We start from the raw sequence: 72089 nt of genomic DNA, 5'->3' as shown, positions 1-72089 counted from the left end.
GTCACCAGGGAAACCTTGGTTCCGTATATCTAGTCTGCAATTAATCACAAGTATTCAATCTCTTATCATGTTGTAAATAAATAAGTTTAGGCATTGTCTACTGCTTAAATACAATACTAGAAAAACAAAACATTTCAGCTTTGACTTCAATCAAATATTTAATCCCTTTCGGGGAGGATTATCAACCTCTCATTTCTTTCCCGATTCATATCTAACCTCTCATAAAACGCACTTTTATGATTGCGCTTTCCTGGTTTGCTTTATTAATCAAGAAACATAGCAGGCCCTTTTGTTGATTAAAATGAAGATGTAACGTATTTATTTCAGTTCTTCACAGCTATTCCTTTGATTGGACACAGAAATTGTTTTTTTCGATGATTTATTGGTTTGAAATTGGCTATTAAAATTCAATATGTAATATAGGTAGATATATACGAACGTAGCACGGTTATCGATTCATAATCTTTTTTAAATATTTAAATGTAAATTAAAATCCCTATGAAGTAGAAGCAATCGTAAACTGGTAGTATAATAAACTTTGTAGGTATCAAATTGTGCTTAACAGAGGTTGAAAGGCTTTTGTCGAGCTTGCATTAAATTTCGTGGTCAAAAACCTCTTACCAGGTTTGGGGGGACAAAAATTGCTTCACCTACACTTGAAGATATTATTTCCAGACGGTAACCTTATGCGACTCAATCGGACAATAATATTCTACCGCGAGGTAGCTCGAAGTAGTGATTGTCAAGTGGGCCACTGAAACCGGCCACATACAGTAGGCCCTCATCCATCCCTTCCCCTCTGAAAAAGTGCTGTAACGTCCAGTATTTTACAATGCGCAAGATTGCAGCATAACAAATCCTGGAAGAAAACTCCAGATTGCGAAACTGCCAAAGCTTTTCTCTGTATCCCTATAGCGGGGTTAGTTATAACCTAGGTGGAAACCTTTTAACGCTAATCGGACCAATAGCCGATCAATAATTCGAGTCGGCGACAGAAGTGCTCCCGACGAATGTGCTCCCGACAAGAGTGCGCCGACGAAAGTGCTCCGCGACATAAGTGCGCCCGACAACAGTGCGCCCGACAAGAGTGCTCCCCCCCAAAAATGCTCCCGACAAGAGTGCTCCGCGACGTAAGTGCTCCCCGACATAAGTGCTCCGCTCCATTTATTTAATCAAAAATGGTCATACGCATACGTTACACTTGTCTCATAAAAATAACTAATGCGAAATGGTTATATTAATTATAATGCACTTTAATTAGGTCAATTCAATCAAGTCAATAGTTGTAATGATGTAATAATAATAATAATTATATGATTAAGATAATGTTTCGAGTAAGATAATAATAACTTAATTTTTAGAAAATGTCAAATCTAACAATAAGTACTATATAACAGAGGTCGACGCCGCCGATCTCACGCCGCCGCGCCGCCGAACGCCGGTAGTATTTTCGGCGCCGCCGCCGCCGAAAAATTTGATTTCCTATTCCTTCAACATTGGGACGCCGCGCCGCGCCGCCGCGCCGCCGAAAAATCCCCGAAAATTGGCGCCGCCGCCGCCGAAAATTTGTCGGCGTCGACCTCTGCTATATAATACACATAAACATACACACACACATCGTTATGAGTGCCCAAAAAATTAAAGCTTCTGTAGAAAAGTACGGGAATGTCCCGACACTAAAGTTTATTCGTGGCGTGGCTCAGGAGTAGAAGGTCGCAGGTTGTCAACGCCAGATTTTGATGCCTTTTGCATATGTTGTAGTACTATGTGAGTGTACGGAAAGTGAAGAAAGGTTTTACTCCATGGCCCCATTTGCGCCCGCCACACCCCCTCAAAGGTGCGCCAAATGCTAAACTAGCCGCACTAAAACCTTCCCCAAAAATCCAATTTTGCTCGGATTTTCAAAAAATTGCATATTCTTGATCCCCGATAGATTTGACATTTTCTAAAAATTAAGTTATTATTATCTTACTCGAAACATTATCTTAATCATATAATTATTATTATTATTACATCATTACAACTATTGACTTGATTGAATTGACCTAATTAAAGTGCATTATAATTAATATAACCCTTTCGCATTAGTTATTTTTATGAGACAAGTGTAACGTATGCGTAGGACCATTTTTGATTAAATAAATGGAGCGGAGCACTTATGTCGCGGAGCACTCTTGTCGGGAGCATTTATGTCGGGGAGCACTCTTGTCGGGGGCACTGTTGGCGGGCGCACTTATGTCGCGGAGCACTTTCGTCGGCGCACTCTTGTCGGGAGCACATTCGTCGGGAGCACTTCTGTCGCCGACTGAATAATTCAAACCTTAACGGGCCACTTCCCTTTGAACGAACACCTGAGAACAAAGGGATTAGTCGATGAGGCCACTTGCCTATGCGGCCGGGGCCCTGAGAATGTTTTTCATTTTATCGGATCTTGTAATCAGTACTGTACTCGGAGGTTAGAAATCTTTGGGAGGCACGACTTGTCACCAAAGAAAATTTTGAATATGTCTCTACTCGATCTGATTCAATTCATAATCAGGTCAGGGAGATTTGTAGGTCAAGTAGGATAATGGCAGGAGCGTCACCCTGATAATACATACATACAAGTATATTACCGATCCAGTATCGGATCGGTAAATTCCCAATCGGTCATAACTTTCTACCTAATTGTAACGTGGTAGTAAAAAATTGTAACAAGATATGTCACCATCCCGGTAGAGTCATATATTCTTACCGGATTTTTTAGTGCAATCCGGGCTTTGCAATGGAGCCGCCCTATATCTACATTTTCGATGCTTGCGCCTCCATTTATTTTGATAATTACCTTTTCGAGCATAAATTTCCGCTCGGATGGGACGCCAAGAGGAGGAGAGTGTTCTTTAGAAATTCTTCCGGAAATCTAGATAAGCACCTGACCCCGGTTATCTTCTCAGTGTTATGTGCTATGATGTGGGTATGCGTCTTGTTAGTGCTGAACACCAGCTATCAACCATATCCAGAGTTTTCGCGACTCGCATTCACTTCCGCGGTGACGATGTTCAGTGGCTTTTTTGCATACGGTGGAATGATCTATAATGAAATTGTGCGAAAAAGGTACGAGGCCGTTTTCGGGTACAACGAGGTGCTTCGACTTGTGCAGAATTTGAGTAACGGTAAGTCTGCAGTACAACCAAAATCTATCGAATATAACACTCAAAATAATTTGGCGACAGTATTATTACCGTTGTCGACACTATGGACTTCTACCGCGAGGTAACAATTTATAGTCAGAGGGAAATAAGTTGTGTCGATAATATCCGCTCAGTGTCGGAGCAGGATTTAGCCTCCATGTATTTGCCACCACACGGTGACAAATTGTATCCGAAGCGGTAGATATGCCAACACCGGTTACAATTTTGTCAAAAAATTATTTTGTATGTGCAATTTAAATAATTCTGGCCTCAATTTCATTTCCTCTTAATCCTTACGCTCAAGATCATCAGACCATCTGAACATCTAAACTAAAATTTGTTTAACCAGTAACTATCTTAAAGTCGGTGTGACTCCTTTGGTGAGATTTGCATAACTACGGAACAATTACTAATTTCTACTTCATCCTTTTCAGGAACACGGTCCAGCCTCGAGTACCAAAAAGGTCGCGTTTTCTCCCGGGTCCTGCACCTATTAATGTATGGATATTACAAATTTGCTCCTTTCATGGCCTTCGCGATCGTGTGGTTCGAGTTCGAACCTACCATTCACCTTTTTCGAATTTTTGGAGAAATATTTCCCCAGATATTCTATCCTCGCCCAGATTGGATCTTGGCAATTCGCCTGACCCAGCTTATTTTCCGATTTATCCTCTATTGGTGGCTGATTCTCGAATTGGTTAGAATTTTCATGGCAGGCGCCACATTTTATTGCAGCGTCGCGCAAGTGGCGCACAGAATAATCGCGATCATCGACGAGTTAACGAATCGCTATGGCCCGTGCGCCCGGCAAATTCAAAATTATCGCGTATTTCGCATTATAATGACCATTTTGAATGACATGTCAAACCTGGCCGGCTTCCTGACTTGTTTTGGACTCATTATTATTTGTTGTTCCTCAAATTATATGATCATTGCGAATTTTTCGCTATTTCCGGTCTGGCTGTTGCTAATCTTTATGTACGTGTCGGCAGTGTGTACCTTCTTTAATTGTATAGGAGGCAGCCACTTGGGTGATTTTAGTTGGAAGAGTGAAAAACTTTTGAAGAAGTTTGGGAATATTAAGAGAGAGATAGAGGGAAGGAAATACTTAGTGCGAATTGTTCGGTCTGTACGGATTGCGAATTTTTCCATACAGCTGCCCGGATTTCCGTTGTATGATCTGACCAGGGCGAAGAAATCCAGCTCTGTTGAGTGGACGTGGGAAGGATCGCTCAATTTATTATTGACGTTCAGATAGGTACAGAATATTTAATTTGGTGACGATCGTCACCGTTCGGAGTCAGTATGATGCTCTACCATCGTTGGTAACATTTGTCACAGAATGAAAATAATAATTTCCACGAAACTCAAATTTGTAACCGTTCGGTATAAATTTTGACACCAGAAGGAAATAAATTCGAATTTCGTGAAAAATATTGCTTTAATTCCGTGACAAATATCACCATCGATGGTAGAGCATCATAGTGACTCAGAGCAGAGACGATCGTTACCAAATTATTTAGGGTGTACAGAATATTTAGTTGGTGGACATTTAGGTGAATATTTAGTTGGCCAAACTATGAATTTTAATTGATGGCAATGAAGTCAAATAATTTTGTAACAAGATTGCCGCCGGTGTTAGATCTATGCATTTTTACATCTGAGGAAACAAATGCAAAATCGTTCACATTTGCGTCATTTTTTTGCGTCAGCAATTTGATGCCACATCTGAGATGCGGCAGTTTTGGTGTCAAGTTTTGGTTTTGGAGTCAAATGTGAATAGTTTTACAGTCCTTTCACAAGATTCTCAACTCAATGTAATGACACATTTGGTGGGAAACTTGAGCTAATCTTGCAAGTAATCTTATTATAAAGTTAACACTTCTCTTCAACTCTTGTAAATAATTAATAAATTTAATTATTATTCCAATTCATATATTGAAAAATGGGCTTCAATTGCAGCGACTAAATTTTTATAAGCCCATTTTCGATTCCTGTAGACAGAAAGTACAAATGCATATACATATATCGTGCATATATCGTTTGTACATTCGTCCCACTAATATCAAGACAACTCCGGAAACTTTGAGGGTATGACACTCAAAGACTTGACATCATTAATTAATTTTTGTCAATCAATGATGCATTCCTATTATTTTCCATATATAATTAATTTTTCATGCATTTTCATTAGTTATCACCAATGACGCTCGGTGTCTAAACCAGAATTATAAACTGAACGACATTCGGACCTGCGTGTCAATAGAAATTCGTCGTTATCGGGCGTTTCTCAAAAATCGAATCAGGTCGACCTGAAGTAACTTTGATATAGCCATCGGTCCGAACTACACGAGAGGACAGAGGAATTAATTCATTTAAGATGAGTATGATTGAATTTTATTTGGAAGAAAGATAACGATGTGATCCTTCCTTTTAAAGTTAATAATACTATGCTATTATTGCATTTTAGTTCGAGATCGACAGAGTAATTTGCAAAATCTACTGCTGGTGTTTAGCGGAAACGTCTACAAAATCAATTTAGAATGGACAGAAAATATAATGGAATTGAGTCGACTCGAGCTAAATTTTATATAATAATATTATTAACGTTTGCTAATGTATGCATATTTTGTCGAAGCTATAAATAAATTAAGAGTTGCTTCGTATTTAATTTTGATATTTATGTTTGAATTTCTCATTTTCATTTCCTTGATCTCCATTTATTTAGCTGCACTTTTTATGTCGACATAAATAATTATAATGTATTGAGTGCATGAGTGTATTGATTGAAATTGTTGAAATATATCTTAATTAATTATAATTTATCAAAATTCCAGCGAACAAATTCTTAGCACCGATTTGAGTATGATTTGAGTTTAAAGATGCAGAAGAAGCTACTTTGCTGCTTCTCTGGGAGAAGCCGCAAGATTTTGAGATGGGCAACAGCAAAATGAGCTGCGGCAGCAAATTGATGTTGCTGCAAAATCATATGTGAACAGAAGGGCAGCGACAGCAAAAACTGCGCGCAGCAAGAGTTTTGCTGCCACATTTTTTGCCGCAAATGTGAACAGTGGTGATGCGTGATGTGACATCAAAAAATGCCGCATCACGCAGCAAAAGACGCATATGTGGCTGAGGCCTTATACCACAACGTGTGAAGGATTCTGCATCTTGAGTGATTCCTAAGAAATCGGCGAGATTCTCATAATTTTCCGCATAAATTTGACTATCGATGCTTTACCAAAAATTGTATGCCAAATAAATAAATGTCGTTTCTTGTTTTACTCCTGTATTTAATTCGCAGAACCAAATCATTGTTTCAGATGAATAAAACGAAGCAAATGCTTTTACTCGAAAATTTTCTCCCAGAAAAAATATTTTTCCAAGGGAAAATGTCGAATAAAAGCATTTGCTTTATTTTATTCATCTGGCCCATTCTTTAAATTATGGCATATTTTTATATCATGGAGAATTTTTAAAATAAGTAACCCCAAATACTGACGTCAAAGTAAGTCGCATAAGGGCACCTATTAAAAAATCAGGGTCGCGTCAATACGTGTCCTCCACTTGACTTAAATTGCGTCACAATGGAGTCATTAAATCCGAAAAAACTCGCAAATTTGCAAGGACGGGCGACATTGTTTCTTCCAAGGCGAAGGACGCTGCAGTACTTGGAATAAGTAATTATTTTTGGCATTATCTTCGCCACTTGAATCTTACCCACGGTGCGGATCGGAGCTTAGCATTAAAACTTAAGGTATTTTCTAGTTTGAAAAAGTAGCAAAATTTCTTAATTTCTCACATAATTTTGTAGAAATGACGACCGGACGCGTAAATCTGCTAATATTTGTCCTGCTGTTGATCGTGGCCGTATATTTGGGAGGAGTGAACGCTGATCCAGAGCCAGAGCCACGAGTAACTCGATGACTACGAGATATTTTTTGGATGATGAATAACTATTTGTTTAAAAATCAGATGCCGTTCTATGGATGATCGATGGGACGAGGTTTCTGGAGATGGCGGCAATTCAGGGGCTGCACCTCAGGCGGGATTCCATGCCATGTCGATCGTGGTCAGGTTTTGGCCTTCTGTTGTTCACCGTATCTCTGTCGGTATGATTTGGACAAGTGCGACTCCTACCAGCAAGTCTGTTCCGGACATTGTACCACCTGAAGCTAGCGGTAGAGTGGGATTAGCTCCGTAACATGTTTTAGTGGGAAATATAAATTTTGTTCTTAAATTTGCAAAAAAGATTGATAACCTCTGAATTACTTATATCAATAAAGTCTTAAATTAGTAAATTTAGAAAAAAATGTCATACAATATTTTTCATGGAATTCCGAATTCCAAATTTTTTAATTCCAGCGAATCATACCGCAAAAAATACCGTTTTTTTTCAGCAGCCTCGCCGACATTTAACTTCTCTGCCGCTGTGGCACAATTTTCTTAAATTGCTCACTTTGACCCGTAGTTTTCTTATCTGAAATCTAACCAAGAAAGCTATTCTAACCATACATGCCCAATAATGTTGATGCCCCTCCCCCAAGCAACACGTTATCGCCCACCCAATCAAAACCCCGCAAAGCATAAACAGCGTGTCAATATTTCCCCCTATTCTCACAGGGACGGCGCCATCTGGTGGTACATCCTTCACGGCGGCGGTCCTATTTAAATTTGTCGATGCCCACATTCAGCGGCGTAGCCAGGATTTGGATCTGGGGGGGCTGAAAGCAATAAATCATCAATTAAAGTACTTTTTGATCGGATTGCAAAATTTTATTACGCGCAAAGAGTTTTTCCATAAAATGTACGTTTTGCTTGGTATATGAAGACAAAATTAAAGCCAATAATTTCATACTAAAGCCCTCTTCCACCAAGTTTTTCATGGCACCGACATCAGTGGCATGCAGTCAAATCGGTAGTATGAAATACAAACCGGCATGTCCAAAGATTCTGTACATCGTTTTCCCTGATGTCCGTGCTGCACTTTTTCCAATTGGAAAAATGAATTGACAGAGCTGCAGCAGAAAAAACGGAGTGTTCTGATTGGCTCAAGCTCAGTCTCAGCTTGCACTCCGCGCGAGCCTGAAAATTTTCACATGATGTTTGCCAAGTCAAATTCGTCAAACCTGCTCAATGTGAATATGCAGTCAGATTTTCCGCTTTTCTGCGCAGCTTTTAGTCTCGCAGAAACTGCTCATTTAGCGGTGTCAGAAAATTCAGCCGTGTGAACAGTTTCCAACTTTTCTGTCAATGACATCCATGCCACAAGTTTCGTGTTGCATCCAAATCTTGGTGTGAAGAGGGCTTAAGTATGTCAATATGATAAGAAATCGAAATTGCTATCCGTAACTCTGATTGGAATGGGATCCAGTAGAACTGGAAGGAAATAAAATTTTCGATATAGCACGACAAAAATCGCATTCCCTTAAAGCTTGTGACTATTTCGGTGGAAAATGCATAGACACGTCCATCCGGAAATATCATTGGGACAAATTCGTACTCCTCGCCGATAAGTTTGTAAACTTCGGTACTCGCATTGGCCGCTGTAACGATGAGGTGAATCATATAATTATACCCCATTACTGCTCGAACACGGCTCTCCTCCTGCGGATAGAAGATGCCTCCCCAGGATAGAGTATACGTTGTCAGCTGGGCGAGTAGGATCTCCGATATTCCGCCGTCCTTAACCAGTTTACATTTCATAGAAGCCAAGCTAGGCCTCGACCCTTGGATAAGGACGCACAATTCTATGCCATGTTCTTCATGAGTCGTGACAATTCCAAGATTTTCAAATTGTCCGCCACGAAAATATAGCTGTCCACTTGTCAGGAACTCATCGACTTGCTCATCTGCGATATCATCTCCCCGAACCAGGATCATAAACTGGTTTGGTTGACTAATATACAAATTAGTGCCACCAAATCTCTTGTGAATTGTGGTCAGGAAGTATAAATGCCGTCGCTGGAAGGCATGCAGCCATTGAATGAAATTTATCTTGGGTCCTTGATACATGGTGGGTAATAGGAGACTAATTTTGCAAGGGGCAACCCGAGATTCGGCAATATCTATGGAATATGGCATCGTGACGTTTCTAGGGAGATATTTAAGGTCAACGGTGGCGTAAGACGTCATGAAAAGGAGGGTGTACGGAAGGGAGGAGACAGGAAAAGTATCGCGTAGCATGGGTGCTTCCCAGATTAATTGGACGTCGCAAGTAGACAAGCCGGCTAAAAGGTTGCCGATTTCCATGTGCATTATAGATAAGGTTTGTTATAGAGAATATTTGGACTTTACAGAAGGTATGTTAGAAATTTCCATTTGTGTCAAGTACCAAATTATGACTGCGGAGAAAAGCTTTGATACAAAATCAGCCTTCTATCGACTAGACATGAAAGCCAGACGGACTAAATTTGTTGATCATATTTTTATACCAAGCCAGCTTATAAATATTATTTAACAGTACAAACCGGTGTCAACCAGGGCTCGGCGGATATCGTGGAAATTGGATTGAAGGGCGAGAATTTCTAATGGATATGGATACTGGGATATTGGAGGGCGAGATTTTGACGTGGATATGGATATTGGAATATTGGAGGGCGAGATTTTGGCGTATTTTGGCCTACTATCCCGATAGACAGCCAAGGATGAATTACTGTAGCACAGCAGGAGAAGAAACATATATTCGGAAAATTTTAATAATTCGACGTTTCGATTTTGCCGAAAAGTATATCGATCGTCGCAGAATGTGCGGCCGAAACGGGAGGTATACCAGGTTAGAAACTTTTGCATCCGGGCATGTAGGTAGTCGTCGCGCGGAAATATTTTCTGGTCAAGATTCCTGGCAATTTAAAACAAAAAAGTTAACGGCAAGAATTTACTTTTTGAAATATTTTCTAAATTTGAAATTCGGAAAGCGTTCCGAAATTCGGTGGTTTTGGCCATCAAAAAGTTAATAAAGTCTAGCTTAGGGTGTTAGGGCGAATTTTTGTTAATTTCCTGAATTTCAGATACGAAAAAGTCAATTTAATTCGGACCTGTCATGCTCAATCATTCCAAATATCCGTTCCATAATTGAGCAGGTTTTACCGTTCGAACATTTGTCCTCCAATCTTATCAATTGTGGAGATGTTGGGCTAGTTATGTAGAAATGAGGATGGTCACTTTCTTCAAATGTATCTCCAACTATGCGCACCATCAATCTCCGATAGGTTTTTAGTACTTCCATTAGTGAATAATATTCGAGGTCAGATTTTCGCATTGGGGTAACAAGGTACACATATGTGAACTGCGCTTCGATAGAGGTCCATAGTTTTTTCGAATCCAATGATGAGATTTATTCAATTTCTCATCCAAAATACGTCATTTGACACAGAGCGTGTAGGTATCCGAGGTAGCAATTCGCTAGGTCGCTGTCAATTCACTACGAATTCAATAGCGAAATGTCCCGCGAATCGTACCGAATTCTCGACAAATAACAACGAATCTCTGCGAACCTCGGTAGTCGAAAATTCGCAGCGAAATCACAGCGACCTAGCGAATTTCTAGCTGTGTAAGACTACCCAGGATATGCCAAATATACACGAAATTTGCTTCAAATCGGGTTACCAACTTACCTCATCTCCGTCGTCCACCATAAGTACCCAAGTCGCGGCCCAGAACAGATGCACCTTATCAAGTTGAAGGCTTCCGTTACACGTCACTTGATAACCCGTTCCCCATCGCGTGGTCGAAATACAAGGCTGAAAATGTGCAAATGTGTCCCCCTGGTTTGATTTTTCGCATCGAGTTGGTAATGGTTTTGGATTCTCGGCGACGATACCCTGTTCTGGTCCAGGACCATGATTTTACAATCGTAACGGTTAGCTCCGGCCGGATTTGAGACATATCAAGATTTTCCGTTAATGTGTCGAAAACAATGACGAGGTTACAAGGTGTATCCAGATTTTGCGAAATTTCTGAAATATCTTTCGCGGCGCGGAACTGAGTAGACAAAGTGGCACAGGTTAAAAGGAACACAAAATTCAGGCATATAAACGTGGAAAACATTCTCGGCCAAAATTTCTGAAGACACAGAAATCTGGATTGCAATAAAATTAATGGTCTGGCCTGTTCAGGATATTTGGTTTATAAGGATAGGTTGACAAGTAATACGATGTGCTCACACAACTTTATTTATATTAATGAGTACAATTATATGCAATTGCGATATTTTAAACGGAGCATTAAATTCCCAAAGTAGTTATACAAGAAACCAATATTATCTTTCTAATATACAAGCAAATACATTATAAGTTATGAGGTATTTAAACATTTTTTTATCTATATCAGTAGAAACATAAGTATACGTATTAGTAGACCTATTGTCAGCAATTAGCCTTCGGTCGGCAATGTAGGCTGCGATGCCTTACCACCACTGGCTTAGCTGTCTCTATATATGAGAAATCCGACCACCCCATAAAGTGTAGCTATTTAATTAGAATTGCCAAGCTTTTGCTAAAATATAATTTTTACCAAGTTGGGCGGATTTCCTGCTTACAATGAGAATATCTGATATCGGGAAATGGAATCATAAATAAATTTCATTCAGAAACTTTGTAGGGAGATCTTTATTTTTAAATTGAACAAATCATGCAATTGCACAGATGAAAATAAATATTTCAATTTTGTTTTAAATAATAAACAGTCAATCATCCAGTAGATGTTCATTCATGATCTCCCTAATGCCTTAACTAGTTCTCTTAGAAAGTTAATAATCCCCTAAAAGATGAAGGAAGACTAGCATCATGAGAAACTGAAGTGCTATAGTCATGAAGTCACTGCATGTACAAGATTTCATCCACATTGGTAATGGTTTCTTCACGCCTTGCTAGTATATGTACCTCATACATTAGCTGTAAAGCCGCCCCCGAAATAAGCACACCATAAGTAATTAATAGCGGTATCAAATTTTTAAATGATATATAAAGCGGTGGTGCATCGTCAGCCATGAAATCGTGCTGCTGATTATAAAAATAGTAGTAATATCTAAACATATTCCAACCATCCCAAACCTGGCGAAGCCCACTTTCCGTGTATACTCTAACCAACTTCATCATTTCCTTACATAGACTGACTTCGGCAAAGTCGAAGTAATGCTTGTATACGACCGCGTTAGGATACGCGTAGCAACTATACTTCCCTTTATTATTGAAGGCTTTGATTCCAGCAAGGGTCACCTTTAGACTAAGAGGGGCATGCATAGCCGCCATTTTAGGATTACTGGACGATAGGTATGTTAGCAGAATATCTTGGTTGGTCGTATTCGCTTCAACAAACGTCATTTTGTCATGGTGAAGAATTCCTTTTATGGAAAAGTCATGCACGAGTTCGCCGAAATATGGAAGCTTTCCTGAAGGGACTCCAATATACCAAATCGTGAAATGATTATCAACAATCATCTCCTTCAAAGATGTAAACGGCCTGAAGGTGTCCGGAGCAATGAGGTTGGGAATAAGATAAAACTCGTAGTTAAACGTGATCAGGATGCATGGTAGTAAGATGGCGAGCATCAGTAGGCGCGGAAACAGATTTGATTCCTTTGCCGGTTGACGGAGCAACATGCCGACAAGAGCTATGGTATTGATTATCAACGAGTAAGGAACTGACTGTGTTTGTTGCTTATGGTTGTGCAGTAAGGTCTCTTGATGCTGAATCTGTGAATATGATGATATATTTATTAACTGTAATTTTAAGTTAATGAGTTACTTCTATTCAGATTCTGTTGTTATATTGCTAGGTATATTGAAATTCCTAGTAGTCCAGGTTTCAAAGCTTTTTGTCATAAAAGTGTGCATAACTTATATTATCTTTAGCGCTGCCCATGGACAATATACTATATTTCCTTACGCACTTACCGTGATCAAAAGTAGCGTTGTAAGAAGCACGGTGGCCAAGGTTGCAGTCCAGACCCAAGGGTTAAATGGTGCCAACCAGGCTGAGAACGATATTCGCTCCGCCTTAATTTCATAGTTGCAATAAACCAAACTTTGTCCGGCGGTCTTGAATACATAAATTTTTCGTAAATCTGAGTACTCGTAGTAAACCGCAATCGTATTATGTTCAAAAAACCCATACGAATGAGTACTTGCCGTGGTAGGGTTGTCGGTTTGATAAATTGTCACGTTTATATCAGCACCTAAAGAATCGCAAATATAGTCGACGCTTCTGCAGTGCAGATGAAAACCATGCCGACATCCGTACACTGGTGTCAGATGCGATTCGGTCATATAGTAGAAATCCTCCCAATCGTGTCTATATAATAAAGGTGTCGTTTGTAGTATACGAGCAGTATCGTACACCGGTATAAGCTGATTTTTGCAGAGTGTACAAAAGTAGAAAAGGTAGGATGTCCAGCTATCCCGGAGAAAAACGAAGAATAATCGATATGATGTTCTGTAGTCGTATTCGTGAAAAGAATAGACTTGTATCGGTGCCGTCGTGATTGCAATCCATACTGAGAAATAGTCCCCCCTGTGGGTGTCACGATGGCGCCAGATGTATCTTAGACGCGCTGCACCGTTGGAATTGTCATGTAGAGCGACGAGATGTATCGCACATTTTTCAAAAAATCGGAAGTCTAGGTGAGGCGATAGCTGGACAACGGCGTTACTTAAATAATTTTGAAGATAGAAGACACGATGGTTATGAAAATTGCTGTGGATAAGACCATCGTAAATATCCAGATAAGCGTAGGACCATTCTTCAAGCTTGATTTTGAAAGTGCACCCCTCAACCCCGGCCAGCTGCAGGGTGTTATCCCAACCATTTATGAAATCCAAAGCAGAAGAAGGGTGGAAGTAATAGTAAAATTGGATGAAAAAAATAAGATATAGCGTCATTGTGGTAAACTCAGTATAGTGTTCACATCACTAATGGAATAAATACAAGAACTCTACTTTCGACTTTAGTCGGTATTCTAAGCTAGTTTTACATATTTATATTTTGCAGTGTTCTCCATACTAACACATACTTGCAGGTTAGACGTAAATTTAAATTCACGACATGTTTAATTTAAGTCAGCAGAACGGTTACTCTGAGCTTCGACTAAATATACTCGTAACGATGACATTGTGATGGTAGTGCTTATGTATGCATTCTTACTTACGAACCTACTATTACAAATCCGTAAGCTAATGCGACGCAAATATGTATGGATTATAGTTAAGCACAATTTGGTTTATTAGAATTAGATATACAAGATTACGTTCATAATGATTACCTTGTTCATTCATTGGGTTCCAAGTTTTGCAATTATATTTGTTGCCTCAGGAAGAAACCATGTCGTTAAATATACGTGTAAGTATGACACTAATAAAAACCGTTATATAAGCAGTATTAAGAAGGGTTTCGCAAGACCACATTATTTTCATTAATTCAGCGTAGCACATTCATCAGTATTTATAAGTAATTAAGTATGTGCTTATCCTTAGTGACGAATACCTATTTCGACTTTCGCACATGAAAGGATGTGGATTATATTCATTTTGGCCTGGCTATCCGCGCTATGCCATGGACAATTTTCTATCATAAAGAGTAGTTTTGGCGGAAACGAGTAGTTATCATAATTATGCATGTATTTCTACTGGTCTTAATTTTTACATTCCTCCAACTCGAAAATTAAACATAAAATTTAAATTTTGTTAATATTCTAAGAAGGCATTCCCATAAATTTGCGAATTCAATTTCCCGCTTTGACCAGAATCGCATCCACGAATTGAGACACATGACTGTGAGCAATATTGGTGGCAATAATTTATTGGCAACAAATTGTATGCGTAATTAGCTGGAGGAAGGATACAGTGATATTAAATTAAATGACTATCAAATGAAAGATTTTAAAGGCAGACTACTCTTGGGATAGTTGTAACGAAAAAATCAACATCATTATTTGCCATCGGATTGAGATCTGAACGAATAAAATTAAAAAGAACCATTTTATTCAGTACGCGCATATAATTTTTTTTGAAATTTGCTTTATGTGGTATACAAAACCCTACAACTGAAAATATAATCAGTATCAATTTTATTAATTCATAAATGAGATGAGAAGATAACACTTCGTTGCGTTCAGCTCAGCTCCATTTGAGTTTCTTAATTGTCACCTTAAAACGAGACAGACTATTAATGTGTTAAGAAGTGGTTACGATTTTTGAATTTTAGTAGACGTGTATAATCAAATTCGGTACTTACTTTGTCCTCGTCGGTTTGTCCTCGTCGCGTTGGACCCACGCGCTTGAACGTTTCTCAACACGGTGCTAGCTTCCTCGAAACACTTGTCTATGTTGCGCCGCATTTTGTCCGACTGTCCGGCCAAGACAGCCCTGCGCATGTCCCATTTTCCCGCGAAAAGCACCACAACTGAAAAGTTGGTACAAAATTTAAAAACCTGTCCAGATATTTGATAATATTAAATGATTTTCAATTTTCGAATTCCTGCTACACTTCGGAAATCTACAGGACTTTAAAACTCAAAGTTCTGGCTGAAAAACATTTTAAAATTCGCGCTCAAGTTGGGGCGTTAGGATAATTACAAAATACGGTACGCTTTAGTGTAATTTCGTAAAGGCGCAATATCACTATTAGGATGATTTCGACGCGAAACGTACGTACCTGGCTCCCCGTTATCAGCGCAACCGTCAAGATTGAAACGATACTGATTATTAAATTCGGTCCAGTCTTCATCCAGTAAGGTGTCCATTTCGTTCTCTTCCCGCCAACGGAGATTCTATACGTTTTCATGGAATTATGTTTGACATTATTGCTTATTTAATTGATAGCCTGGGATCAACAACTACCTCACGCAACATGCGGACCGCAGCGGGAATCTCAAAGTTTCGGACTGATTCAAAAATAGAATGACACGCATTAAAAATTTTTGAAAAGATTAAAACTTAAATCTAAATACGTAAATCGGATTGGTACCTTTCAGCCAGTGAATCAGGTAAATGTCTGTCTTCATATACTCGTGGGGCAGGTTTGGTTCCATAATTGTTCTAAACTGAAATAGTCAATCCGCAATTATCTAAGAAGCAATAATTAATTGTATTTCTGGCTTTTTGCCATTATTAGCTCACCCTGCGTAGCAGAGGAGCTATTGAATTCCTCTTGTCCGTCCGTCCGTCCGTCCGTCTGTCTGTCTGTCTGTCTGTTAACGACTCTTTTGCATCAATTCATGCTAATTAGAGCCAGTTATTGGCATTCCTGACCGACTTATTAGCACCACTGATATCGAATAATCGGTGACTCAAAATGGTGCGAAACAATTGAGAAAATAGATGCTAAACGCACCAAAAGTGCAGAAGAACCGTAAGAAACACCTATGATTTTGACGTCAAATTTTTTAAGGTTTTATGTCAAAATCATGGTTTCTCTTCCCTCGTGGATTTTGCACCATTGGTGCAAAATTATATCCCAATTACATATATCTTTGTTCCGCATATTCTGCACCATTAATGTAAAATTTTGCCAAAATTGCGTATTCATTTTCTCCGCATATTCTGTATCATTGGTATAAAATTATACCAAAATGGTTATTACAGGGTGAGCTACTTCCACCGCTACAACGGTTTATTTACTTATCAGCAAGCTTTCGTAGAGATCTGTCTAGGTGTACAATCTCAATAATTTTTAGCCCGGGCTTATGTCAGGGCTTATGTACCCGTCACGTCCGTCTGTCTGTCTGTCTTGCGATAACTCTCTTTAAACTTATCCTATCGACTTGAAATTTGGTACACATGTAGTATGGGGCAAATGAGGAGTTAAGTTCGAAGATGGGCGAAATCGCTCAAGTGGTTGACCGGTGGGGGTCATATGGACTGGCACCAAATTTATTGTTCGATTGAAATTAATTGAATTACACAGAAAAGTATATCACAGAGTTAGTAAATCACGAAAAATCTGACTACACGGGAGTCGCACAAAAAAAGGCCCTACTTATGTAAAAAAAATTTTGAATTAAAATTGCTAAAGACGAAGATCGCAGAACAATCGTGACAAAATCGAAGTCAAGAATCCAGAAAAAATCGCTACGGGGTTACAAATAATAAACCTCTTCCAACTCTTTCCCTGGAGGAAGTGTACCCAAAATCGACGCGACGTTTCCTCGTTGCGCGGCGAGGGAAACTCGTTGGCGGAGAAAATTGACAGCATTGAGCTGTCCGGTCGTGGAGGCAATCCTTTGCCCGATTTGTTCGATGAGGGCGAGCCCCTCCTGCCCCCAAACTCCAGTCGTTTCCATGGCAACCGGGACAAAAATGTACCGGTCCATCAAGAACGCGTATTTCTTCTTCTTGGCGTCCTCCGCCTTGCTGGCTGCAGCGCCCTGATGGCGCACCGTGTCGGGTAAATGGCTGGGGGCGAAGGTGTCCGCGCACGTAAAGTCCCACACGAGGGTCCTCCCCCTCGCCCACGGCACAAGCGTCATCCCATCAGGACGCTTGCCGTCCGTGGTGGAGCACCCCGCTGGCTCCCTGATGCAGGGTACCTCCGCCGATCGGAGGGCCCTCGCGATGACGTCGTTGGCGGCCTCGTGGCGGGACCAACGACCGGCGCTCCGGCGGCAAGAGAGACCGTGTAGGCCGCGGGAGGAGACCTGGGCTCCGCACGAGCATTTGTGCGGCTGGCAAATGTCGCAGCCGAGGCGGAGAGCAACGGAGACACGGAAGGTCTCGTTGGAAAGGAGCGTGCCTAGTTGTGGAGACGGAAGGGTGTTGAGCCACACCCCCGCGTATTTGTTGCGCAGAGAACGGAGTCGGGCAATGTCCTCCGGGATAACTGCCAAATCGGAGAGATGGGACAAAGTCTTGTCCAGAATAGGGCGCTCCCACGCTGCTTGGACTCCTCTGACGGTTTCAGGTGGGAGGTCCGTGAGGCCGAGATCCGTCCAGCGCTGTACTCCCTCTGCCATGGCGATGTCGCTGCCATGGAGATACTCCGGAAGGAGACGTTCGACGTGGGGCAGGACGCTGTGGGCGGACGCGAGAAAACACGGTATCGCCACATCCACAGCGTGCCTGACCCCGAGGCCGCCTTCCTTCACGGGTAGGGAGGACTGCATCCATGCAGCCTCCGAGAGAGTACAGTTGAGGATCCCCTCGAGCGCGTCCTTAAGGGTAGCGTCGTAGTGAGTGAGGGCATCCATCTTCCTCCACGACGGGGCGCAGCGGAGAAAGTAGATGAGCCGAGGGATGGAAATTGACGCGCGGAGTAAGAAAAAGGCCGAGGGCCGAGTGGGCCGAGAAGTCGTTGGGAGAAAGTTGCCAGTTGTTGGGTCTTGGTTGCCAGGACAACCTCCAGCGCTTCATTTGTGAGAGGGGAGCCTAGCAACATCGCAGAATCGGGGGACATTAGCTGGATCCCGGGGGCAACTTGCTGGAATTGGAGGAGAATGTCGATGGCTTCTTCGCGCTCCGCCCCCAGGATCCCCACTTCACATTTCTCCGTGTTGAGGTGGAGGCCAACTTCGCCGCTCATCCTAGCAACGGTTGCTAGGGCGGCCAAAACTTTCTCCGGTGAATCCCCCATGGCCCCATCGTCGAGGTACCACAAGTTGAGCTCCGTTTCCACCGCTTCGACGATGGGGTGGACCACGAGGGAGAAGAGGGCGGGGCCCAAAGGGTCCCCTTGTTGGCAGCCGAGTAGGGAAGGGATGGGGATCATTCCGTAGAAAAGTGACGAAGGGCTGGCGTAACACTGCACCACGAACGGGAAAATTGCAGGGAACATGTCGCGGACGACGTCGAGGAGCGTGTCCCTCCTAATTTCGTTGAAAGCGTTCCTGAAGTCAATTTTCAGGAACGCTTTTGGAGAGGTGTGGGGGTGGTTGTAGTAGACGCGGGCTGCGTGGGCGCCGATCTCCGCACCTCCTTTGATGCCCACTCCGAGTTGGTGGGGAGAAAAATGTTGAATTAGTCGGGGGGTAATTCTTCCCACGACGATCTTCGCGGCTAATCGCCGCCAAGTGTTTCCCACGGCGATGGGTCGAATCCCTCCCGACTTCTTCTTTAAAGCGGTGAGGGACTCTCCGAAGAAGAAGGGACAAAAACTGGACGGGACTCCACCGGCGAGAATCTTGTTGAGGAAAGCCCGCATGGCTTCGGCGAGTTGGTCGCCCTCCTCCCCTTGCACATACCCCAAAAGGTCCTTCAAAATCTGGGGTCTCATCCCGTCTAGACCCCCCGCCGACCACGGCGGAAATGAGGAGATGGCCTTGGACAATTCTTCGTCCAGCACTGGGGCAATGACCACCAAATTTCAAAATTGCCATAGAAATCTAAAACTTGGCACAAAGGTTGCTAATGGTTCCTAACTGAAGAATATGAAGTAAAATTGTAAAATTTCTTGACCGGAGGCACCCAATGGGGTGACCCATACCGATTTTTCAAAATCGTCCAACCGAGCTGAAATTTGGTACAGAGGTTGCTAATGATCCCAAATCGAAAAATGTTAATTAATATCTGAAAAATTTTAGCCTGGATGGACCGTATCGGACGACCCGCACCGACTTTTCAAAATTATCATATCGAGCTAAAATTTGGTATATAGGCTACTAGTGGAAGAATATGAATTTAGACTGGAAAAATCAATATTTTTTATAATTTATTGGTATGCCCTACAATTTCATGCAGAAAAGTCGTGTTGAGTGATAACCACAACTTAGCCTGACTCGGGCTATATCAAGTCTGCACTGTAGGTTTTTAATAATGTTGTTATTGGCGGTGGTAGTATACAATTCTACCGCTTCGGAGGTAATTTATCACCGAAGGGTAACACATGCACACAGGCTAAATTCTGCTCAGCTCTCAATATCTCCGCTCGGGTAATAAGTAAAAAAAATATTACCTACCCCGGAAACAATATATTACCCTCAAAAGACAATTTGGGTGTTACCACGACGTAAAATTGCACAGTACCACCGTCGGTAACAATAATATCAAAAAATTATTGAGAGCAAATTGCTTTGACAAATTTTAGTGCAATTTTATAATCGAGTTTTCCATTGGAAACGTGGATTAGAAAAATATATATTTATCACCGCGAATAAAATACATATTTATCTAATTCCTACCACAAGTTGCACATTTCTTGTCAGCATTTTTAAGCGTCTTCGAATTTTTAGAAAACAACTTTACACAATTTATGTGTAAAGCCGAATTTTTATCTAACTTTTCTTACCTCGTCCAACTTTACTTTCTGTTCCCAAGTTATTATCAAGTCTTCGTTTATTCCCTCGGCAGGAATTTCTTAGAGTATGAAGAACACTAGAGACCCCACACGTAGCAACATTTTCACAAAATTACTTTGGTTTCCCAGTAAGAAATATTTACTCCAGTCTGCTGCACAAAGTTTGCTCTCCTTCTGAACCAAAATTCTTACATGCCTTTCATCTCATGGAAATATACTGGCGTCTGATATCATCTACCTTCCTACCGATAAAACCGGTCTGGACCAGGAATACGCGACATGTACAAATAAATAAATGCACAACCTGCTTCACAGCATTCTTCACAGCAAACTATCTTAGGTTAAATTATGTACAAAAATTATTCCCTCACTTTTCATGAACTAAATATTTAATTTACTCATTCCGAACGAATAAATGGATCTTCCCCATTAAATAAATGAATTTAAACAGGTATGACTAGTATCTTACGTATCTAATTTCAGTGAAAAATACAGGAGACTTTCTGCCTCCTCCACTTTCGTGAGAAATTTGGTATAACTTATACAGTAATTTTATTTTATATAATTCCGAATCTCACTCGTTCAGACTAACCTATAGTAATTACATTTTTATGTAACTATTAATCTATATTTTCTGGTAACTACCGAATACCAGTCAATTTTAGATACAATTTTCTAGCATACATATGTAATTCTAAATTGCAATTCTATGCAATTTTATTTTTAATTAGACATGTAAAGTAAGAAATTTAGGTCTTGCTTGTGTTGATGTATGACAAGTATAATTTGTGACCAGTGATGTTATGACAAGCTTCCACAATTTCCACAAATTATACACTCTTAGCAAAATTATAACGAATCATTACTGCGCGGAGTGCATATATTTATGACTCTGCCGTGCATGGTAATGATTAGGTTACTGCACAGAGTTGAATTGCCATAGCTTAGAATAGACTCTTTTTAGCGGCAGTATTGAATCAACATACTTTTATATTGATTCATTACTGCCGCTATTAAGAGTCTATTCTACGCTATAACAATTCAACTCTGTGCAGTAACCTAATCATTACCATGCATGGTAGAGTCAAATATGCACTCCGCGCAGTAATGATTCGTTATAATTTTGCTAAGTGTGTACCGACATATATTTTTTTATTTCGTTGCCAAGGACGTGTTCAAAATTCCCCCCAACGCGAGGAAAGATTTTCATTTGGAGTTGCATATTTCTTTTTCGTGGGAATAAAGTCATCATTTTTTTGTATAAGTCATCAATACACCGCGGTAACTTTAGAAATAGTTTGCGCTGTAATAATGTTGCGATATATGTAGCTTTCCATCAAAATTTCAGAATAATGCGTCCATGTAGATAGACAATTTGTATACCATTTTACATAAATGGTATGCGAAAAAAATTCAGAAAATGCCCAGAAAATGCGAATGTAGATTTTTGAGAATTTTATTACCGGTCGGAGTATTTATGTGACTCTATTGTCCTTTTTTCTTGATAGTTACCGTGCGGTAACTAGTTCATTTTATTCTAATCTTAAAGAAATACAAAAAATTTTCTTTAATCTTACCAGGAAACATGCCGACATGTCCAACGATTTAAGGGTCAACACTTATACCAAAATGCACACGATACATGACTCACCCAACAAACCGAAGGAATTTCCGTGTAAAATTTACTTTTCGTCACGCAATAACGATTTCCGTACGATTAACGATTAACGATATCCGTATGATGTGTATAATCTATTTATATTTTAATTAATTAGTGAAAATAATGGCAGAAATACATAATTCTTACTTGTGAAACCATCTCCCAATTAGCCAAAAAAAATGGAGACAGTGATGCGTCCCAAAATACTACAATTAGTTTTTCAAAAACAATTTCCTGATGTGTCGAGGAGATACATAGTTAAGGCGGATATCGAAATACAAAACAAATTCCAATATGTTTAATTTTTGAAAAAATTTACCACTGATAATGCAAGTCTTATAGGTGTAAAATTCAGATTTTCACAGGGCAATTTTATTTTCTTCACCACAAAACATAAGCATACCCGCATTTTTGCATTTTTCATAATGCACCAAAACCTCGGGTTTTTAAAATTCTGTAACTTTTTGGATTTTACCCGGAATCAAAAAATTCGAAAACTTGTTTCTCCAAAACGGCTTAGTTTAACTAAGTTAGTTAACTTGTTCAAAATCAAAATATCTCTAAATTTGAATTTGAAACTTTCGCCTTTTTTGAGATCTGTAAAAATAAAAAAATTCCTTAAAATTTTAAAATTTTCCACAAAAAAATTGCAAGCGGATTTTCTATAAGTCAAGTAAATTATTTCGAAGAAACATATTTTCGATTTTTTTAATTCCCGCTCAAATTCAAAACGTTCCAGAATTTGTAAAACTCGAGGTTTTAGCTAAAAAACAGTTTAAAATTCGCGCTCTAATTAGCGCTTAATGAAAAACACAAAAATACGGGTATGTTTATTTTTTTGGTGAGCAAAATAAAATTGGTCCCACGCAAATCTGAATTTTACACATTTTCTCACTTGCATGTTGAGTTTTTAACCTTCTCGTACACAAAACCTTTTTTTCAAATTTGAAATACTATTTGATAGTATTTAAAATAAGAGACTTCTTATTTTGGTACTTTAAACTGTCTCAATTTGTTTAGGCAGTGGGATGAAGTGGGGAAAATTCAACGGTTGCAACTTGACCCCACCTTATGTTTTAGCATAACTGCTGGGATTTCTAACCACACACATATTTAAATACATTGCATTTCACATTTGTGTGAATCGCACCTACCAATATTCGTGCCGATTTGATAATTTTTTTCTCTAATTGGTTTGTAATTTACAAATTGTAAAACTGGTTCTCTAAAAAAGAGTAATAAAATTGCATACCTCATACAGAGAGAGCCGCTGGCCTGGCTATCTCTGTTAATGAGTAGTCTGGTCTCCCCCACAAGGTACATACTTCATACAAATTTTGTATTACAAAGTTAGAGGGACATGTGACTCGCTACTTGTTTACAGATATTTACGATTTCAAAGGTACAATTTATACGGACAAAGACTTGTGGATACATTGTTGCACTGCAACTTTTATTCTGATCTCCTTAATCTTAATTAGATCAGGAGGATTCATTTACAGAGTCATTCAGGTTTTGACTTACAATGGAGGTCTCCCAACGTATGCTCACAGATTTGGACGAAACTGGTGTCAATCGATCACAAATTTAATTAGTATGAAATTGGCAACTGCAACTATCTCCCAGCAGATTTGGCGGAGAAATTTGCATCCAAAGAGGCGAAAACGGGCAAATTTGTAATGCAAAATTCGAAAAGTGCAGAATTGGTGGCATTTGGGGCCCATTTTCGCAGCTTTGGATGCAAATATGTATATCTATATGCATATGCATATAGATATACATATGTATATGTATATGCAGATAGTTGCATTTGCCAATTTCATACTACTTAAATTTGTGATTGATTAACCAAATTGATTGCTCAAATATGTGCGTTGGGAGACCTCCCTGCAGTAAAACAGTTTACACGTTAAACATCTTTTGGTCTACAAGGTATTCCACAGGCAGTAGAAAGTACCTTGTTCATTTCTTATTGAAAAGATAAATGTAAACATGAGTGGCTTCAGACATGCATACATAACCCAGTCACTTTTGTGGGCATTGTTTTAAACTAGAACAGAATTCTGTAGGTATTTAACGGGATCTAGTTTGTGTACGACAAGGTTTTACCAAACAATGTTCAAAGTACCCTTAGAATTATGTAAAGTTGAGATTTTTAATTCGAAGTTTGCAATTTATTGGATCAACCGATTTATTTATTGACCTGATTAGCTTTCTTGACCAACCCAGTTTCTAAGCTAACCATGTTCATGTCTGGGCATATGTCTCAGGTCGATTTAACCAAACCAAACCTAACCTGACGAGCTCATTCCGTCTTTCACCCCGGTGAGTGAAGTTGCTAGAAAAAATGTCTCGCAAAAAGGCAAGTTATAAAACTGCATATACATATTCGTATGATTTAGTGCAAATATTCAGTACCTTATTATCAATTTATTTATATCTATTTCTAGTCTATACCTGATTCAATTTTCTACATAAAAAAAATTTACCTACTCTTATCCCACAGATTCTCTATTTTCTTGCGACGTTGGCCTCCACCACGTGGGGCGTTCCGATTGATAAAAGCCAAGTGGAAATTGATAACATGCTTATCAAGCCTGATCACCGTTATGCGGGTAGGTAAAATGAGAAATGATGGTATTTATTTTTAAATAGATTCGTTATACTCATTTATACACTTAAAAATTTGATAGAGTAACATATATATTTACTCCGGTCGGGTAATGATTTAATACCAGTTTTTTTAGAGTGTAGATAACCTTTTTTTTCCTTTGGAAATAAATTTTCGTTTGTTATCTAATTACAGAAAATGCTCCGACATCTGTCTAAGACTCGATATTCCAACCTTCCGAAACGACTCAACAGACCAATCAAATAGTAACAAATTTAAATGTGTAAAATTTTAAGAATTGACAGGAAATAGTTTCCCTTAATTTCGCATAACCTGGTTGACACAGGTTTTCAAACCGAACGGTACCGGTGACACGTCCAAACTCAGTGCGAGACAGAGGAAGGGTCGACAAACTTATCCTTTCATGATATATGGTGGATGGTAAGAGTACATATCTGAGCTACATTTTTATGCATTTTGATACGTGTTTGTTAAACATGTAAATAAAATTTTGCATTATTTATAGTAGATTTTTTTTGGTTATTCGTTTTCCTTAGTTCCCCGCCAAACTATTCTACCCAAAACTATTACTACCAGCCACAAGTCAATCCTTGGCAGTACCACCCGGCTGATATCCCACGTTCTCTTTTGATTTGGACTTACCTTTACGGGGTAATCTTAAATAGTAATTTACATACTTTTACAGTCAGCTAACTAAGCACGATAACAACCCAGGTAGGGTTTCGATTGATAAAAAAAAATTGACCAGGGCAGTAGGAACAAGTGGCGGTTTTTACCACCCAATAAAATAGGTGCGAAAGGGGGAAAATGAAAGAAATGGGGAAAACTGTGCTCTTGGGGAAATTCGAAACAACTTAGTATTTTAGAAATCTGATTGTGACTTGATATTCGTATTCTCCATCAAATTCTGAGAAAATACATAAGTTGGTATTAAGGTTGAAATCGAGGAGTCTTTAAAATTAACATGTATTCATATGGAAAAATGGGAAAAAATTCAAACTGTTGAAAACTTTACAATAGTGCCCGTATTGCGTGGGTCCGATTTCTGCTTCGGTCCCGGCAAACGGGGAGAGGGCTATCCCGGAAAAATATGAATGGACCCTAAAAAAAAGGTCCTTCGGGCCGATACGATTTTATCTACACACAATTTTGTCTGTACCTCGTCTTTCAATTGCTTTATTTGTTTTTTAAATAACATCCTTTTCATACAGCGGTGTTTTGATTCCGTTTCGATCTGGTCTAGATAACCGAGGATTAATTCTGAGTCAGACTTTCTGACTTAATTGTGAAATAATTTAATTGTGCTGAAGCCAGCTCACAGTGGAGGTCTCCAAACGAATGTTTACAGATTTCGACCAAAATGGTTTCAATCATTCAGAAATATAATTAATATGAATAGTTTTTAAAGATACCCCAAATACTCTATTTATAACCGGGTCTTGAGCCCAATTTTTCAAAATTGTCTAAACTTGTTTCTAATTATGGCATTATTTTAATGCCTGTTTTTAAATGGTACAATTTATGAACAGCCGAAAAAATTTAGCCTGGTCTCCAATTATATCCGGTTTGTAATTCTAGCGGGTTCGTTAGAATTAGAATAGAGTATCTACGGTTGTTTTCTCTTAGAAGAGAAACCGGAAACAGAACGTGACAAATTTTACGCTTTCTGAATTTTGGTATACAATACGGCGTATTGTATACAAAAATTTCCAGAATTTCAAAGAAAAGACGAATACGAAGTCGAATTACGAAAATATTGATTTTTAAAGAAGTTGACTTTCTCCATAACTGAATATATGGACAGCCATATTTTCCCTTTTTAAACGGTAAAACCTACTTTCCCGGATTTACCCACGTTTTCCCACCTGCCGAGGGAAAAAATTGGTTTGGACAGGAAAAACTAAACCCTGAACGCAGGTTTTCTACATGTAAAACCCAGTTCCATGAGATCAATTTGTTCAGCACCAAAACTAGGCGTTTCCATGCTTTTTAATTTTTCATGATGCGATAATTTGAGCACGAATTTTAAACAGTTTTCAGTCGGCCGGAACCTCAGGTTTTCAAATCCCTGGAAATTTCGAAAACATATTTCTTCACAACAACCCTAAAGTTTTGAACTAAAATTCAAAAGTTTCGAAAGTATTTTTAAACCTAAGGTTTTGGCTGGAAACGAGTTTAAAATTCGTAACTCAAGCTAAAATTCGCGTATTATGAACAATGAAACATCAAAGACAGGCTTATTTTTGTCGCGAACAAAATGAAATTGGTCCCATCGAAATCTGACCTGTATACATGAAAGACCTGCATTGTAAGTAACAAATTGTCAAGTCAATTTTTTTTTCTGTGTAACAACTTCATCGGATTTTAAAATCCGTTACTCTAAATAGTTTGAAATAGGGGTGTTTTCTAGTGAGAGATTTATGAGGCAAATGATCCGCAGAAAGAGTGCACCGACTCGTGGCAACCCTAGTTTAAAATGAGATATTTTTAGATACCCCAGGAGAAGAAGAGGGAATGCGAAATGAACGGTGGGAAATTTCAAAATGGTCACTGTTATTCTTAACGACGTCCATGGATGACGCTGTTTCAAGACTTTCTGGATAAACGAAGCTAAACTTTCACGTAATACTCGTGACGATAAGATTAAGCAATCCTATCGTCATAAGATTCATATTTTGCAGAGGAAGCAATATGTTCGTTATTCTAACAAGGGACATTCACGAGGTGTCGCTCGTGTCCAGGACACCTACGATTTTTAGACCCTACTTGTACCCCAAATGAAAGATCCATTCATATTTCGTTGTAAAACTCATATTTGGCGCCGTGGCGTGGCCCCACATTCGCCAAATTTGAATGTTTTTATTTTTAAAACCGCCATAAGTTTTCCAGATTAAAAACAATAATATCATGACCAAGAGTTCAACCTTTGAATCCAATGAAATTGAAAAAAAAAATTGAGTGCTCGAATTTTTGTCAAAATTGTGTGATTTCCAAAGACATGGAGATTTGTCGAAAAAATCGTAAAAATATCTCAAGAATTAAAATCTTAAATTTTTATTTGTTTCTTAAAATTTTCACCTTTGTGATCACTTCAAACCCAAAATTTTGAAAATCCTACGGAAACTGCAAAAGTTATGGAGGCTTGAAAATGAGCGAACACGCAGGTTTTTAAGTTTGGAGCCACGCCACGGCGCCAAATATGAGTTTTACACGAAATATGAATGGATCCTTCATTGAAGGTCATAGTGGATTCTAAAAAACAAAGTAGGTACACTGGACACGAACGACACCTCGTGAGTGTCCCTTGTAAGATAGAAATGGGGTACCCTAATTTAAAGTTTGGAAGTAATTTGTTGATTTATTTCACGACAATCCTTTTGAAGAAGTAGATAAAAAAAAGCTGCTAATAAATTTATATCTATCTGTGAAGAAATTGATTATGTTCCGTCTGTCTTACAATTTTATGATGACTGTGTAATACATCGTCATGTACATACATACGTATCTCTGAGGGACAGATTTTATACCCGCCAAAATCACGTGTCCACTGGGTTAACATTGGACGCGGGATGAAGTTCATATCCGATCCATTTTACGGAATGGAAAGATCGCAAATCCGGCGTTCATGTATACCTTTTAGTCAATAATAAATGCAAAATTATCAAGTTCTCATGTGTGGTTATATTTTCACATATTTAATTCTTTATCTCGAAAACTGACAAATAACCATCTCCAAATTTTTAGTATATTGTATCGGTATAGTTGCTCTTCAAAATAAAAATTACACGAGCCAAAACCTACGGTGAGATTTAAGCCTAGTAAGCGAAATATTTGTAAAAAACGTAAAAAATAATGATTTTTGTGACACCGGATTTTTTTGTGAAGCGGGTTTGAATGATGATAGATCGGTATGAGGTTTATTAGTAACCCTATGTAAGTACCATCATTTCTCAAATTGGTAGCATTATGAAATCTGTAGCCGTTTTTGAAATAATGCCCCTGAAAATGTCAAAAATTGATATGGTAAAATTTTCAGTTTCTGGTCGACAAAAGTTGTTTAAGGTCCGTTTTAGCAAGTCTACCTTAGTGATTTATTCTTATAATATCTTATACTATCACAATAATCTAAATTAAGCAATAAAACGTCTTGGCCCAAGATTCGCAAACCTTCAATATTTATCTAATTCCTACCAGAAATTACACATTTCTTGTCACTATTTTTAAGCGCCCTCGAATTTTTGAAAAACAGCTTTTAACCCAATTTATTTATAAAGCCTATTTTTTATCTAACTTTTCTTACCTCGTCCAACTTTATTTTCTGGTCCCAAGTTATTATCAAGTCTTCGTTTATTCCCTCGGCAGGAATTTCTTAGAGTATGAAGAACACTAGAGACCCCACACGTAGCAACATTTTCACAAAATTACTTTGGTTTCCCAGTAAGAAATATTTACTCCAGTCTGCTGCACAAAGTTTGCTCTCCTTCTGAACCAAAATTCTTACATGCCTTTCATCTCATGGAAATATACTGGCGTCTGATATCATCTACCTTCCTACCGATAAAACCGGTCTGGACCAGGAATACGCGACATGTACAAATAAATAAATGCACAACCTGCTTCACAGCATTCTTCACAGCAAACTATCTTAGGTTAAATTATGTACAAAAATTATTCCCTCACTTTTCATGAACTAAATATTTAATTTACTCATTCCGAACGAATAAATGGATCTTCCCCATTAAATAAATGAATTTGAACAGGTATGACTGGTATCTTACGTTGTTAAGTGTTACCAATTAACAATGCTAACATTGTTTCTAATACATAGCAAACTTGTTCAGGCAATGCCCCATAGAAACTTACGGAAAAAGGCAAAAAGGCATCAAACGGGCAAAAAGGCACGCAAAAAGGCAATTGGGCATTGAAAAAGGCAAAGCGGCAAAAAGGCATGACTTTTTTTCCCAAAAAGGCGCCTTTTTGCTTACTCTGGTCCGTCCGTCTGTCAACACTATAGCTCGACAACGGTTTGTCGTAGCGACCTGAAATTTTTAACAAACGTTCATTAGGGCTACGGGGTGCCACCCAATGAGTGGGGTGTGACCACTTTGTCGACATCATGACGAATAACGTCGCCATGGCCGTATTTTGCCATTTTGTGAACGATTTCAATGAAATTTGGGCAAAACAGGTTTTTCGGTGTTGTCGACATATTGCGAAAACGGTTAATTAAAGATAATTATTTTATCCTTAATTAATTCATATTTGGACATTATTAAAATATGACTCGGTGAATTAGTTCTTTTAGTTTGTGATGCATTCTCGGAATTTTTGCGCTACGTGCATGCCATAGACTAATAATATAATATAATATAAATTATATTATATTATATAATATAAGTAATATAATATATTACTTTATTAGTCTATGCGTGCATGCATACTTTATTACTACTACAATATATGAAAATTCGGAACTAATCAACAATTGGCTCCATCCTTTAGCATCAAAGATTTCAAATGTTATAAAAAAATAGAATTCCGGAACCGATACAAACTTCAATATGGACAAAGGAAATTTGTACATGATTGGAATTGAATTTGCAATGGCGATTTATTTTTGTTAAGTTATTACCTAAAACCTAATAAAACCCAATATAACCCATTAAAACCCAAATAAAACCCACTTAGCATGGTAAAACCAAATTAAAACCCATGGGTTTTATAATTTTTTGTTAAAACCCTGGGTTTTTCCGAACCCTGTTAAGATGATGGCATCCTTGAGAATTTATTTATCATGAAGATTATCACAATTATGAATCAAATGTTAGTAAAATGACCAATAAGTTGTGTACGATCATAATAATTTATATTTAGTTACTTACTGGAATGTTTACTACAATTTTTACAGTGTGCTAAATTCTAACTATTTATTATCCGCAATTTACTCGTGGTTTGTATATCTTCTAATTTTAAAGTTAACTCAAGTCCAAAAGATACACCAAAAGCCATACGCCAGAAGTCGATATTTATACGAATGCAATATATATAACGTGATACCGAACGTGACAAAATTCGTGAAATGTAATTCGTAACATTTAGGGTATGGTCAAGAAAGAAAGAAAATTTTTGAAAATGAATTTATTTACATGCAAAAAAAACTACAGAAAAACTACAAAGTTACAATTCGGTAGTTTTATAGCCCATGCGATTGGCAACATATATCAGAAAACAAAAAGTCGATATCTCAAACCGTTTGAAAATGAGAGCAAAAAACTCACAGCATGTCGCAAAAAAATTTGCCACTACTACGAAAATGTGTGCGGGAGCGTGCGGAAAAAGATTTCTGACCACTTCAAAAGTGAAAAACTTTGTCCGGGGTCAATTTGCCGAATTTGAGAATCTCAAATTGAGATATGTACGAGGAAGGGGGGAGTGCAAAAAATAAAAATCAAATGGCCACCCAACTCATGTGGTGACCCCCAAAGTGATACGCAGAGTTCAGAAGGAATTCAAAAGAGACCCTGGAGTATCTGAGCGAAATTTGAGTAAGAAATTAAAAATTGCTAAATCAATTTTGCATGACATCAAGCCAAGAAGTTGGGAATCAAATCTTATAAGGCGATATCTGCTCCAAAATACAACCAAGGTCAAGAAAAAAGGCCAAGACCAATTGCCGGAAGATTGCTGAAGAAAGACTCGCGCAAAACACGCCCGTCATTCTGGTCATGGATGACGAAACCTACTGTCCGATTGATCCAAATGAAGTACCTGGAATAAAGTACTACTCATGGACTAATAAGAAAACAGGTCAAAATTCATTTAAATGCAAACCCAATTCCAATATTCCACTTGGCAACGATAGGCTTGTTAAACGATTTAACATGCAATTGAGATAGGACAATAGAACAATCCCCCGACATTCCACCCACGTAGGACCGGTTGACATATTTTGGGGTTTATGCAAGAAAGAATATAGTAGACGAACAAAACCAGCCAAAAATTTGAGAGGATTCCGACAGATATGGACACATATCTCAAAAAAGGTAGCAGAAAAGAGTGGCAGAGCACTTATGGGGACCGCGCGACAAAAAATTCGCCAGATAGGAGGGATGGGGGTCTATGGACCTTTCGAAGCAAAAATAAATAGGTTAATCCTTAACTTATAATTTGTGAAAATTATTTAGAATTAATTAAATTATTGCTGGTTCTACCGGCATTTTCAAAAATTTTCTTTCTTTCTTGACCATACCCTATTACAAAACACTAACCACATGTTTTCAAAACTGTTCTTGTTATCACCGCATTAAAAAATAACCTTATCACGTATGTAAGCTACCAAATCGTGCTATATTTCACGTTACAAAATCGGATAATTTTACAATCAATTTAAAATTGTAATACAAAGAATGAGCCAGATGTCGAAAGTCAAACGGGGTTGACTTCTGGGGTTGTCTTCTGGGGTTGACAAACCGAGTGAAGTTAGGATAACTGCTAACTCCCCTGATGGACCTTTGACTTTGAATATTACGGTTAGAATTTTAAGACTTCATTAATCTAATAAAAACTCAATTCATGTATTTGTGTTTTGTTAGATGAGTGACGCGAATATGCTTGGAAACACAAAAATGCTTCACAAACTGGCAGTTGTAAAACTAATTCGTGAATTAGAAATGAAAGAAGCCTCGACGCGTGGCATGAGCGATGGCGTCAAAGGCGAAATTATTTCCCTCGGAGTAGAGCACGGTATTAGAAATTTAAATTATTAATGAACCCTTCATTTATTCATGCATACGTAACTAAATTTTACTTATTAGTACAGACATAAATACATACGCAGTGAAATAGCATTTTTTCGAGGTCCGACGATTTTGATGTATGATGGCTTAAAATCTGCCTAATTTTGAGTACGTACAGAACCCGAAACAATATTGCAGGCGTGGATTGATAGTTTTTGCGCTAGACGCCAAAATGTGCGAGTTTTTTTTTGCAAATTTGGGGAATTTTGATTTTTGTCTCATAATCGTCTAAATTCCGTTAAATCCCATTTGACGTAATTTTGGACCAGAATTTGGCCACTGACTTGAATTTGGACTACACTTTTCGAATTTGCTGCATTTTAAAAAATAATTGCATTTTGCATTTTCCCATTTTATTAGTTTTTCCACGATCAAAATACAGAATGTATTAATGGTTTTTAACGTATTGTTCAATCATACATATAAAACCAAAGTTTTCCAATTCTGCGTGTATCTCATAACTAAATGTTGTTGTTGTAAGAAATTTAGCTTCCAAGAAACCTTCCGATACAACGGATTCGTCAGATCTACTGTTCCTAAAACGGAATATTTGTTAACTATGCGATATTTTGTTAATAATGCCTGAACTTTTTGTTAGATTAACTTCTAACCTCCATTTTCACATACTACTTTAGTTCGTACACATTAAATTCACCTAACTAATCCTAAATTCATTTCCTTTTATTCAGGAATAACTTCAAGACACACTTCGTACATTGCTGTGGATGAAAATCTAACAGAATTATATTTTGGATCCATACAACGCCGACAAATTCCTTCTCAACTTTCTACAGCACACGTTCCATCGTATCCTCGTCGTGGTTCCGGGAGATTTGCGTCCTCGTGTACGGATAATGATGAACGTGTGCGTTCTTCCGAGCTGAGGAGCGTTCTAAGCAAATTTAGACAATGTGCGTCGATACCGCACGACCAACATCGAAGCGCTACTTCATCTCGTGCTACTGGTTCAATATCGGGACAAAGCAGGTATGCAAATAACCTACTAGCCAGTGAGTTATTAAAGCCTTGATAGGCTTTTTTTGAAGCCACGTGACACTAATTAATTGCTCCCCGAAACCACACGTTTCCATTTACTCTATAAAATCAAAGCCCACGCAAAGCAGCATCCTCACCGGGTTTATCATCTGGCGGGGAAGAAATGATTGCTGTTATTGACAATCAAAATTTTGATGGCTCATTCTCACTAAAAATGGAATTATGCCAGGCAATAAGTTTACCTTATGAAGAAGTGAAGGCTGGTAGTTTGAACAAAAATTTATTTCATGTTTTTTACTTAATCAGAATAGCTTTTGCTAAATTATAGAAGCCTCAAAAGAAGGTTACAACATTGCACTGTTTACCACCGCATTGGCAATTTCTTATCTAACCACAGACCTGAAGGAACAAAAGGACTCGTGGAACCTTGTAGCTAAGAAAGCTGAGAAATGGATGGCACAAACTTGCACGGATACCAAAATTTTGCAATTAATCATGGCATCTGCCGAAGAATCATATAAGAAATATGGAACGATAAAGAACTGAGGGTATACATACATTTTCCAGTTGAAATACTTATGTATAAACGACCCCTTATCACAACTTTAGCTTAACTATAGGTTCACAACCTGAAATACGTTTATATTTGAGCTTAAACACACTTTTTTCTAGTAGTGTTAACAACCAAGTGGAGAACTTAATTACAGAACCTGCGAATTATACAGCCAATTCTGCCAATGTCTATTTTGCCCCATAAAATTTTTTTATGTAATGCTTCTCCTCATATGTTGATTCTTCTGAAGGGATACTTTATATTATTGATTTTACGAATTATGTAAATACAGCCACAAAAATTATATATCGAATAAACAATACTATATATAATATATATAGTTAATCGATAATCTATATTATAATTTCGAAAAGTCCGTCCCGCGAAATTTTCCGTGACATTCCAGCATTCTGATTGGCTGTTGGGATTATAGGTCCACCAATTAGAGCACGGATTATGATTATGGTTATGGTTATGGTTATGGTTATGGTTATGGTTATGGTTATGGTTATGATTATGGTTATGATTATGGTTATGATTATGGCTATGATTATGGTTAAAAAAATTCCTTAGTAACGTTAAAAAAATTCCTTAGCAACATTAAAAAAATTCCTTAGCAACAATAAAAAAATTCCTTAGCAACATTAAACAAATTCCTTAGCAACCTTAAAAAAATTCCCTAGCAACGTTAGAAAAATTCCTTAGCAACATTAAAAAAATTCCTCAGCAACAATAAAAAAATTCCTTAGCAACAATAAAAAAATTCCCTAGCAACATTAAAAAAATCAGTGGGCATTAAAGGAGGTGCGGAGATCGGCACCCACGCAGCCCGCGTCTACTACAACCACCCCCACACCTCTCCAAAAGCGTTCCTGAAAATTGACTTCAGGAACGCTTTCAACGAAATTAGGAGGGACACGCTCCTCGACGTCGTCCGCGACATGTTCCCTGCAATTTTCCCGTTCGTGGTGCAGTGTTACGCCAGCCCTTCGTCACTTTTCTACGGAATGATCCCCATCCCTTCCCTACTCGGCTGCCAACAAGGGGACCCTTTGGGCCCCGCCCTCTTCTCCCTCGTGGTCCACCCCATCGTCGAAGCGGTGGAAACGGAGCTCAACTTGTGGTACCTCGACGATGGGGCCATGGGGGATTCACCGGAGAAAGTTTTGGCCGCCCTAGCAACCGTTGCTAGGATGAGCGGCGAAGTTGGCCTCCACCTCAACACGGAGAAATGTGAAGTGGGGATCCTGGGGGCGGAGCGCGAAGAAGCCATCGACATTCTCCTCCAATTCCAGCAAGTTGCCCCCGGGATCCAGCTAATGTCCCCCGATTCTGCGATGTTGCTAGGCTCCCCTCTCACAAATGAAGCGCTGGAGGTTGTCCTGGCAACCAAGACCCAACAACTGGCAACTTTCTCCCAACGACTTCTCGGCCCACTCGGCCCTCGGCCTTTTTCTTACTCCGCGCGTCAATTTCCATCCCTCGGCTCATCTACTTTCTCCGCTGCGCCCCGTCGTGGAGGAAGATGGATGCCCTCACTCACTACGACGCTACCCTTAAGGACGCGCTCGAGGGGATCCTCAACTGTACTCTCTCGGAGGCTGCATGGATGCAGTCCTCCCTACCCGTGAAGGAAGGCGGCCTCGGGGTCAGGCACGCTGTGGATGTGGCGATACCGTGTTTTCTCGCGTCCGCCCACAGCGTCCTGCCCCACGTCGAACGTCTCCTTCCGGAGTATCTCCATGGCAGCGACATCGCCATGGCAGAGGGAGTACAGCGCTGGACGGATCTCGGCCTCACGGACCTCCCACCTGAAACCGTCAGAGGAGTCCAAGCAGCGTGGGAGCGCCCTATTCTGGACAAGACTTTGTCCCATCTCTCCGATTTGGCAGTTATCCCGGAGGACATTGCCCGACTCCGTTCTCTGCGCAACAAATACGCGGGGGTGTGGCTCAACACCCTTCCGTCTCCACAACTAGGCACGCTCCTTTCCAACGAGACCTTCCGTGTCTCCGTTGCTCTCCGCCTCGGCTGCGACATTTGCCAGCCGCACAAATGCTCGTGCGGAGCCCAGGTCTCCTCCCGCGGCCTACACGGTCTCTCTTGCCGCCGGAGCGCCGGTCGTTGGTCCCGCCACGAGGCCGCCAACGACGTCATCGCGAGGGCCCTCCGATCGGCGGAGGTACCCTGCATCAGGGAGCCAGCGGGGTGCTCCACCACGGACGGCAAGCGTCCTGATGGGATGACGCTTGTGCCGTGGGCGAGGGGGAGGACCCTCGTGTGGGACTTTACGTGCGCGGACACCTTCGCCCCCAGCCATTTACCCGACACGGTGCGCCATCAGGGCGCTGCAGCCAGCAAGGCGGAGGACGCCAAGAAGAAGAAATACGCGTTCTTGATGGACCGGTACATTTTTGTCCCGGTTGCCATGGAAACGACTGGAGTTTGGGGGCAGGAGGGGCTCGCCCTCATCGAACAAATCGGGCAAAGGATTGCCTCCACGACCGGACAGCTCAATGCTGTCAATTTTCTCCGCCAACGAGTTTCCCTCGCCGCGCAACGAGGAAACGTCGCGTCGATTTTGGGTACACTTCCTCCAGGGAAAGAGTTGGAAGAGGTTTATTATTTGTAACCCCGTAGCGATTTTTTCTGGATTCTTGACTTCGATTTTGTCACGATTGTTCTGCGATCTTCGTCTTTAGCAATTTTAATTCAAAATTTTTTTTACATAAGTAGGGCCTTTTTTTGTGCGACTCCCGTGTAGTCAGATTTTTCGTGATTTACTAACTCTGTGATATACTTTTCTGTGTAATTCAATTAATTTCAATGGAAATAAAAAAATTCCTTAGCAACAATAAAAAAATTCCTTAGCAACATTAAAAAAATTCCTTAGCAACATTAAAAAAATTCCTTAGCAACAATAAAAAAATTCCTTAGCAACGTTAGAAAAATTCCTTAGCAACCTTAAAAAATTCCCTAGCAACGTTAAAAATTTCCTTAGCAACATGAAAAAAATTGCCTGGCAATATAAAAAATTTCTGTAGCAACGCCTTAGTAAGCCTTAAATGCCTTAGTATCCTTTTAAAAAACTCCTTAACAACAGTTAAATAACTTATCAAACAAAGCTACTACTGTTTTAGCTACATTATTCTTGCACTTATTTACTTAATAAGCCAATCCAAAATGTGGCCCGTTTTTAAGACGGGGTTCTCGGCTAGTTTTCCATAAAAACTTGGAGCAATTCATGTGTATGGTACTTATAGTCTCTGCTGATTACTTTTGGGATCTTGACCGCTTGTTGAGTTAAGTATGTGTTGTGGGTCCGATCTGAGAATGTATTGGTCAGAATTAAATATTCAATTTACTCATAAGAATATTGTTTTGTAGGATATGTTTATGTGTAAAGAACGTTAACGTTGAAAGTGAAGAATTTATTTTGGTAGCTTGATTAGCAAAATTATTAATGGGTGAAGCGAAGCAGGGGGTGGTCCCAGACCCCAAAAGTATACATATTCTGAATCCTCCCGCCGAGACCTTTCTAGCGATATCCCAATTATGGGGTATCGCTAGAAAGGTGAAAGTAGCATCTCCATATCTTTTTCCATCATCGAGAAATCCGCTGCCCAGTTTTCAGATTTTGCGACTTTCGGCCCCTCCCACTCGAGCAAGGGGCGGAGTAGAACCAAAGTATTGATTCATGTATACTCAAAAAAATCAGTTCACAAACAGTGCAAACCTCATCAAAATCAATTTTTATCCATCTTTCTAAATTCCGGTTTACATTATTGTAACTCCTAAGTAAATATTAAGAACTAAAATGAACTGCTAATTTAAAAGTTCCACATAACAATTGTATAAAAATATCGACTTAAAACGTATCATCCATTGAAAATGAGCTTTCTTCACCGGAAATAAAAAAATTAGTTCAATTTTATTCATCCTCAGTTCATGACATGCAATCCCGTACGGGAGCAGGGTCCCAATTCCCACCCCGTCGGGCAAAATAAGTAAAACAGCATCCAGGGTTACCGACACCAGGAAAAAGCTGGTTAGAATGATGGTCAGTTTGTCCCATTATTTGAATTATTGAGGAACAATTAGTTCCCCTTATTTTCCAATAACAAGCCTAACCCGTTGAGAAAGTCTAGTCGAGCGTGATCGACGGACGGACAAACGTCCGAAGCGAGCGTACACATAAAATAATATGTTCGATACTAAATAATGCATGGTTAGTACTTGATTTATTTCCATACCAGCAATAGCGAAGCTGTTTGCCGAATACAGAATTCCTGAACGATCAAAGGGGTCAACTGTTCCACAAAATTATTTCCAAATTGTACCCTTAAGGGTCTTTATACACCATAAGAGCGGCCCATGGTAGCATAAAGCCCCAAACCCCTCGAAAAAGTGGACTCTCCCCCCGGCAAATTTTGAAATCTTCTCGTGTCTTTCTTTTACTGGCAGTTGTTGCGGATCCGTTGAGTTTCTTGTCCTCGCTCTCCTGACTTATCAAAAGGTAACAAATAAAGTGCATTTTCTCATCAGGAAAGAGACTAATAGTTATCGTTTCTTATAAAAAACAGTTTTCTGTGCTAATCGACGATCGGCTCGACGGGAGACTTTAGTTAGAAGAAGTGAGCAAATAAAGTGTATTTTCGCATCAGGAAAGAGACTATGTTATCGTTTCTTATAAATTACAGTTATGGTTTCAATAACCTATAATATTTATGAGGCTGCGGGTGCTGCGGGTGGAGTCAGACGACGTGCCAGGCGTGGTCAAGGTGTCCGGCAACGGCATAGACGCAATCAGGAGGAAAGCGTGCTGCCTCATTCTGAGGCCCCTTCCCCAGGGGGACATTCTGGGAGAGCTCAACATTCCGGGAGAGCTCAACATTCCGGGAGAGCTCATCATTCCGGGAGAGCTCAACATTCCGGGAGAGCTCAACATTCCGGGAGAGCACAACATTCCGGGAGAGCTCATCATTCCGGGAGAGCTCAACATTCCGGGAGAGCACAACATTCCGGGAGAGCTCAAAATTACGGGAGAGGTTGGTGGGGACAGCATGCTGGACGGGGTCATCGGGGTGGCTTCCGAGGCTGGATGTCCCATGGGTTCGCAACGCAGGGAAGACACGACCCTGTCCTAATGCAGCGGTTGACTGAATTAGAGGGTGGGGCCGCCCCTAGGCTTCCTGGGAACTGGCCCCAACAACAACTGGAACAGCGGCAGGAACAGGAACAGCGGCAGGAACAAGAAAAACAGCTGCAACAACAACAGCAGCAGCAACAACAACAGCAGCAGCAACAACAACAGCAGCAACAACAACAACAGCAGCAACAACAACAACAGCAGCAACAGCAACAACAGCTGCAAGAACAACAGCAGGAGCAACAGCTAATTACTCGGGAAGAGGAGGATTTGATTCTGATGGAACAATAATTTATTTTTGTGAGTTTATGATTTTGCGTGGAAATAAAATCTGTTTGTTCTTTATTGATTTTGATACTTTTTTTCCGTTGTATAAGTTTATTTACATCTGGATGTATGCTAGGATACAGGATAAAGAATATAATGGACAAATTTACTAAATTTAATTATTTTATTACAATAATAAGCATAATACATTAGTAATAACAAACCAAATTTAGTGAATAAAATTTTTATTTTTGCATATCCAGATTATTTATTGTTTGACCTGTGTGGTTACGTTTCCTTGCGAGGGTTTTTTTATTAGCTTTTTTAGCGACTGCATCTTTTCTAGATTCTGGGCATCTATACTCAGTGTATCCTCGGTCAAACCTTGAATCAACCAGCTCAGGTGCAAGGTCATTTTCCCAAAAATATTCCATATTAATTTTCATCACCTCCCAGAGCTGATCAGTGTCATCAGTACGATAAATTTTTTCTAAATGATACCCCACTGGCGTCCAAACAAAGAAATCACACCACTGGCGCCTTGTAACGTAAATTTGCATTATAACCTGATAATAATACGAATTCGACAATTTCAAACGGAGTATCCCATCCTTGTATTCAAGGCAACTGGTTTTAGGCGAATATGTAGGCCAGTCTTTTGGATCTTTATCGCGAATTGAATGGGGACATTTCACTTCTAATAAACCATCCTCCTCCAGCAGTCCGTCAGGACTTGCGGCAAAAAAGGATGGAGGTTTGGTAAGTAGTGTTGTATACACTTTGGCTGGCCAGAATGAGCAGTTGTTATAAGAGAAGACAGCTGCTAGCATCCTATGTCGGTAAAGGCCCTTCTGGCCCATGTTTTTCCTTTTGCCTTCCATGAATTTGTTAGCAACGGACATAAAGCTCTCTGAAGCATTGCTTGTTTGGTTTTCTATCAAACTGTAGCTTTCGTTAGATATTTTCCTTAGAGCTGTATTTAGCGGTTCCCAGAAACTACACGTCATCATTTCTGCCACTCTGTCTGCTTCAACTGCTTTAGAGGGGTCACTGGTATCGCAAAAGTACGATTTGCACTTGATATGACGTCCAAAAATGTGGAATGGAATATTGAGGATATCATGTTTTAGATATTTCCACGAATCGTTTGTTTTATTTTCAATGTAATGTTTTACAGCCATTTTAATGGCTATAGGAATGCGGTGTAGGTGCTTACAAAAATTGCGTCTTTCTTCTATGGAAATATTTTTAGCATTTTTTCCTGTGATTTTGTTTTTTGCCAGTGCCGTGCATTTCTTTGTTAAATTTTTGTATAAATGGTTTTTACATTCAATTTTTTTAACTTTAATTCCTGGATATACATCTTCGACATTTGCATGGAAGGAGGAATCTCCGTCGCCAATAAATTTTGTAAAAACTACTTCGTGTAGTCGACTTTGTGCAAACCCGTTTGTTAGAATATCTGATTCCATCGCTGTAGCTGGACCTGACCAATTTTTAGGACAATCGTGATCCCGATTTTCATTGTTACCTTTATCGCACACAATACAAGTACTGCATCGAGTGTCAGCAAATATTATTTTTTTTGTTTGCATTCCTATTATTACACCAATGCCACAATTAGCTGTGTAAGTGTGACCATAACTTCGTTTTGACCATCCCCCGTCAACACATACTGTTATCGCAGCATACTTAACTCCTTCGACTACAACGAAGCTGTTTGCTTCTACAGCCAGTTCCCTTTCTCGAGCGAGGTTTTCCTTCATCTCTTGTACGAAAGCTTCCTCCATTAGGGCCTTGCAGCTTTCCTCTGCTTTTTTAAATGTCCTAGGATCTGGACACGGCAAGTCCATAGTTGTTAGCAGCGACGTTGCAGCCGAAAACCCAACGGGAGAACATTCACACCCCCACGCAAAACTGTCGTTAATTGGAAGAGTATTGCAATCCGAATCGCTACTAATAACCGCAACCCACCCACAGGCGCATTTAAAAATGCATTCAGTCGATAATCCTTTTCGCCTTTCCAAATCTAGCGACCAATTTTTGCAACTCGACAGCTCGAGCAATGAGAGGATATGTCATAAATTCCATCAATCAGACTCTTGAACGACAAAATTCTCCTTCCGGAAGTGTCTACCCTAGGTGGCTCAATTGTCCGCTCAACATTTGGCTGTTCAATTGTCCGCTCTACCCTAGGTGGTTCAATTGTCCGCTCTACATTTGGCTGTTCAATTGTCCGCTCTACCCTAGGTGGTTCAATTGTCCGCTCTACATTTGGCTGTTCAATTGTCCGCTCTACCCTAGGTGGTTCAATTGTCCGCTCTACATTTGGCTGTTCAATTGTCCGCTCTAACCTAGGTGGTTCAATTGTCCGCTCTACATTTGGCTGTTCAATTGTCCGCTCTACCCTAGGTGGTTCAATTGTCCGCTCTACATTTGGCTGTTCAATTGTCCGCTCTACCCTAGGTGGTTCAATTGTCCGCTCTACATTTGGCTGTTCAATTGTCCGCTCTACCCTAGGTGGTTCAATTGTCCGCTCTACATTTGGCTGTTCAATTGTCCGCTCTAACCTAGGTGGTTCAATTGTCCGCTCTACATTTGGCTGTTCAATTGTCCGCTCTACCCTAGGTGGTTCAATTGTCCGCTCTACATTTGGCTGTTCAATTGTCCGCTCTAACCTAGGTGGTTCAATTGTCCGCTCTACCCTAGGTGGTTCAATTGTCCTCTCTCTATCAATTACTTCTCGTTCATAAATTGTTCCCTCTATTCTGGCAATGTTTCTGAGACGGCATAGAGAATTTTTTTTTCTGCTTATTTTTAACTTTGATATAGTAGGCATTTTGTGAAGTGATGTATACAAACTAACCTAACCTAGAAATAGTTACTTAGCCCTAACATAATTCTGATAAAATAATAATCCAAAACTAGAATACAATAAGTCTCCCGTCGAGCGGATCCTCGATAAGAACAGAAAACTGTAATTTATAAGAAACGATAATAATTAGTCTCTTTCCTGAACAAAAACTGCACTTTATTTGTTACCTTTTGATAAGTAAGTTGGAGAGGGAGGAGAAACTCAACGGATCCACAACAAGGCAATGTGGTAAAATCACCAGTTGAAAATTTCCCGGTGTTCCAATTTACCCCATTTTAAGGAAAAAACATTAAAATGCGATTTCAAAAGGCATCATCTCTGTCATTTTTGCATTAAAATGAAATATTTTTAGCAAAATGGAAAGCTAATTTATTGGTTTATAAAACCTTGGTAGTTTCACTTCAAGTTATTCAGTTTTCACCGATATATACGAGCATTCGTCCGTGAGTAACTGACGAATGCTCGTGTATATCGGTGAAAACTGAATAACTTGAAGCGAAACTACCAAGGTTTTATAAACCAATAAATTAGCTTTCCATTTTGCTAAAAATATTTCATTTTAATGCAAAAATGACAGAGATGATGCCTTTTGAAATCGCATTTTAATTTGCATGTGTCTTTATGGGAAGTGAAAGTCTATCTTTTGGAAGGGGTGGAAAGATACGCGTCATCCTAAAAGGCCTTAAAGTTGCAAAAGATCTGTAAACCCTCCGCGTCAAGGCCGAGTTATTTTGACCCTGGAACTTCAAAATGCATTCGGTGCTAATAGTAATAATATGTCCGGCAACAGAAAATGTTACCAGGGTAAGGGTTACTAACGCCAAATAGGGACAAATGAATATCGCCATTCGGACAATATTTGCACCCTGACTTTGCCAAATCTTAATGACAATAAAGCATAAAGAAAGCTGTAGAATAGGTACGAAATAACCATACGTTGCAAATATTCTGTCGCGAATGACAGAGTTGACGACTTTTTCCAGAGCCTGCAATTTTTTGTAACCAGCAATTCCACCCTTGAGATATTTCAAGCCGGATAAAATGAATGAAATGCTCGTAACTAGAACAACAATGCCGTGGTAGCCTGCACCAGTAGCGACAATGGCCATATTGACGAATTCAAGGATAATTAGGATGCATCTCATCGCGAAATTACAATCCCGGTTTTTGCAGAGGAGGGCGCTTAGCAGGGGCGGTTTGAAGGGAAACAGGATTGCTAAGCCGGTCACACACACAGGAAGACACACGTACTGCAGAGCTGCCATGTCCATGCAGAAGAAGACACTTCCAGATGAACTTTGATTCTTTCTGAGTCGAGTATTTAGCACCTATTTAGTAAAACAATACATTTATGTGTGTTAATCATTATAGTCTTCGTTTAACGAACGTAAGTTAACCAACAGATAAAATTCAGGAGTGGGATTTGATCGAAGTCGGGGTAGAATTCAGCCCTAGTCAACCACCCGCCTACAAATAGCGACGTTATTCCAATCCCTTCCACAACTTCGAGATAGTTAGCAGCCTTCGTTATTGTGCAATATAGCTGGAGCAGGATGACGATGAATTGTAGGATTAATACACCTCGGACTATGTTGTGGTGTCGGATGTCTCGAACTATCAGTTTACCCTTGTTTTCATCCCAGGTTGGAAAAGCAGAGAAAAATATGTCAACATAGCTCGCGTGGTGTTTGACCTTGGCAACTAAGGGGCATGATGGTGAGATGATGATTTTTCGCTGGGCGCTCATTGTTTTACGGCAAATTATTCTTCCTAATGGAGACGAACCAAACCAATTTGAAGAGATGTGCCTCCAGGGTTTCCTGAGGTTATGAAGATGGTTGTAGTTTTGCAGCACAGAAATTGAGTCTTTGTGTTTCTGTACTGATGATTTTATCGCAATTAGTGCTACGAAAATCGCTGGGCACCAATAATGGGAGGTTGCCTGAATTGAAAAGTTAGTTGCCTCAGGAAATTTTCCACACGGCAAAATACACCAAAATGTTTAAATTCTGAGAGCGAAAAGCTCCAGAGGCGAGCTTAAAGCTGTGGCCGAAATATCTCATGACTTGCTCTAAATTTAAATTTTTGAACCGTTTGAATACAAACTTCTGGTTTCTGATAGTAATCTTATTCTAGATTTTAGTCTTCCTATTCTGATGTTACTTTATAGATAGTTGAGCACATAATAAACTAAAATAACATGCCAGGCTATTTTAGTAATTATTTATGACCGGATGGAGAGATGGATGTGTAGTAAGAGATACATACATGAGAGAATATCCTGTTTTAGAATAATAAATATTTTGTAAGCGAATGATTCCAACTGTGTAATATTTTGTTAGAATATTTACTTAGTCACCAGTTGACTTAGTTAGTTACTTAGGCTCCAACAGGCAGAATTGACATATATTGTGTGGTGCTCGGTAAGGTTATGTGTAGTCTGTCCCTATACCAAATACACATGTAGTCTCTTCTGTTCTGTCTGAGTTTTTCCCAAGTAGCTCGATAACCACTTATCATTTAGAAAATCCGGATGCACCATCATCCACACCAATAATTCCACTATTTAAAGTTATATTTTCAGTTGCTAATTCGTTGTACTTACGATAACCTAATATCGCAAAAGTTAGTTTCGTTGGTGGAGCGGTATCTAAACCGCTTACCCCGAGCAGGAAATAAACGTGCGAGGCTCTCGTTTCAACCTTGAGACAAAAAGCCTGGGCTACCATACCCGACACGACACGACACGCACTGTGGTGGTGATACACCCACTCACCCCACACAAGGTAACCAGTCCTATCCACACATACCAACACGTCTACGGAGTTGAGAGGCTACCTCGCCTTATCAACCGCACGGTCACCTTGCCTCGATAGGGTTAGCTTCGTTCCTTGAACAAATTAAACTACGTGTACGATAAATCAGGTATTTTCATTCAAATTAATCTTGTATGCAAATTTAATCTATTTCCTTTCCGATTCGACTACCAACCAATCCGAGCACTACGTATTCTCCGAGCAAGCACTTGTTAAATTTATATCAGTATTTATTTCTCAATCGGCTTTCTCTATCATCGTTGCTTGTCTCATCTTCATTTCTGCTTATCGGTCACCCTTCCATTCGAACCCACAATACGAGTACGCTGCACCCTATCCTATAGTCATAGGATAGGGTGCAGCGTACTCGGGTGAGGAGTTTTGTGGACTCCAAAAGTGATTTCTTCTTCAAGTGATCTTCAAAAGTGAAAGCAACACCGTGGCAGAATGACTTGTGTGAGAAAATTATATTGGCTTCGTCCACCACTCTGGAAAACCTAAAGTTTGATTGGGACCATGATCAAGATATACCTCCAATTTCTAAAACTGTTTTCCCAAAATTGACTAAATTAGTGATAGATTACGAATATTATTACGCGCTGCTTGGAAATAAATCTGTGGAAAGAATTGGGCAGGCTTTTACAGAATCGTTGCCCGGTTTAATACATCTCAAAATGAGCTGCAAGGATTTGGATAAGATTTCAAAGATGCAGCCCATGCCAAGGTTTCCGCTGTAAGCTTAATGCTCCAGACGGATGTGGCCTGTGGCCTCGACCGTGTGTTAATAAAGTCTTAATTATTTTTTCAGATCACTAAGTTCATTGACCTTCACTGGAGAATTGGACCCACAAGAGATGGAGTGTCTTCTAAAATTTCCCGTTACTTTGAAGAACCTTGGTATAGAAATCGTATTTGAAACTGATAATCGTTCTGTGCACGAGCTGCCAACGATTTTATATAAATTACTGAAGAAACATTCTCCCACGCTGGAAAAACTTTCTATCGACATCTGTTTGCCAAATTATGATGGGGAACTGGAATGGAAGTTCCCAGTATTTCCAGCCCTGAAAAGGCTAAGGATCTGTAACTATTCAGAGCTTCACAATCTGGAATGGAATTTGAAACGGGCAGCGGGTCAGGAAATTTTGCAGGTATTAATTATACCGTGTGCTTTCCTGTCTTGGAAAGTTTGTATATTTCCATCGAATCGACTGGGATAACGTAATGGCAGAGGTGGAATCAGTGAAAAAAGTTGAAATTCAAATGCGTATTTTGCATGCTTTAGAAACTAGCGATGATATACTAGCTCGAGCTCGCCTGTACATGCTGCTACTGGAGATATTTCCAAATGCTAGGGATTCGGTGATCAAAAATATGAGGAAAGCACTCCTACTGTAGTAGCTTAACTATGTCTAAAGAATTAATTTAGGTGATAAAAAAGGTCTGCGCAGAGTTGTTTAGGATCTCAATGTCTGTGAAGTTTGATGAGAGAGTAAATATACTATGTATGTATGTAGTTGTGACTTTTATGTGGATACAGCTTTAAATTCGATGAGACTGTGTCGTGCTTAGGTGAGGTGAAGGAATTAGAGAAGTAAATACAGAGTAAGTGACTTTAAGTCCTAATTTAAGGTAAGCTTGTAAATATAAAAACAACCAAATCTGTGCGAACCGACAAAACATGAAATTCGTTAAGCACGAATTGGCTAAAATAAGTCGAAACTAATTATTAACTAGATTTAAAGGCCTTTAAATCTGATATTATTTAACTAATCGATGCTTCTGCTGTTAAAAAACATCTGCACAAAATTAGTGCATAAAAATGTGTTTAATAACACCCACCAAAAATCCGGAAAAGTGCACAAAATTGTGCAAAAATAGTTCAACTGATTACTATGCAATAAAGCTGAGTATGTAAGGTAATAGACGAATGTTAAGCTATGCTACGATGTTTTTCAACAATATTAGCAATGTCAAACCGTTTTTTAACATTTGTAATTTAAAAATATTTTTCATAATTTCCGACTTAATAAAATTGTACTGTTAAGCGGCTTAATCATTATTGAACATGTGTAAAAGTAAACTGTTAAATGAACGGAAGGACTAGGGAAATCAGAGGGTGATAAATGGCCACAGCTTTTTATTATTTTATTTTGAAGGTCGTAATGGGTCAATAATAAATAAATTACGAAAAGTCGAAAAAAGTTACCGGCGACCACCTTTCTGAGCCAAAAACCAAAATTTTTGATTACCCATCTTCTTGTTGTTTGCTGGGCCATATCTTTAAAACCGAACCGAATCTGTGGAAATGTCTCAGGAAAAAAATGAAGCCAATTACAATTGCCAATCATTAGGCACTAATACATTAATAAATGAAGTCATGAAAATATAAAGCAAGGAAAAATTTAGCCCGGATGCCAAAATATTCCCAAACAATATCCAGATTTTTTGAGTTTTTAATTTTTTATCGCACCTTACTCGTCGATATCGGTCCAACTATTGACTGGATTAGATACTTTGAACATGTGAGCATAACATATAAAAGGCCGGCGGTGAAGTGTCTCATAGTTGTTTTGCTAAAAATAACGGAACCTTGCAAGATACGATAAAATTTGTGGTAAAAATGGGGTTTTAATTTTTTTTCGAAACCTTGGCGTTGTCCAATCCATGTCCAACTATGTCAGGAATGTTGGGACATTTACCCTAAATATTATAATTAAAAAATATTGGATAGGGTGTGTCACGGTTTTTTTTACTAAAAATCATCGAAGTTCGCCAGATTTGAGAAATTTTGAAAAAACTCAATTTTAATTGTTTTTTACCATGTCTTAAGGTCATTTAACTGCATTTTAATGAATAATAAACTGATCCTGAATTGAGCTTGGCATTGGCGAATCCAAATTTTATGCAATTTCATTTTAGAGGAACAGTATGGTACATTTTGGGTATTAATACTATTAATACTATTATACGGTAAAATTGTTGAAGACATTGTTATCACCAGAGCCAGAGAAAGTAAAAACTTATTGCCGGAACGGTAATGATACGTACATACATATCAATTTCTTGCTAATACACCCAATGTTTTCAATTTTTCTATGATTTTAGATATGTTTCACTCCGATAAGGTCAGGGTTCTGAATTGTGCGACTGTTGCGTAGCTTGTTTTTTTTTTACATACATAGCATTTTGATTGTCAGAGTTTTTCTGAAACTGTGCATTCATCTCCTTAAAAATATTTCAGTAAAATTGCACTAACAAACAATGGAACCTTTTTTCAAGCTACATACACCGGTATTGTTTAGCGAGTTATGTTAAAAATCAAGCCAAAAATAGGAACTGACGTGGCACATATAGTTCCGTTGTAAAGAAAAATATTGGAGGTCAGTGTTCATGCGCCCGCCTTGGTTTTCGCAACGAGTGCAACGTGATTTCTAATTTCTGGCTTGATTTTTTGGTACAAATCACTTGTCAATCCTAGCTTGAAAAAAAGTTCCATTTTAAGATTTACGTATTCATTTGCTTAAAAATAAGTAAGAAAAAATAATATTACTAAGTAATACACCCATAATCTTTTTCAAAAATATATTTACGGTGCATAGAAAGTATACTTGGGAGAAATTTGCTGGCGACGTTTAAGGAGAAAAAATCAGGATGATATTTGCTTATTTAATCAATGCACGAAACTTACGTTGGAAACCTTGATAGCATTCCTGGTCTTGCAATTTTTGCTAGGCGGGCACAGTAGAGATATTCCAAACTTGGGAAACACTCCATAATCGTGTGACCAACTTCCTCCACTGCTTCGTCATCTATCTCCTGAGACAGGTTGTACAGCACCTCGAATTTCTTCATCTTAGGGAACACAGTGCCTCTCAATGCTGGAAAATATGGTTCATCTCGGTCCCACAAAAATTCCAAATTTTCCAACGTAGCGGATGACGTGAGGATAATATTTTCACAGAAATCTTTAAACGACCCGGTTGATAATTCAGCTTCAAGTTCGGACTGGATAAAAATTGACTTGACATTGGTAATTAATGGGACGTGGGTAAAATCCAGGGTTTCGATGTCACGAGGTAAATCGTCATTGAAAACGATACAAATCATGATTGGGTTGAATTTCAGTTTTTCAACTATTTTCAAAATATCTGACTTTTTATAAGAACTTTGGTCGATACGCAGTGTAATCGCTGTCCTCGCCTTTAGAACGGGGGTAGCTCCATAATTCCAGGTTTGGGAAACGAGGCGACAGTTTTTTATAGCTTTCGTGCCAAGATATTTACAAAGGTGGGAAATTACCTGGAGTAAAATAAATAAGTTACTTCAAATTTAAATTAGACACCCAAAGATTTATTTAAAAATATTTGATATTTAATCTCATAATGTTACATCAGGGATAAGAGGACATTATGCTTTGTTTGCCATAAAAGTTTGTCCCTTTAATAGAATAGGCAATTAAATACATAATTAAATAATTAAATTTTTACATGGAAAGAAACTTTATAACTTATAACTTCTAAAGAAACTTTATAACTTACCTCTGAAGTAGGTCATTCGTTCTCCAACATACTTAATATCAATTGTTGAGTAATGTTGGTGTTGTTAAATTTTTGTTTCTTTAATTTTAAATTATTTATTTTAGATTCCGCTTAAAATATAAGAAAACAGAACGGCGAGCAGCTGGGATTCATTGATTTGTGTGTGTGTGTGTGTGGGATTTCATGCATCTGCGGCATAACATTCACCAGGCGCAGATATTTCGTAAATATGTATGGGCACATTTTTTTCTCCTCGGTAGCACATCACATGTTTATATGTTGTAGTTATATTCATACGCTGCAAAAGTTATGGCAAAACATTCAAGTATTGCACATTTTTGACATATTAATTCCAAATTTGGTACAGTTATGGTAAATCGCATTTGTTTTAAGAGAAGGATTATCATTGAATATCCATTGACAAGGTCAAAGGTTACGATTTTGTGACCTCTGAACCTAAAGAAGTATAAAATCGCATTGACTCGTATTTTGGAGTTTTGGAAATCAGTTTGACTAAATTTTAAGACGTATTTGAAAATGTATTTTTGATGTGTCTTAAAATGTATATGTAAACTTGGGGGTATCTTATTTTGTATTTTGCCTTTTATGTATTTTGTTTAATTTTATTGGAAACCCAATAAATTCTTACTTCGCACATTGCACTGAACAACTCTAAATTACTATGGTCGGCTAATCTTAAGCAATAAAAAATTTTATAATCTCATTCTGATAAATTACCGGTATTTACTATTACCCAAAAATTTTGTGAAGCCGGCTACATATTTTGTATCCATTTATACCCAATCTCCTCCAACAGCACATGTTTTACTTTTAAAACACGATTAAGCACATTCAACTTATCACGCTGTTAAAATATTTTATGCAAATGTAAGAAATCATAACAAACGTCCGGCCTATTAAATAAGTTTTAAATAATGTGATCTAGTAGATATGCCACACAAAAAGGCATCTACATATGTATGTATTATGGTCGTATACTATTTTTTGCAAACTCAATTTTCATTTCTCTTCTCATTTTCAGCATGTATATTTATTTTCAGGACATCGCTTTTACAAGGATTATTAACTTAACCTTTTAAAACGTATGGAGGCTTTTTGGCCTCCTTGGAAACTTTGCTATGATGCGGGAGGAGGTCTTTTAGCCTCCTACAATTTTGTGGCCTTCTGCGGGACGAGGTCAAAAGACCTCCTGAAATTCGTAGCCATGGTGCGGGAGGAGGTCTATTAGCCTTCAGCCAGATTTTTTCTCTGCTGCGGGAAGAGGTCAATAGACCTCCGCAAAAAAATATTTTTTACTCTTCGTAATCCATGATAATAATTTTATATCATACGATAATTACATACACAGTGTGTGACACTGTGTTAACTTGTCACAACTTATTACCTGATTCCATTTGCATACAAAGTTTACTTGTAGTCAATTTAAATTTTCAAAAATTTATTTTAAAATACTCAAAAAACTCTTCCCGCAGTAAGCATTTATTTCGAGACCATCCCTTCACGCACCTAGGTTTTCTCCTTAGCAACTCACTCACAAACCATGACCCAGTGGTCACAATATATTTACCGAAGTAACGCCATGGCACGGTCATTATATATATACGTTTTAAAAGGTTAACAAGATGTGTTGCAAAGCAAAGTTTTCCATGTGACGTGAATACCCCCAATATTACCGTTATTCTCTCTTAAAAATCCAATAACTTGAGTCAAACTGTCCAAGAAGCAAGCCCTACAACATTGTTCCCTTGAACAAATATACACATCAATCTATTCCATACTTTACGGGTAATTTAAGTACCCTGCATTCCCTGCTTAGGGACACATACCCAAAAATCTTGTACATATTTCAGCCCTTTCCAGCAATATTATGATCCTTCCTTGTTTTCTGCATACGATGGATAGACTGACAAAATCTCTCTTATTCGAGTAGATACCTACCTATTTCAGAAAGGTTATCCAAAGTCAAATAACCAAACTTTTTTCTTAGATTTTGTCTGCAGTCCCCTCTCCAAAAATACATAGTGGAGAATAATTCAGCCATTAATGGGAGTCCCATTGTATCCTTTCCAACAGAAAATAATGCATTTACGAATTTAAGTAACATTTGGGTTGCAACATCCATGCGAATAAAGATATGAACTTGATCCACTTTTTGTTAGTCGTACAATTTCATTTTAAAAACTGCATACTAAATACATATATACATATGCGAATATCTTTTACAAATTTTTGAGGGTATTCATTACTAGTTCGCATGTTCACATTGCAACATAATTTTTTTTGAAATTGGGAATTTTGCGAATCAACGAAGTGAAGACACTTCGCAAATGATAAAGTTTGTAAAATTTGCTAGAAGTCTGAAATGACAAATCTCAAAAATTTCAGAAGGAAGAACTTCCATAACTAATCGAGATTTAAGGAATTTTCCCATTGCAAAATTCTTCACATGAGTTGAAAATATTTTGCGAACTAAATACTAGCGTCAAAGTTGCCAGAAGCGAAAGTGAGTAAAACAAGTCTGCGCATTATTAACAACCTTTCTTGAATTATTAACGACTTTTTGAAATATCTTAATTTCGAGTAAATTAACAAAATTTGGTTTTGTTCACAAAATTACGAATCAAATAGTATGCATAACGGATTCATTTTAAAATTCCTAATTATTTACAAAATTCCGATTTAGTTTCAATTTATCTGACGAATCCGTTGTATCATAAAAATCGATATCAACTCGATTAGTTATATCCGAGCTCGCTCAAGCGGTACCTTTCAATATTTTTACCCGAATTTGTCACGAGGGTATCTAAATTCAAGGCAGTGGCCAAATATTATTTCATAGGACTTATGACTTATTAACAAGGTCTCGAGTTGTTAACAAAATTTTGAATTGCACAATACGTTTAATAAATTCCATACTTCGATCGTGTACTAATTAATACGCGAAATGCAATTATTTTGCAAAATCCTGCAAATTGGAAAATGGGGGCCCAAATTCGAGGCAGTGGCCAAATTCTGGTCCAAAATAATTTTTTAAATTATTTCCAGTGATATTCGGCCGAATTTTGGCGATTTAGAGACAAAAATCAAATTTTTCAAAATTATCAAAAAATTCGCACGTCTCGGATTTTATCTCGAAAACTGGCTAAGGGCCACTCCAAGTTTATTACGGATTCTTAATGTACACAAAATTACGAAAATTTTAAGCTATCCAACCTGAAAATCGTTGGGAGATGAAAATTCGACAATTAGATGGTATATATAGGTACTAAAAAGAGGAGAAATGAAAGCAAAGCTCATCGCATTCGCCAGGAAAAAGTGCACATTCTCGCTGACTTACACCATAACTTTACTTAAAGTCAGCATTATGAAAAAAACCGAAACAGGTGTCTAATTATTTATGTAAATCTGCAAAATTATGCTGTTTCATCAAGATTGGAGCGATACCGGCGTCAACGTATTGTTATACATTAGTAAACTATACTAAATCCAGCATAACCTTTACGTTTTATTAAGTTAACGTTACCCTGGATCTAACATACATAGTCCACATTATATCGGTCAATTTAGTTTTTACCAAGCGAAACCCTGACAAAGATGACAATCACTGTCCTCCCGGATCTCTCCGTCGGCATGTCACTTGCAGGAAATCAATAATATTTCTCATCCCAAACCCTAGAATCGATCCGAACAGATCTGATGTAGAATATGCTCTCGCTTTCACATGTTGTGAAAACTAGGAAATCGCTTGGAAATCTATGTATCTCTACCTTCTTTTTTTATCGTACAAGTATACGCACGCGGATTATGCGTATAAATCAGTTCATTTCTCTCTGCCACGTTTGCGTTATATAAACTGTTTTTGGTCCGACCTTTTCTCACACGTTTTAGAAATAGCGAAATAGAAATACAACTTAAAAAAATAAACATTTCGTTTCAATCAAAGTAATTAAATGAATCCTGCTATGGTGAAAATTTTAAAAGAAGAAACTAATTCTTGCTGAAATGTGAACTGGCCGATGTGCCAAAAACTCGTTATGGAAAAACTTCAAAACCCAACCAATTTTCCAATTTTCCACCGATTTTCGAATTTCTAAATGTTTTGGAAACCTCTGGCCGTGGGGCAAATTATATATTCCCAAATTTTGAAAATTTTGACCCCACCCACTCTAATTCAGGTCACAAGGTCATAAAAACGAGGCAAATATTTATGTACTCCCAGGCCACCCCAAAAAATATTTTGATTACACAACTGCCACTTATTGTTTAGGTTATCGTTGGCCGTCTAGGTCATTGCAAAAACTTTCAAGACCACACCCCCAGTGGGTGTGGCTTTCTGCGCTTTTGACCAGTTTTTGATAAAGTGGATCTTGTGACATATCATTTTTGTCAGAAAATTCAGGACCCTCCATTCGAGGTATATGTGTCAAAAACCACTCCCCCAGTGGGTGTGGCTTTCGGCGCTTTTGGCTAGTTTTAGAGAAAGTGGGTCGTGTGACATATCATTTTTCTCAGCTTGGCGAGGAGATTTCGACTGAGTAAGGAAAAGTTTGCGACCACACCCCTCAGTGGGCGTGGTCTCGGCGCATTTCCAATTTCATCGAAACCATGTCATGTGACATGTCACTTTGCTGAGCTCGACGGGGAGTTCCAGATTAATCTATTACAAAATTGAAACCACACCCCCAGTGGGTGTGACCCTCTGCGTCTTTTCGATTTTATCCAAAACATGGGTTGTAACACATCATTTTTGTCAGTTCTACGAGGGGATCATCATTGAATAATTATAATTTGAAACCACACCCCCAGTGGGAGTGGTCATTTTTGAATTTTCGAATTAAATTAAACCATGTCATGTGATATATCATTTTTCAAATCTAGACGGGAGGATCTCAATCGAATTATTGAAATTTGGGAACCTCACCCCCAGTTAATAGGGGGTGGGGTAATAATAGCAAATTTTCGATTTAATCAAGACCATGTCATGCAATATAACACTTTTCGCAGCCGGATAAGCGGATCTAAACTGAGTTTTGATTCGCTAAACTAACCAATTTCAGGTGACCTTTCCAATAAATCAAAACCGTTTCTCGCACTTAAATTTATGTGATGAAGTCCCAACAACACTCAAAACCGGGAGGATCTATGTTTTCCCAACAATCCGAAAACGCACTCATATTTTTTAGAATAAACACGTTTGATCAAAAAATCAGGATTTATTAGAATGTTGTAATCCTTTAGATTATGACCTGTTTTCGAAAATTCCGAAAAATATTTCATAGTAATGCCACCTCAATGATTATAAGAACTACAAAAGTCGGGTAATTTTACTATGCACTTACCGGCACTATTCTCTGGCCTGTACTATGAAACTCCGATTTTGAAATAGAATTGACAAGGTGAAAATTGTTATTTTTTTACTGCAAATTCCAAAATTCAACTACCTCAAGGGAATTTTTACTACTGCAAGAGGTAACGGAACGATGATTTTCGAAGAATTGCATGACCTATTTCATACCTCAGAGAGATCTTGAATATTCTAATGACCTCTGTAGGCCATGGGTTCTAACTTTTAACAACTCAGGTGAGATTCCCTTATCCAGCAGAGAAAAGTGTTATATTGCATGACATGGTCTTGATTAAATCGAAAATTTGCTATCAACCCCACGCACTGGGGTGTGGTCTTTAATTTCAAATTAATTAACCTGGGGCTCCTCGTCCAGCTAAGAAAAATGATCAATCACAACCCATCTCTTAAACAAAATCAAAAATTCGCTATTAACCACACCCACTGGGGGTGAGGTTCCTGAGTTTCAATAATTCGATTGAGGCACTCCCATTGAGATTAGAAAAATGGTGTATCACATGGCATGGTTTAATTTAATTCGAAAAGTAAAAAGTGACCACGCCCACTGGGTGTGTGGTTTCAATTTTCTAATAGATTAATATGGATCTCCTCGCCGAGCTCAGAAAAATGACATATCACATGACATGGTTTGGATTAAATTGGAAATGCGCCGAGACCACGCCTACTAGGGGGTGTGGTCGCAAAATTTGTATTATTTAGTCGAAATTTCCTCGCCAAGCTGAGAAAAATGATATGTCACACGGCCCACTTTCTCTAAAACTGGTCAAAAGCGCCGAAAGCTACACCCAAAGGGGGTGTGGTTTTTGGAAATTTGATACTTTCCGCGAGGTGCCCTTGGTTTTCTGATTAAAATGATATGTCACACGACATATTTTTCTTAAGATACACAAAAATCTGATAAAAGGGCACACCCACTGGGGGTGTGGTTTTTGAAAATCTGATACTTTGGCCGAGGTGCCCTTGGTTTTCTGATCAAAATGACATGTTGCATGACATACTTACTCAAACGCATGCGAAAAGCGCTGATAACCACACCCACTGGGGGTGTGGTTTTGAAATTATGTGTAATCTGTAAGGCCAACGGTCATTTCGACAACAAATGACAAGCGTGCAGATAGGGATAATTTGTTGGCGTTGCCTGAAATTATGAAAATATTCGGCATATTTTTCTGACCTCCTGACCTTGATTACAGTGGGTGGGGTCGAAATTTTCAAAATTTGGGAACATATAATTTGCCCCACGGGCAGGGGTTTCCAAAACATTCAGAAATTCGAAAATCGGTTGAAAATTGGAAAATTGGTTCGGTTTTGAAGTTTTCCCGTAACGAGTTTTGGCACATCGGCCAACTCACCTCTCAGCAAAGCCAGGATAGTAAAGGTTTCTTCTTTTAAAATTTTCACCATAAGTACCCTTCGTTTAATTTTAATTCTCATCATAATTATTAGCTCACCCTGCGCAGCAGAGGAGCTATTGAATTCCTCTTGTCCGTCCGTCCGTCCGTCCGTCTGTTAACGACTCTTTTGCATCAATTCATGCTAATTAGAGCCAGTTATTGGCATTCCTGACCGACTTATTAGCACCACTGATATCGAATAATCGGAGACTCAAAATGGTGCGAAACAATTGCAAACATAGATGCTAAACGCACCAAAAGTGCAGAAGAACCGTCAGAAAAACCTATGGTTTTGACGTCAAATTTCTTAAGGATTTATGTCAAAATCAGGGTTTCTCTTCCCTGGTGTATTTTGCACCATTGGTGCAAAATTATATCTCAATTACATATATCTTTGTTCCGCATATTCTGCACCATTAATGTAAAATTTTGCCAAAATTGCGTATTCATTTTTTCCGCATATTCTGTATCATTGGTATAAAATTATACCAAAATGGTTATTACAGGGTGAGCTACTTCCACCGTTACAACGGTTTATTGTAATACTTTATTAGCTCACCCTACGTAGCACGGGAGCTATTGAATTCCTCTTGTCCGTCTGTCTGTCTGTCCGTCTGTCTGTCTGCTAACGAGGGTTTTGCATCAATTGATGCTAATTAATTTGCCCCATGTGGAAATTTTGGCAAATTAGTAGCACCATTGGTCTCGAACAGTCGGTACCACAAAATGGTGCCAAACAATTGAGAACATAGATGCAAAACACACCAAACGTGCATAAGAACCGAAAAAAATAACTAGAATTTTTAGTTCGTTTTTTAGTTCGAATTTGTCACGATTTTATGTCAAAATTATGGATGCATTTTCCCCGTTTATTTTCCACCATTGATGGAAAATTATATCACAATTATGTGTATCTTTTGTTCGCCCATTCTGCACCATTAATGCAAAATTATGCCAAAATTGCCGATCTATTTTATCTGCCAATTCTGCACCATTGGTGCAAAATTATGCTAAAAGCATTACAGGGTGAGCTGCTTGTAACGTTACAACGGTTTATTAGCTCACCCCGCGTAGCAGAGGAGCTATTGAATTCCGCTTGTCCGTCCGTCTGTCCGTCTGTCCGTCTGTCTATCCGTCTGTCCGTCTGTCTGTCCATCTGTCCGTCTGTCTGTCTGTCTGTTAACGACTCTTTTGTATCAAATAGTGCTAATTACTGCGACTTATTCACGTTCGTGACAGACTTAATAGCACCACTGGTATCGAACAAGCGGCGACTCAAAATGGTGCCAAACAATTGATGGAATAGGTGAAAAACGCACAAAAAGTGCAGAAGAACCGAAAGAAACACCTATGATTTTGACGTCAAATTTTTTAAGGTTTTATGTCAAAATCAGGGTTTCTCTTCCCTCTTGTATTTTGCACCATTGGTGCAAAATTATATCCCAATTACATATATCTTTGTTCCGCATATTCTGCATCATTAATGTAAAATTTTGCCAAAATTGCGTATTCATTTGCTCCGCATATTCTGTACCATTGGTATAAAATTATACAAAAATTGTAATTACAGGGTGAGCTACTTCTAACGTTACAACGGTTTATTAGCTCACCCTGCGTAGCAGAGGAGCTATTGAATTCCTCTTGTCCGTCCGTCCGTCCGTCCGTCTGTCCGTCCGTCTGTCCGTCTGTCCGTCTGTCTGTCTGTTAACGACTCTTTTGCATCAATTCATGCTAATTAGAGCCAGTTATTGGCATTCTTGACCGAGTTATTAGCACCACTGATATCAAACAATCGGTGACTCAAAATGGTGCCAAACAATTGACAACATAGATGCTAAACGCACCAAAAGTGCAGAAGAACCGTCAGAAACACCTATGATTTTGACGCCAAATTTTTTAAGGTTTGATGTCAAAATCAGGGTTTCTCTTCCCTGGTGTATTTTGCACCATTGGTGCAAAATTATATCCCAATTACATATATCTTTGTTCCGCATATTCTGCACCATTAATGTAAAATTTTGCCAAATTGCGTATTCATTTTTTCCGCATATTCTGTATCATTGGTATAAAATTATACCAAAATGGTTATTACAGGGTGAGCTACTTCCACCGTTACAACGGTTTATTTATATATAGTTTGTGCACAAACGGGGGTAGGTGTGACTTAAGGGCCCCCGCTATGCGGGAGCCCCCGGATCCGATGTTATTAAAATCTTTCTCAGAGTTCTAAAAATAAATTATCCGATACTGCAGTAATGACATTAGAATTAGTATGTGCTCATGTTCCAAGTATTTATTTATTTAATATTTAGTATTTAGTATTTATTTTATTTATACCGTTTTCTCAGATTTTGCCCGGCATAATTTTAAATTGGGCGCGCTAGAAATACCGGGACCCTTACCTGGCGCGTTTCTTCGCCTGAGGCAGAATTTCTCAACAATTTGAAGCTAGTCATGGTTCTTGAAAACCTGTAACTTTTCCAATTTCAAGCTACTTCATAAAATTATGGCATCGGACGTCTTTGCTTACAATTGAAAGCTCCGATGATACTAAAAATATACGTTTTTTAAAACTTCAAAAATTCACAATGCCCAAGATATTTCAGAAGTATTGAAAACTGCGAAAGATCTAATTTTCACAAGTTTATAATTTTTGAAAAGTATATTTTTTATAATTATTAAATACAGATCTATATAAGCATACATGTTGTTTAAATATTTAATTTTTGAAATCTGGCTAGAATTGGTAAAGTTAAAGGGTGTTAGAAACCCCAATATTGATTTAAAAATTACACCTAAAACTAAAAAATGTACATTCAGCACTACCGAAATACGGGTTCTCGTATTTCCTAACGGATACAATTAAAAACTTGCCAGGTCAAAATTGGATAAAAAAAGCTTCATTTCATAGGTGCATATGAACGGATTGTAAGTATGTTAAATATCGTCCATCACAAAAATAAACTCAGCTAGCTATTTACTCCAGCTCTTGACTTGTGGCTTTCTGTACATTGTGGGAGATTCGAGTTCGACAACCTTGCTGAAAATGGAGGATACTTGTTCGGGCGAATGCGTAGTCATAACATAAAATTTTGAAATAGAGTTAGATACACTCAAAAAACTTGAGTACAATTTACTCAATTTTGAGCGAAATTACCACCAAGAAAACTATTGAGTAGAAGTTCAAAATTATCCAACTTTGAAAGATTTTTGCTCAACCTTGAGTAAATCTTAAGTTTGGCGGGGTAAGTTTTACTTACCCCGCCAAATAGTTGTCTTGGCGGCAATTTTATTCGACTTTTTTTGCCTTAATGTGATGTCTTCACGTGAAAATGTGAAATTTTTTTGAGATGCGTACGGCGCCTTTTCTGAATCTAACAACGTTAGAGGGACAAGCTTGGCAGCAAAACTGCGGAAAAAATCTATTTTTTATGAATTTTTTATTAGACTAATTTGAGTTGTAGTTAGGTTTGAGTGCAGATTGATACATAATTATTTTGCAATCCCACTTCCTTCTTAATTGAGGTAAGTTGAGAATTGCGATACACGCTAGTGCATAAAAACGTTTGCTTTAGCAAGTAAAATTCTGGACCGTGCCCGTTGACGTATGGAAGACGGGACGTGAAAGCACGCGGCGTACGGGACTAAAAGCGCAGATATTTATTTTTGGTCTTGCAGGAACTATGATCATGTAAAGTCACAATGTACAAACATGCATGCATTTCAGGTTACAGTTTTCATGACAGTTTATGAGTGAACAAAGTGTTGCTGCGTCGGGTGCCTACTTTGCATACGCTGATTTGTGTAGAGCATAGAGTTATAAGTATAAGCAGAGGGCGTACTATGGCTCTTTGTTCTGTGAGAATGCAAAGCACGTGATGTTTTGAGTTGGTTGAGAACATAAACATTACGTCATCACTCCACCACCATCTCCGCACTGAACCCACCATCACTAAAATGTACAGTGTGTCCGTGAAGTATATGTACACCATCCATAAATACTAAGATTGCTCTTGATGTAAAATATTAAAGGGTGTCCATGAAGTGAAACAACAATGTTTTTTATACTGCGCAAAATTATCATGTCTCGTCTTCAACTTTTATGTGAGAAACAACAATGGGCGTGGTCAATATTTAGAGGGTGTGGTTGGGGCACAATGAGATTTCGATTTAAAACTTCATGGAAATATACTAAAGAATAATATTCTAAAAATATTTATTTATTCATAATTTATTCGTCGAAAAAATCAGCAAAGATATTGTAAATTTGAAGGAAGGCCTTCAGCTTTCCCACGCGCAAGTATACCTCCTGCTGGCAGATGCCAGGCCACAGGAAACTTGGAGGCCTCCTCCTAAATCTTCCGCGTATGCCAAAAGGTTGGTGAAGTGGTACATGGCGGAGAACATATCGTTTCTGGCGTGGAGTTAAGACCTGTAAAAATAATTTAAAACCTTTTTAACATATCTTTAAATGAGTGTAACACAATTTATGTTTTAATTGTAAGTCCAACTTACAATTGCTTCAATCATCGCGGAGTCGAACAATTCGTAGATTTCAGTTGCAATTTGCAACTTCCAGGACGGAATTGGCATACTAACTAAAATAGAGTAAATTATGTGCAAATGAAAATATTGCTGATCTTCACATTGAACGGTCAAGGAGCTTTATTGTCAGGAAACTCATTGGAACTTATACAAATAAACAAATTTAATTAATCTGGCTTGTACATACATATAACGTAAGAAAAACTTTACCTTAATATTTACTAATGTTTACTATTGCCTTAATTTATTTTTGTATAAATTTATATTTAGTTATGTACAAATTTAGCGAATGAAATTAACATTAATTTTAACTTTATTCTATTGTAATTAATTAATATTAACTGCACCCCAAAGCTTTGAAATACCTTATATAAATAAAACGTAAGATGCACAACAAAATTAGAAACCGTTGATAATCGTAAGCTTGGAAAACTTATGTCTAGTGGAAGTCGTTTTTTCAAGTTTCATTTTTTGGAAACGCTTCGCATGATCAAAAAGTCGAATCTTAAGATAGTGTAACACGATGCGCTCTATTAACTCGGACAAGTGGTTTTTTGATGTCATAGGGTCAAAATCAATAACATGATGTTGGAGATGAGGGAAAAGATTAATCCCTATGCACCGTTTCGTAACCAGCATTGCAATCCTTTTGTCTAAACCTGGGATATTAAGGGCACCTTTGGTATCTTTTACTAATTGTGTGAAACAACTATCAGCCAGTTCGACTAACCTATATACCGACTGATAGGGTGTAAATAATCCACCCCTATCTTTTGATTCTATGAGTTTACTTAAATGTGGCAACAATCGGTCCTCTTCAGTGTTGAACATGCCCTTAGCACATGTTTCGCATTTTAAACGAATGCCAACTACCCTAACGACATTGCCACTGATGTAAGCCAAACAATTTTTATAAAAGTCGGAATAAGATGGTTCGGAAAGGGCACAAATATCAATAACGTCCATGTCATCTACCTCAGCCATTTCAAGTTGCTCTATTTTTTTAACCCGTTTTAACGGAAGCAAGCCCTCAGGTATACTCGTTTCGCGCATTTGCTCAATGCAGTTTCCCGTACTGGTAGATCTAAGTAGATTTTGATGCCAAACAGATTTCATGGCTGCCTCAAATTCCACTACATTGGGGTTATTATTGCAACCCTGGCGGCCTCTGATTTTGTTAAAAAACAATTCGAGTGGATCCTGACAGAAACGGTAGGTCAATACGTATTTAAAAGGATCCATTTTACGAAATAGCAGATCGTGTGAGATACAAAGAATGGATTTAATACTTACAACCATACCGATAGCTGCTCTTTTCCTATCACTTTCTACCAGCAGTTTGGGTATTTTCGAGTAGTTACCTGTCTTTTTGTAAAATCTAACATCCGTATGTTTCATTTTTAGAATTTCTTCACAAAATTGAGTGAGAAAATGAGACTTAGACTTGAAATTGCCTTTGGACAGTGGGGCTTTTTGCCTTTTCTGACAGGGACTTCTAGAGTTTAAAATATCGAAGGCCTCATCTAATTTGTAAAGGAAACTGGTCGTCCCTTCCGAACCTTCAAATTCCTCCATATGAGAATCTCTACAGAAAGTAATAGAATCTGCGACCGATTTACTTAAGGTTTGTACTGCCAACTTCACATTCATTTTGTGATTGGCAAAATCAATGTGATACCTGCCTAGCTTATTGGCTGCCCTAATATTTTCTTTGGTTTGCAATGCATATAGCCTCTCAATAAATGCCCACGACACCTCCCTTCCATCGCTCATAGAAACACTACCTTCCTTAGTAAAAGAGTTGTGGATTAAGCCGCGCCAAAGCTTCATCATATGGACAATATCGTAAATGGCATAAACGGTTTTAATTGGGTTTGCCGGATTAGGAAAACTTGAAACAATATCGTCAAATGAAAACTTTCCAGCAACGCCTTTCTCCAAAACTCCATAACCATCGAAAAGGGCAACGTTAGCAGTGTTTCCGTCGCAGATCAAAGCTCTAACGTTAAAATTGCGCTCCTCAAGTAACGTAAAAGCCTGGTCAAGAAACGTTTTTTGTATATCGGCATCTGTTTTATTGGTAAAAATATACCCAATCGGACATTTCCATCCGCCTGATAAGCCAGATATCATACAAACTAATGCGTTACTTGCTAATGGGGCATATGCAGAAATTTGTACTCCATTACACCCATAATCAATGTGACCTACGTTCGTATTTTTTGAAGGATGCCACACAAGTTGCTGCCTAATCGCCATTTCATCTATTACAATAACAATTTCGGTCATGACATTGGAAGTGTCCCTAGCCCTTACATCTCCTAACTTATCCAACACGTCTACGTTAAATCCAGGGCCGCAGTTTGACGACTGCATCCACGATGAAATTGTTTTAGGATTTGGTAAGGCCATGTGATGCCGAAGAAACCGATAGGCTTTAGGAGAATAGAAGTACAGAGTTGCGGCAAACCTTTTCATTTCCTCGTCATAGATCATACCGGTTTTTCCTTTCGTCTTCAACGCCTTCTCCTCATTATCAATTATGCACTGAACGACAGCCGGAAACTGCGCCTGCAAGACGGCTCCTTGACGACCATTCAACGATTTAATTTTTTCTAAAGCATCCTTCAAAGAGACTTCTGAACGCTGCTTATGAGTAAAAGTAGTCTGAAGTTGTTTATACTTGACCTTCAACTCCTCCAACTCCTTCTTGATGAACTTGTATTTTTCAGCCATCTGACGAGGTGAAGCACTGTACTTGTGGTCCTCACGAAACCGGTGTCTGGGTGTAGGTTGGATGCTATCAGGCTTGCCAGATGGATCATCGTCTTCAGAAAGTGTTTGAGAGAAAAGACGTTTTCTTGCCTTATTTCTAGGTCTAATGCTCACATCCATCTGATCCTCCTTACGTTCTCCCTCGAGTTGGCCACTGTTGGTTTGTCTAATGGATATTGAAACGCGACAACATGGGCAGGTGACTTCACCAATTACACTGTCTTCAATTTGGGAGATGTTGATTTCTAGTTCAGGGTCCGAATCGGTGTCAGAATCCACACCTACAATTTCCGCAGAAGCGTTTGATATTAGTGGAGGACTGGAGGTGTCATGACTATCAGCTGAAAGTTTTAAGTTTATTGTTAATTACTTGTTTCTAACAATGATAAAGAACTTTGACTTGCTTACATTCAACTCTATCTACCTCCATCATAACATTGGGGATGTCAAGAAATAAAGTAGGCACAGGAGAACCGATTATTTTTCTTCGGTTGCCATACTCTTGTACCTGCGATCCAAGAAAGTGTCGAGAACAGATCCTAGTACCTTCGCCAGGCTCCCAACTAGAATCTTGTTTTAACGTGCGGACAAGATTGACCCATTTTCCTAGCAACTGATTGTTGTTGCGAGGAAATCTAAAAGAAATACCTTTGATTAACAAAGAGATTAAAAATCTTAATTTTAGGTTTATTACCCATGGAATGATAAACTTTCACAATCTCGTCGGTCCTGGGGCGTACAAGCCGGTATCACACACGACTTCACCATCGTAGGTTGTATGCCTATATTATCAAGTAATTTTATCACCAATTTGTGAAAAAAATATACTAAGTGCCACACCCCCAGGTGCCGAGTGGGTGTGGCACAACGCGGGAACGCAAAATTTTCTGTACTCCATCCATAGATTCAATTTATGTAAAAATCTCATTTTGCCCCCACCACACCCACTGGCGCTGAGGGGGGTGGTCGGACTGTATCATTTATTTATACAGTAAATTAACAAATTTGGTGATATTTTGGTTTTTGTATGTTAAATGGCTTATTTAGATCGTTTTATTTTCGGTGGATTGAGGTCCGCCGATACCTACCAACCACGGTAGTCGGTGGGTCCGCCGAACTATGTTCATTAGGCAGACCGACCGCAACGTTCTTCAAGTTGCGAGGGACCATTCATAGCGTGTTTTGTCATTTAAAATGAGCAAAATGACTTTTAAAAATTGATACAAATTATTAATAAGTAAGATTTTGAAATATTGAAAAACATAAAAATTTCGAAAAACTGCTATGAATGCTCCCCCGGCTTGCCCACTAGACAAATAAATATGTACACAAATAAATATATAAATCACCAATGAAATGTAAACAAATACCAAAATAAATATAGATTTGTAAAATTACCCACCATAACTTACCTAAAGACTTACGCTGCCCACTAAATCTTAATTACTTGAGTAATATAAATTTAATTGTTAATTAGATAAAATGTGGTTGTTTCGTTTCAAGAAAGACGTACGTGAACATGTACGTACCATGCATGTGCAGTATATACAACGCATACAAGGCATGTGTTGTATGTATAACATTCTGCGAGGTTCCGAATTCTGCGAGACTCAGTTTCACCGTGTGGTCCAGGTACCATGGTACCAAACTTGTTATCAAATTAAGATGACCTTCAAATTCTCATTATTTTTTCATGACAAATATTTACGAAATAGTTTTTAAGTAATTCTTAACTAATGTTTCTGACCATGGTCAATAGACCAACATTGTGGTTGTATGGAGCCCCTGTTCACATTCATTTTTTTTTCAGCATGAGAGCCATCATACAAAAAGTAAATCGTCATTTTAGTCTGTTTAGTTTAAGGACTCTCGGTATGGTGGCTGGTACGCATGCAATTTTAGATCACCCAATCAATTTCATAGGCCTTGTCACCGGTTGGTGTAGAGTGACTACATCAGTGTATGCAGCGAGTTGCATTGCTTCTCCTCGGACTCCACAAGCACCCAAACCTGCATATGCATTTTTACGCCAGAGTTTGAATTTAATGCAAACTCGCCCTAATTCCTTAAACAATAATTTGTACATATATATGTTTCTAAACATTTTGTTTCTCCAGTCGTAAAGAAATAATTAATTATCGATTAATTATGGATTAAATTTGGATCGCATTTATATCTTTTCGTGACATACTCGAATACTAACTTTCCCATGGATAAAACTAATCTCAAAAACTAATTAACTAAATATGCATAGTCAAGGAATTAATAAGTATTATGCAGTAATTATGTAAAACATGTGGTGTGATTTTATATATATCTATTTATCTATAATTCTAGTTGCAATTGTGTTAAACACATACGACCTATCATCAATTAAATTGGGGCAAAATGACCCACTTTTCAGGGTCAAAACCTAATCTCAAAAATAATCCGTGGAATGTACATTCTAAATGTACAGTCACATATATTCCCCGTACTGATTCTGTAATAATTCCCTACCGGACTGGTGTTAATTTGTTCCTGAGCGGTAAATATTTCGGCATTACTACGTAAATCGTAATTGTCGATATTACCGAAGCCGGTAGAGTCATAAATGTACTCCGGTAATGATTCAATTTTATTTAATACCAATTGCCCAAGAGTGTATGTACGTAATTATTATCTGCAGGCAGAATCCGACCCCTGGGACAGTGAGAATTAAGATTAAGAGAACATCTCTTCATGTCCCAAATACAAGTCCCCGATCCAGTTGAGCTTATGTAAATTTGTACGTGATTTCACTTTCGGAGAAAGTGAAGCAACCTTTCACATGTATCACTATTCACTCATGTGCATATTCCTGTCACGCTATGAACCTGTGGGTATCCATTATCAGAGTCGTACGATACAAAGGGGGAATCATTCCTTGTCAACTGGTCATTCTCTCAAAGTCGTTCCGAAAGTGAGCACCTACGTAGACATTTAAATACATACTCGCGGTAAACGAGGTGAAAGATGGAGACAAAGTTTTTAATTTTTGTAATCCTCGCGGCACCCTTTTTCATTATTCTGGAAGAAATTCTCTTTCCAGGTCTCGCGTCCAACGTTGAAGGTATAAACATATCTAAAATTTGTAAAACTTTTTTACACTCTAAAAAAATCTGAGTAAAATTTACCCAACTTTGAGTGAAATTTCCACCAACACAACTATTGAGTAAAAGTTAAAATTTATCCAACTTAGCTCAACCTTGAGTAAATTTTACACAAGTAGTTGTGGTATTGTCCGTCCGGTTTCTAATGACGGAATTTTAAATTCAAATCTTCACCGCCTTGTGAGAAAAGTCACTCCCTTTTACACAGTGCCGTAATGAGACTGCTGTTTCATTTTTACTCACATTTAGTTACATTAAATTCCGTCAAGCATACATATATAAAATAATACTTAAAAGACAATCGTGAAAAATTCTCAATGGTAAATATGTATTATTAAAATAAAACACGAGGAGCCAGAGCTTGTTTCCGTCGTTTTGATGACTGTGTTGGTGTCTCATGAATTAATTGATGAGTTTCGTCAGTTAAATTATTTAATTGTTCAATGGGATCGTTTTCATCCTGATCGTCACTAATCTCATTTTGGTCACTGTCGTCATCGCTGTCACTAACATCTGTTTCTGAGTCAGTGTCATCTACATCTAACGGAATGACAATTTGGAACGGTTCAGGAGGGAGTGTTGGAAATCCGTCCAAAATTTCATAATTATTTGCAATTTTTTCAACATGAACAACATTTTTCTTCCAAACGTCCGGATCATACGCTTCTATGTACTCTTGAGCAAGTTCAATTATATCATTAATTTTTCCTGTTGTGTTGTATTTCGCCACATGCTGTTTAATATGTCCCCAAACAAGCTCGATCGGGTTAAGGTCACATTGATATGGGGGAAGGCGCAGAACTTCATGTCCATGAGTTTTAGCGAGTCTGTCAATGAACAAGTGCTCTGCATTTTTTTTCTCGGCCATCACAAGTTTCCATATTTCTTTTTTTATCATTTTTTGATCAAAGGGAATTTGCTTTTTTTTCAGCCACGATTTCATGACCCCAATTTTGTCACCCGATTTGGGAGCATCCGTCGTAGAATGGTAAGATGCGTTGTCCATAACTATTATTGAACTTGGTGGAATATTGGGAAGTAAGCATTTTCGGAACCAATTGTCGAATCCAAATGAGTCCATTTCGGAGTGATAGTCTTCGTCTTTGGTTGTACTACTTTTTAATAGGAGAGCTCCGGGGACAAATCCGTCTTTTGATCCCGCGTGGAGCATAATTAGCCGTGGTCCTCTTCCGGTTTTTTGAGGAAAACTGTGGTCTAATTTCATTCGCTTGGTCCTCATAATTTTTGGCATCCATCCTTTAACTGCTACGGAGTTGCAGCCAATCCACGACTCATCTAGATAGATGACGGGTCGTGGGTTATCGCTAGTAGAATTTTGATTCAGGCGCTGTATATATTTTTGTCGCCAAAGTCTAATATTAGGCTGCTCAATAAGATGGATCCGTCTGTCTATCGCTGTGAATTTATACCCCATATTTCGTAGTAACCTCCAAAGTGTGTCTCTGGAGAACGACGGTGGACCGATGTTTTGCTCCTTGATTTTGCTCCGCAGCATGTTTAAGGTGGGTGGGGCTCTATTTTTTAGACAACAAATAATTCATGTCATAGTTCTGTAATACAAAAGTAAATATCCCAGTTTACATACCTATCCTTGTAGAACGTCTGTACAATATTTTTAATTGCACCTTTGTCAAAGTCATCAAATAGTTTGGGAATACGGCCAGGTGTTTTTTAGGAGACGCAATGTTAGCATTCTTAACTATTCTTTCAACAGTTCTACTTCCAATATTTAATGTCTTTGCAGCAATTTTTATTGGGCTTCCCGACATTAAATCTGGATGTTTTTTATACCTAGTCTGTTCACATAAAGTGTTACTTGCCCATTACTTTTGAACCCGATAAGATAAAATCAAAAGATAAATTGCATTTTGTACGTGAACTGAGTGGCTATCATTGATATTAACTCTTTTTACCTGACCTCATTGGGTCAAAAGTTGTAGGAGCTTAACTGCGCGCGCGCGACAATAATTTTTTACTTTTTACGAGAGAAGAAAAATTCACAATGTTTGCATTAGTGTAGCAATCCAAGTACACGTATTATTTGTTTGGCCAAACTTTTAAAATACTCCTAGAGACATTGTCTATCCATGAGCATACAAGTTCCGTTGGTCCAAGTTCATAGAGGACTCCAGTGATGTCTGACGCTTCGAGCGCCAGAATAACAGAAAATCTCTGTTGCACGCCGAAGACTTTGGCTCTACATAAGGCCTTTCAACTTCAGCGATTAGATGAGGACTGAAAAATGACCCCAGGATAAATGCCTTCTAGTGTAGTAAGCGTCACATGTTAAAGATTTTCCAAACCTAAGCTGTGGTCAGAAAATTAAACTCCCTCCTCAAGCGGCACGGAGAAAAAAATAAAATTCCACCGTGTTTACAGATGAGTAGATCTTCACGGCGGAGGCTTATAAAAATAAACGAAATGGCAGATATTATGCCAAATCTGTCCAGGATTTACCTCCAAAACTAAAAAAGGTCAAATATCGCACCATCCAGGTTTAGTTATCGTTTAGGCGGAAATCGGCGGAATTTGGCAAAAATCGCCCAATTTCCTCGATTACGAAGAGGCGAATGTTTAAAAAGATATTTAGTTAACGGTTTAGTGAAGATGGAACACCCCCTCAACAAGTCCATATTGGGTGGAAAGCCGTTAACCTTTGTGCACGGCTCTATAGTAGCAAATAAAGCGAAATTCGTGAAAACAAGGCTAAGGATCCACATTTCTGACTTCATTTCCAGGTCAGATTTGACCTTGGCATTTACGGGTCGCAATCCTCTTCACCACCAAATATCGATAAAAGTTGAGGAAAAAGTCCGTTCTGAGCCCCTTATTAGTGTCAGGGTCATCAAAAAATTTCTGATCCCGGCATGCAACACTTTGTCAACAAATGAAGTGCGTGCCGCGGTGGGTGCTTGGCGTTCGCGTCTTCAACAATGCGTCGCCGCAGGGGGGTCAAATTTTGAAGTGTGACACATGTTTTCTGTTCAAAATTTAACTGGCTTTTCAATGAAATAAAAATAAAATTTAAATTCCCAAAATTGAAAAAGCGGTTCCTGTTTATCCCAGTAACACTTTATGTGAACAGAGTAGGTATTGTTGGAAAAAATAGCACACATTTGAAATTATCTTCCTTGCCTGGCTATTGTATTCCCTTGTTTTTATTCGATATACTGGCGTGAAATCTGAAGCCATTATGTTGATAAATTAAAATATTTCTAACACCAGCAATATTTTATAATACAGTAAAATTGTAAACTGAGCGAAATGGCTTGCTGACATAATAATAAATAAGGACAAGTTTGAACGAGTACGGCACTTGTTCCATATTTCCCCAAGTTATGGTGTGCCTGCTTTTTAGCGGTAGTAAAGCCACCGTCAACATAAGTCAGATCCGCAATAGTGGGAAATTTTACTCAACCTTATTCACAGTGTACATTCTTAAAAATACTGTTCTCATTTTGTAGAGTAAATACACTCTGAATCCTAAATTAAAGAAGTAAGCTATACGAAATCCAGAGTCAACTTTCCTCTTAAAGTTAACGTTACTCTGGTCTTACAATGCGATGGTGTGAAGTGCAACTCTCCGATTTGAATGAAATTTTGGAATTACGCAGTCCAAGTCAATACAACCAACGCTTCTTGACGCAGTTTGTGCGATGGTTCGAATTTGTCAAAATATTTGAGGTCAAAGTTGAAAAACGGGAGATTTTCACAAAGCGGTGGAAGCAAACTCAACTTCCATGCTTTTTAAAGAAAAAAGCGCTCGTTTTTTAACTTTGACCTCAAATATTTTGACAAATTCGAACCATCGCACAAACTGCCTCAAGAAGCGTTGGTTGTATTGACTTGGACTGCGTAATTTCAAAATTTCATCCAAATCGGAGAGTTGCACTTCACACCATCGCATTGTTAGTATAGTTTTCATAAAATCGAATTATGTAAGAGTGCATTTACTGCTCAAAAAAGGGTGACATTATTTTTAAGCGTGTATGCATCTAAATTGAGCAGTTTTCCGAGTTTGAGATTACCGTAAAAACTCAAATAGTAGCAGCTGCTCAAATAGTAGTCTCGCTCTTATATGTTGTAGCCGGGTCCCGGCCACCATTTTTGTAAATAGTGGCTACTATTTGAGTTTTACGGTAATTTATAATAAAAATTTGTATTTTATTTCCAGACCCGGCAAAGGCGCAAACCAACCTGGTTCCTACTCCGGGATCTCGGACCAATATTTTTGATTGGAGAGAAGAATTAATGCGAAGTTTGAAGGACATATCGTTAATTGGAAAACTTATCATCATGAACTTAATCCTGATTAATAATCACTTAAATAATATTTTGCAAAATTTGCGCAACGTCTAAATTAAAATGTATGCTTTTTCACTCATTTTATCAAGATTCTTCTATGAATTGTTTGAAATATTGAGATTATTACGTTATAAATAAATAATTCTGCAAATTGTTAAAGTAGTGTGATTTTCCTAATTTTGTGATATAATGACGTTCAGGTTTTTGCACAGATATAATTGTAATTCTATTTATCATTTGCCCTGAATAAAAAATTTAAAATATGTGAACGAACGCATTTATGCCGTGTTTAGAACGATTCACCGTTAATACTACACTCTAAAAAAACTTGATTTAAAATTTACTCGATTTTGATTAAAATTGTTATCCAATGAATGTAAAAAAAATTGGCAGATTTTTGCTCAACCTTGAGTAAATTTTACCTTTGTCGGAGTAAATTTCACACGATAGTTGTGCTAGTGGCAATTTTACTCAACTTTATTTACAGGGTACATATGTCTACATTCAACATGGAAAATCGGAGAAAGTTGTACATTTTTTTCACAAAAGTTTGCTGAAATGCCATCAAAATGTTATGCATATCACTTAGAAAACAAAAATATGTATGTACAACGTGTAGATTCCTATAATCAGGAAATCCGAAAATGTCATTTACGCAAATGATTACGTGGCAATAAAAAATGACTCATCTTCTCTCTCAAATTGGACAATGTCTCTCATTTCGCACAGACCGTCCGAATTAAATTAATGGAAACTACTTCAATTGGTAAAATGAGGATTAATTACTTATTTTACCATATTTTTTATGTATTCCTTTTAATTTTATTAGTCAACGATTTATATACATGTACATT

The 72089-nt window shown here is 38.5% G+C and overlaps 3 protein-coding genes and 1 long non-coding RNA gene across 9 annotated transcripts; 1 reads left to right on the top strand and 3 right to left on the bottom strand.

Moving 5' to 3' along the window:
- Positions 1 to 15110: 15110 nt before the first annotated feature.
- On the bottom strand, positions 15111 to 49848 carry LOC110862237 (SEC14-like protein 4). 6 transcript variants are annotated; one of them, XM_035845332.1, is made up of 8 exons: positions 49679 to 49848; positions 49530 to 49577; positions 48829 to 49439; positions 16134 to 16209; positions 16007 to 16050; positions 15822 to 15936; positions 15402 to 15569; positions 15111 to 15329 (listed from the first exon to the last, which is right to left on the bottom strand). In XM_035845332.1, the coding sequence occupies exons 4-8, from the start codon at positions 16195 to 16197 to the stop codon at positions 15310 to 15312; spliced, it is 411 nt and encodes a 136-aa protein (XP_035701225.1). In that variant the 5' UTR covers positions 16198 to 16209; positions 48829 to 49439; positions 49530 to 49577; positions 49679 to 49848; the 3' UTR covers positions 15111 to 15309. The 6 variants fall into 6 exon arrangements, with proteins under 6 accessions (XP_035701225.1, XP_035701222.1, XP_021967109.2 ...); XM_035845329.1 differs by lacking the exons at positions 48829 to 49439; positions 49530 to 49577; positions 49679 to 49848 and adding exons at positions 16286 to 16356; positions 21971 to 22145; positions 22201 to 23134; XM_022111417.2 differs by lacking the exons at positions 48829 to 49439; positions 49530 to 49577; positions 49679 to 49848 and adding exons at positions 16286 to 16356; positions 21971 to 22145; positions 22201 to 23132 and having other exon boundaries at positions 15111 to 15313.
- On the top strand, positions 24558 to 28841 carry LOC110862239. The gene is made up of 5 exons (XR_002549148.2): positions 24558 to 24668; positions 24860 to 24930; positions 25011 to 25105; positions 25222 to 25336; positions 27177 to 28841. It is a non-coding gene; the product is annotated as an uncharacterized LOC110862239 (long non-coding RNA).
- LOC118433411 lies at positions 39534 to 42640 on the bottom strand. The gene is made up of 2 exons (XM_035845328.1): positions 42489 to 42640; positions 39534 to 42421 (listed from the first exon to the last, which is right to left on the bottom strand). The coding sequence occupies exon 2, from the start codon at positions 41297 to 41299 to the stop codon at positions 39692 to 39694; it is 1608 nt and encodes a 535-aa protein (XP_035701221.1). The 5' UTR covers positions 41300 to 42421; positions 42489 to 42640; the 3' UTR covers positions 39534 to 39691.
- Positions 49849 to 67243: 17395 nt separating the features above from the next.
- Positions 67244 to 68699, bottom strand: LOC110862225. Its single transcript, XM_022111408.1, has 3 exons — positions 68556 to 68699; positions 68340 to 68444; positions 67244 to 68257 (listed from the first exon to the last, which is right to left on the bottom strand). Exons 1-3 carry the CDS (start codon positions 68697 to 68699, stop codon positions 67244 to 67246), a joined length of 1263 nt encoding a protein of 420 aa, XP_021967100.1.
- Positions 68700 to 72089: the final 3390 nt, after the last annotated feature.

This window comes from Folsomia candida, unplaced genomic scaffold (assembly GCF_002217175.1).
Source record: "Folsomia candida strain VU population unplaced genomic scaffold, ASM221717v1 Fcan01_Sc051, whole genome shotgun sequence".
Classification (NCBI taxonomy): Eukaryota; Metazoa; Arthropoda; class Collembola; order Entomobryomorpha; family Isotomidae; genus Folsomia; species Folsomia candida.
The sequence above is the reverse complement of the archived record's forward strand: the minus strand, read 5'-3'. Positions and strand labels throughout refer to the sequence as shown.

Coding starts and splice junctions, on each gene's coding strand:
- LOC110862237 (XM_035845330.1), bottom strand. Junction 15,937..16,006: donor CGGTCCGCATGTTGCGTGAG/GTAGTTGTTGAT, acceptor GAAAACGTATAG/AATCTCCGTTGGCGGGAAGA. Junction 15,330..15,401: donor GACAAACCGACGAGGACAAA/GTAAGTACCGAA, acceptor ACACATTAATAG/TCTGTCTCGTTTTAAGGTGA.
- LOC118433411 (XM_035845328.1), bottom strand. CDS start 41,299: ATGGACTTGCCGTGTCCAGATCCTAGGACATTTAAAAAAGCAGAGGAA.
- LOC110862225 (XM_022111408.1), bottom strand. CDS start 68,699: ATGTCGGGAAGCCCAATAAAAATTGCTGCAAAGACATTAAATATTGGA. Junction 68,445..68,555: donor ATTTGATGACTTTGACAAAG/GTGCAATTAAAA, acceptor TCTAAAAAATAG/AGCCCCACCCACCTTAAACA. Junction 68,258..68,339: donor AGGTTACTACGAAATATGGG/GTATAAATTCAC, acceptor AAATATATACAG/CGCCTGAATCAAAATTCTAC.